This window comes from Pseudorasbora parva, chromosome 11, assembly GCF_024679245.1.
Source record: "Pseudorasbora parva isolate DD20220531a chromosome 11, ASM2467924v1, whole genome shotgun sequence".
NCBI classification, from domain to species: Eukaryota; Metazoa; Chordata; class Actinopteri; order Cypriniformes; family Gobionidae; genus Pseudorasbora; species Pseudorasbora parva.
Window position 1 is genome coordinate 46,082,405 of NC_090182.1, and position 60,948 is coordinate 46,143,352.

The window sequence follows — 60,948 nt, forward strand, 5'->3', positions numbered from 1 at the left end:
TGCAAATAGAAAAAAACACCAACAAATTAAGACAAAACCTTTATCAGTTTGACAACACATACAGTGTGAAAGCTGTAATCGGTTAACATGGGTACGGAACAAAATATGCACCACATACGCACTGCAAACGGAGTAAGAGAAACAGGCATAAGACCAGAAACAGTAGGACTAGATCCTGCAGATTATCTTAATGCAATATTAGTCTTTTATTTGAAAGCTTCATCATAAGATGAGTTGAGCTGTAAGTGGACTCACATGCAGCAGTTTTCAGCAGAAGCATCAGTCCAAAGATGAGCATCATTCCTCTAGAGTCCAGAAGAGCCCAATAATCCAGAAGAAGAGAGAAGAGGCTGCTTCAGTCACTCAATCACTTCTCTCTGACAGAAGATCGACTGACACTCATTTATGCTCACCATATATTTAGATACTGCACAATTTCCGAGAGAAAAGGAAGTGCACACCATCACTGTAAATGATTGGGGTTTAGTAAGGAACAGAAATAACACGCATGTCTTTTCTGTCCTGTTGTGGGCTCATTGAGTGCGTTTACATGCACATGCACAGTAAGATGATAACTCACAAATATCAGCTTATTGAAAGAACCAGTTTTCCCTGTTTACATGCAAACCAGTAAACTGAAAGTGCAAGTAAACCGCGTTTACATGACTTTATTAATAAACCGGGTTATTTCTATTTCAACGAACAGGTTCCATTTCAAAGTGTAGAGGCGCCTTGTAGAGGGGGCTCTAGCAGAAGATATTGTGTCTACCACTGCCGGTGGAAGCCCCCCTAGAACCTCCGCATCCCGTCCAGGGACCAGACATGGAGTTTTCAGAGGTCTAGACGCGTGTGCCAAAGAGTGCTCCATCCCTGAGAAAGAAGGTTCTTCCTCAGGGGGATAGGCCAAGGAAGGGCTTTCACAAGGAGAGTTAGATCTGGGAACCAGGTACGGTTGGGCCAATAGGGCGGAACTAAAAAGACCTGCTCCTTGTACTCCCTGACTTTTGCACAGGGTCTGTGCAAGAAGGCTCACTGGTGGAAACGCATACTTTCCTAGGTCCCGGGGCCAGCTGTGCACCAGTGCATCCGTGCCGAGGGTGCCCCTGGTCAGGGAACAGTACCACTGGCAATGGGTCGAGTCCGGAGAGGCAAACAGGTCTACCTGTGCGGCTCCGAAGAGGTCCCATATCAGCTGGACTGCCTGGGGATGAAGTCGCCACTCTCCCAGAGGTGTCGCCTGCCGTGAGAGCTCGTCGGCTGTCCGGTTGAGCGCACCTGGGATGTGAATGGCATGAAGTGACCTCAGCTGCTTCTACTCCAAAGGAGGAGGTGGCAGGCGAGTTGGAACATACAACGGGAGCGTAGGCCACCCTGACAGTTGATGTACACAACAGCCACAGTGCCTTTCGTATGGACCAGTACATGCTTGCGACCTAGCGGCCACTTGAGGCGGCGCAGTGCCAAGTGTACTGTTAACAACTCGAGGCAATTGATATGCCAATGCAATTGAGGTCCCGTCCAGAAACCTGAAAATGCAAGGCCGTTGTACGTGGTCCCCCAGCCCGTGGCAGAGGCAACTGTGAAAAGCACAGCATGCTTGGACACTTGTTCTAAGGGCACCCCAGCCTGGAGAAATGAAGTGTTGGACCACGGGCTGAAAGTTTGGCAGCAGTAAGGAGTCAATGGGACCTGGTACTGACCGCTCTGCCACGCCCACCTTGGGACCATGGATTCAGTGTTGAAGCGGTCTCATATGAAGCAATCTCTCTTCTCCTGGATCCGTTGTGCAGATGCCATATGCCCCAGAAGCCTCTGAAAATATTTCAGTGGGACCGCTGTCCTGCCTTTGAATGAATTCAAGCAGTTCAACACCGACTGAACTCACTCCTCTGTGAGACGCGCAGTCTGGCTGACCGAATCCAGCTCCATACCGAGGTAAGAGATCCTCTGTGAAGGACAGAGTTTGCTCTTCTCTTGGTTGACCCTAAGGCCCAACAGGCTGAGGTGACTTAGCACTATGTCCCTGTGTTCGCACAACTTCTCCCGAGACTGGGCGAGTATCAGCCAGTCGGCAAGATAGTTGAGGATGCGAATGCCGTGTGGAGGCTGCTGCTTTGGTTTAACAGGGGCGGAGGCGGATGCAGGGGGATGCCCTCGGCGACGAGCAGGCAGAGGTGCTGCGGCCAGCAACTGGGTGGAGGCAGCAACAGGTCTCCGGGGCAGGATGTTTTTGATGGCCTCTGTCTGCTTCTGGGCCACCGAGAGCTGCTAGACAACTAAGGTGGACATCACCCGACCCAGCAACAGATACTGTTCGGCTCCAAAGTAGAAAGCAATAATCTACCATTCCACTCTCGTACTTATACTGCGCCACGTGGCGGAGCTTAGAATGATTGGATTGCATGCCAATCTCCATTGGCTCATTTTTAACACACTCGAAATAGATTGGTCACTGAAATCGGATCCCAATTCATCGGTCAGTTCCGACTTACGTCGAACGTGACTGACTGAAAAGGTCAGTAATAACATAAGTCTGTAATGCAATGTTTTACTAGTAAATGTCAAAGACACTTTCCTGGTTACTAGCGACACCTGCAGGAGAAAAACAAGAGTTACATCTGGACTCATTTAATAAAGTAAATGTTATAAGTTCATTCCTATTTAGATTTATTGTTGCAAACTTGTTAATTAACGTGTACTTTCTGAAATAAAATGAAAATTGACCAATATTAAATTACAGTTTTTCTCGATTGCTTAAACACTATAACCAGGCTTTTGAACTAAAATTTCAAAACCATAACTCCATTTATCAAAAAGCACACCCATTTCACTAAACTATAAACACTATTCCCTGTTTTGACACATGAGTCAGATTTGTTGAACTGTCACTGCAAAACTCTACACACAAATCCCTTAATTTCTCATTGCCTAGACCATGTGGTCATTTAGAAAGCACTAGCATTCAATATTGTTCACTCAAGTCAGCATAGTTTCAGCTCAATTAGCACACAATTACCCAGGTGAAAACACTAAGAGTCAAAATTTAACACACATCAATCAGAACTTTCAAGATACATAAAAGTGCCAGAGTCAGTTCATTTGAGCTTTGGAACAATGGATCCACAAATAAATGAAGGAAGAGGTCGTGGAGGGAGAGGAAGAGGACTTGGGTGGTGAAGGTGGAGGAAGAGGACATGGTGAAGGAGGAGGGAGAGGAAGAGGAGGAGGAGGAGGAGGAGGAGGAGGAGGAGGAGGAGGAGGAGGAGGAGGAGGAGTCTCGGATGAAATTAGAGCCAGTTTAGTTGATCATACGAGAGAAGTGCCAATCATATGCATATTCCACATTTTATCATAAGTGTGGGGACATGCACTGGTCTTGGTCTTGACTCAGTCTCGGCCTGTCTTGGTCTTGGTCTTGGTCTTGACTCGGTCTCGGCCCTTCAAAGTCTTGGTCTTGTCTTGGTCTCGGCCCTTCAAAGTCTTGGTCTTGTCTTGGTCTCGGTTTAGGTGGTCTTGACTACAACACTAGTGGAAAGTGTATGATCGAGAACCTTATATGCTTGTTCACCTCGTCCAGGCCATGTGTCAGTAGATGCGTGCCAGGGGTGGATAAGGCATGCAAGAGGATTTTACCCCCGCTGCCAGGCTAGGGCTAATATAGCCTGTGATGTGGATGAGATTCTCTGGCCTGACCCAGACCAAAGACAGGAGGCTGAGGCGGAATCCAAATTGTTTTTTGTTTTTTGTTTGTTTTTTTGTACTGTGTAGTATGAATGAATGAATAAAAATGTGCCAATGTATCCATTGGTTGTGTCTTTTGTTCATCATGTGAAAAGGTTTGTGAGGAGGGGAACCACAAGTAACATAACTTACCAGTTTTGGAAATGTTGTTTTGAATTTATTGCACCAGTGTGTTAGACTAGGTTGTAGTGTGTGTGATTTTGAGGGCTTGTGTGTCTTGTCTGAGGGCAAAGTTTGGTTTTTCAGCAAGAGTGAATGGTTTTGAGTGTAGAGCTTCATTTTGACCTGAAAATAGGTTGTTTGGGAAACTGGGTGAGAAGTTATGGATTTGTGTTTATAGTTTTGAGAATATGAGGCATAGTTTCAAGAAATGTGTTTAAGCAATCGAGAAAAACTGTAACGTAAAAACAAAACAAAAACAAACTAAAAAAATCTAACGAGCTTGCAAGTGCAGTAGTTTCATTTCAAATTATTTTATTTGCATTTAACTCAATACCATGTTAATCTTGACAATTTCAACACAGATTCCATTTACAAAGAAAAATGTATTTAGCAAAATTCTAAAATGATAAAGATCTTGTGAAGAAAAAAAAGGCACAAAATACGGCTAAACATGTTTAAAGTAATCTAAAAAAAACTACAAATGCAAGCAGAAGTTTAAAACCACAGAGTGCACAACATCAGATGCTAAAAAAGAGATGAGAGAAAAGTTTTCAACAGTTAAACATCCAAATGTAGATTATAGTTTTTGCCACTTGAACACTATAGACCCATGCTTAGACTAAAGTCACACAACTTGAAGCTTTTGTTACCATACCTCAAACACATGCACCCATTCCTATATATATAAGTAGTATAGTAACATATAGTATATATCTATAGTATATATATAGTATTATAAGAAGTATAGTACTGTGATGTACATTCGTATGTCATTTGTAACATTTCAGTGCTTTCTTTTTTGGTTGTTGTGAAAACCTTGGTTGTAAAAAAAAGAACAGCAACTGTAAGTGTTGCATTGCTTCACAGAATGCTAACTGATGAACTGAATAAAAACCGTGACAATTAAAGACTACAGGGTTTTATATAAAGTAGACGAGTGTGTTCCCCCTGATCTGAAAGTGTATTCATATGCAAGTGTGTATCATTTTGTCATCAGAGATACATTTTGACAAAGGAATGTTAGGTTTTGATAGCAGAGTTTAGGTTTTGATAGTTTCAGAGTTTCAGTCTGACAGATGTTAATGGTATATTTCCCAGTGTTGTCTCATGTTTACTTGTGTGTAGAGTTTTGGCACAACGAGCGAAGTTTTGCAAAATGTGCTCAAGCAACGGGCAAAAACTGTAAGAGAAAATCAACAGCAACCAATTAACTAAAGTAAACCAAGAGCTGATCTGTAGAAAAATAAATGACATCAGATGATTTCTTATAGCTGTGATGAGATCTGCTGCTGGTCTCATCAATCTTCTGCTGTGTGGTCATGTCCTTCTCTAAAACTTCTCATTCTCAATTCTTCATCTTCCTGTTTCTTTCCTAAAAGCATCAGATCATCATCATCTTAACACTCTTAATATTTGCATGTCAAATCTGTAATGAAGATGATAAATGTCTCTGACCTGACTTGAGTCTCATGTAGATGTGAAATCCTCCTAACAGACCAAATAGAAACATCATCTGGAAACACCAGACCAGCACATGCACCAGAGATGCTGAAGACACTGAAGACAACCCAGACATGTCAATCAATCAATCAATCAATCAATCAATCAATCAATCAACATATCAACATATCAACATATCAATTAGTCTGTTAAAGGGTTAGTTCACCCAAAAATGTGGTGTAATGTGGAGTAACTTCTCTCCCGACACATGCGTCGGGTGCTGCTTCAGTAGGCCTTTATTAACCCGGGGAGCCATATGGATTACCTTTATGAAGATGGATGTGCTTTTTGGGGATTCAAATTTTCAGGTATCATTTACTGTCATTATAAATTTGGGAAAAGCCAGGATTTGTTTTATTATTCATAACTCATAACTGATTTTATTTGTCTGAAAGAAGATTGTCATATACACCTGTAGGAAGACTTGAGGGTGAGTAAATCAGGGGATAATTTCATTTTGGGTGAATTATCCCTTTCAAGGATTAGTTCACTTCAAAATGAAAATTTCTGGATAATTTACTCACCCTCATATCAAGGTGAGTGAGTTTCTTTCTTCAGTGAAAAATAAATAAAACATGTTGAGGAAACCATTCCAGGATTTTTCTTTACTTAATTTCTTTTCGACTGAAGAAAGAAAGACACGAACATCTTGGATGAGATGGGGGTGAGTAAAATATCAGGATATATTTTCATTTTGAAGTGAACTAATCCTTTAAGTTGCTGATATCTGTAGAAAAGTTATTATCATTTAATAAAACTATTAAAAAAGTTCATTCAAAAAACATTCATTGAAAAACTTAAACAAAATTAAATTTTGAAAAGTTGGCACTACACTGAAATAAGTTTAAGGTCAAGCACTATTATTTTGTTATTATTATTTTCAGTTTATATCACACAGAATGTGTGTTTACTGTGTGTTACATGAATAAAAACCTTCGCAGAGATTAAACTGAATGATTAGCATGAGAGAGAGATCTTTGGAGAGCTGTAATGAGTCTGATGAGAGAGTTACTGTACCTTCAACAATGACTTGAAGATCTCCATTAGGTATTTGATTGCCATCTGAGTTAAAGACTTGTACTCTGTAAGTCCCTGAATCTGCTCTCATCACAGGGTTTATTATCAGAATCCCATTAATGACTGTCAGTATCCTTCTATTTTTAAAAAGATCACATTCGTTCTCTTTTATCTTGTCATTCGTTATTTTACAAACTTGATCATTTTGTGTGTTTATCTTTTGTATCTTTAGGTCATAATTACTATAATACGACAGCACCACCATCATCAGATTGAGTTTGTCTCCCAGAGCAGCGTAACAGGGACCAGCCTGATTTAACCAGCAGAACCGCTCCACACCTGAAACACACACACACACACACACACACACACACACACACACACACACACACACACACACACACACACACACACTTTATAGGGTCATTGAGATTGTTTAACATTTTTTTTAAAAAGAGAAAGTACACCCAAAAATGAAAATTAGCTCATGATTTACTCGCCCTCAAGTTATCCTAGGTGTGAATGACATTCTTCTTTCAGACGAATAAATGTTGATTTATATTAAAAAAGTCCTGGCTAATCCAAGCTTTATAATGGCAGGGATTGTTGCTCTTTTTTTAAGTCCATAAAAATGCATCTGTCCGTCATATAATTGCTCCACACGGCTCTGGGTTGTTAATAAAGGCCTTCTGAAGTGAATTGATGCATTTGTATAAGAAAAATATTTTTTAAACTTTATAAAGTAACGTTTCGGCTGATCGCCTTCCGAATTCTTGAGAGCGAGTAAATCATGGGCTAAATTTCATTTTCAGGTAACTTTGTACAGTACACTAGCATATACACTGTAAAAATCTCAATTCACCTGATTTTGTTTCTTTTTTGCATGCATGGACTTTTTTGAGTTTTACTTCCAGAAGTTGAGGATTTTTAAAATGTTCATTGAAATACAGTAGGCTTAATAAATTTATAATTTATTATATAATATAATAAACTTAATAAAAAAGTTTAGTTTGCTAAAAGATTTGCATGAGTGTGAGATGTTTGGAGAGCATGAGATTGTAATGAGTCTGATGAGAGACTTACTGTACCTTCAACAATAACTTGAAGATCTGTAGATGTTGCTGAGCCATCTGAGTTATCGAGTCTTAAAGTGTAAAACCCTGAATCTGTTCTGACCACACGGTTTATTATCAGAATCCCATTATTGACTGACACTTCAGGTCTGTTAATGAAAAGATTACATTCATTCTCTGTTATCCTGTCATTCTTGAATCTACAAAATGGATCTTCTTGCATGTTGTAGTTTATCTTTTTTATCATCAAGTCATCATTACGAGCCTCTGGCACCACCATCATCAGATTGAGTTTGTCTCCCAGAGCAGCGTAACAGGGACCTGCTTGATTAAACCAGCAGAACCGCTCCACACCTGAAGACAGAAATTTAAAGGATAATTAAAATGTTTGATACAAGGTGTTTTAAGTGTGTATATTTGGTTATATAATGGTTACCTTAATTTGTCATTTTACAACAATTAATTGTTGGACAATGTGACTGTCCGCCTTATCAAAGCAAATTAAAGTTTTTGCCACTCCTACAAATATTTCCCAATTTTATCAAAAATCAGCTCAGGTGATCTTTGCAGATGGAGAAGCATTAACTACTGATCAGAGTCGTGCTGCGCAATAAATAATCACAGCCTTTGACAAATCGCATACAGTTTAATTTTCGATGACTCGTGCAGCCCTATAGGCAGGCAAGGCAAGGCAAGGCAAGGCAAGGCAAGGCAAGGCAAGGCAAGGCAAGGCAAGGCCCGGCAAGGCAAGGCAAGGCAAGGCCCGGCAAGGCAAGATAAAGCACGGGAAGGCAAAACAGTAGAACGTCTCTCGAGAATCGAACAGATCCACTTCCCCACCCCCTCAGGGTGAAGTCTCCATTCCCCGGCCTCAGCCCCTGGCGCAATAAGATGTCTGCTCGCTGATTCTGGTCCCCGGGGACATACACCGCTCTGAGAGAGACGACAGTCTACTCTGGGACTACAGAATCATGTGATGTGTCAGTCTGCATAAAGGGCGAGACCTCAGACCCCCTGATGGTTCAGGTATGCGACCACTGAAATGTTGTCGGAGCGCACCAGAATATGGTAACCCCTGAGATCTGTGAGGAAGCTCACCAGAGCCCTGAGCCCTATCTCTGGAACACTATGTGCCAATGTGTTTATATTTCTCAGATACCTTCAGGACATGCCATTTGTGCCGATATGATCATCATATAATTTAAAATATATTGCAAATTATGACAAAGTTGAAAATGTTGGCCCAATGGTTCGTCCGATCATCTGAGCCAATTTTTGTAAAAAATTGGAAATAAAAAAACAATATATATATTGTACTTTTCCTGCTTATTGCTCATAGGGCTGCCATATATTCACATTGGGGAAAATAATAAGAAACCTAACACATAAAATAGGGGCTACAGCTTCTTTGGGGTTTGGCCTTTTTTTCGTCCTTCGGATGAGACGTTAAACCGAGGTCCTGACTCTCTGTGGTCATTAAAAATCCCAGGATGTCCTTCGATAAAGAGTAGGGGTGTAACCCCGGCATCCTGGCCAAATTTGCCCACTGGCCTCTGTCCATCATGGCCTCCTAATAATCCCCATATCCTGATTGGCTTCATCACTCGGTCTCCTCTCCACCAATCAGCTGGTGTGTGGTGAGCGTTCTGGCGCAATATGGCTGCCGTCGCATCATCCAGGTGGATTCTGCACATTGGTGGTGGTTGAGGAGATTCCCCCTTCTATATGTAAAGCGCTTTGAGTGCCTTGAAAAGCGCTATATAAATCGAAAGCATTATTATTATTATTATTATTGAACACATCCAACATCTCCAGGTAATTTATATGCCATTAATGATGATGGTCATGCCACAGATCCTGGGTAAAGCGGCCTTCCATGACCACGCCCCAACCAGTAAGGGGGGCGTCTGTTGAAACGGTTTTCAACTGACGCTCCCAACAGTGGCCCTTGGGACAGAAAGGTTTCTTCCATATTGACAGGGAACAAGGGCCTCTGCGCATTACCCTGATCATACGGAATGGATTTCCCTTCAGGGAACATTTGTGCCCGCATCATCTTGGAGTCCCATACTACTCCCAGAAATGTGGTCCTCTGGAAGGAGTCAACATGCACTTTTTCGTGTTGAGTCTCAACCCCAAGCTCTGAATATGGCCAAGGATGACATCTCGATGCCGAAATGCCATTTCTCGCGACTGGGCCAATTTGAGCCAGTCTTCAATGTAGTACATGGAAGCCCTGGAGTCTCATTGGAGCCAGAGCTGCATCCATACACTTGGTGAATGGCAAGGGAAAGAGCTAGGCCAAACGGACCCGATATTGGAACGCTTCACCCCTGAAAGCGACCCCAGGGAACTTTCTGTGACATGGAAGGATGGATATGTGGAAGCATGAGTCCTTTAGATCTACCGTGACAAACCAGTCTTTGGATCTGATCTGACTTACCATGGTAGGTATCAAGGTTATTTTCGTAAACGAAAACTGAAACTAAGACTAAAACTATTGGTCAAAAAACATTTTCGTAAACTGAAATAAAATTAAAAAATCTGAATAAATAAAAAACTAAAACTAAACGAAACTAACTACTCTTACTAAAAAACTAACTGAAATAAAATAATAATTAGCAAAAATAAATATTCGTTTTCGTTATTAATAAGCCCTATTTAATGTGGTGGAAAATCTGACTGTGGCGGTTGAGCGAGTGTCTGTATATTGCGCAACTGCGCGTGAAGTGAGCTGAGGAGGAGATTAACCGCTGTCCTGTGACGGACGCGTGCAGACAGGCAACACATCGCTAGTCCTAAACGGCAGTTCACAAAGAATCAATGGTGGCAGTGAAATGGGAAATAACACAAGGTAATGAGATGCACGTTGAACTTCTTTTAACTTAAGCTCACTGTTTTAGAATGCCGTTTCTTACGCGACGAGAGACGCAGGCGCAGAAGTCAGCAACTATAGTAGCAAGTAGCCTACTAGCCTACTGTGCGTTTGAGATTTCATGTTTGCATAATATTGACAGGCTCAAAGGTGTTATCATAATCATTTACTACTTATAATATTATTATCTGTGTGGAGACATTCCCCACAAAGTAGGGAATACCAGGATACACACACACACGCGTTTGTTTCACTATATTAGTGAGGACATTGCATAGACTTCCATTGATTTATATCAGGTTAATGATATTTTATATCCCCTAACCCGACCCCTATCCCTAAACATCCCCATCCCAAGAACGTGCAAAACAATAGATTTAAATAAAAACATGTTTTGGCCGATTTATAAGCCTTTTTAACTAGTGAGGACCAGTCAAATGTCCTTATTAGTCAGTTATCATAATATTTTACTAGATAAGTGAGGACATTGGCCCCCTTTACAATTATAGCACACACACACACACACACACACACACACACACACACACACACACACACACACACACACACACACACACACACACACACACACACACACACACACACACACACACACACACACAGAGAGAGCACAACAGTGTGTGTTGGCTGTATTCAGATGACTTTAGCTGTGGTCTTACACTGCTAGCCTACATTGTACTACTGAAGAAATTAAAATAAGCCTTGTTATGAATGAGTTTGTCTGGAATTTATCATTTTTACTTTTATATTTTACTTTGCATTTATTTTGTTCTTTAAGATAGGCTAATACTCAGAGGATCTATGTCAAACATATCAAATATATTTTTCTAATATCAAAATATAGTTTATTTCATTTTTAATCTCCAGATCGTTGTTTGTATAGGTCATAGTTTGACTCAAGCTTTTTTGCTCAAAGGTGAAGACCCAACTTTATGCATGTTTTGTAAGACCGTCCTGGGTTTAAACAATAATGCTCGTTAATCAAGTGATTTCACTTAAGGATGTTTAGTAAGATTAAACTCTAATCTGTGCAAACATTAAACTTTGCTGAAATTAAAAACCTTGATTTGGTCTCTACACTTCATTATGGTAACTCTGCTAAACTATAATTACTAAAACTAAAACTGAAACTAAATAAATAAAAACTAAATAGAAATGTATTTGCAAAATAAAAACTAAACTAAAACTAGCAAAACCATTTGTAAAACTAACTAAAACTAAACTGAAATTTGTAGCAAAATTGAAAACGATAATAAAATAAAAACTAATTTCAAAAAGCAAAACTATAATAACCTTGGTAGGTATTGAGCATCTTGAATTTGTATCTCCTCAGTAAGCAATTAAAGTACCTGAGATCTAAAATTAGATACAAACCCCCATCCTTCTTGGGAACTATGAAGTACTACGGGCTGTAGAACCCGGACTCCCTGTCTGGCGAAGGAACGCATTCTATGGCCTCTTTTACCAAAAAGGAGTTAACTTCCGGTTCCATTACCCGAACCTGCTCTGGGACCACTGCAGTCCCAACCACCCCATTAAACATTCGGGGAGGGTAACCGAACTGCAGTCTGTATCCCTTTTCTACAGTCATAGGGCTCATGCAGATATATTCGGAAGGCATGACCATGCGCAAGATAATCTGCTACGGGAAACAGCCTCTCGAGGCTGGCCTCGGGTGTCAACCGAGCCTCGTTCCCGACCCCCTGAAGTGGCTGACTGGCAGGGAGAAGTCAAGGATGATTTAAAGTGCCGCCGTGTTGAGTGTGAGGTGAGTGGAGCAGCGTGCATTCAGTGGAATTTGTTGTGGCTCGAGCATCCTGGACAGTGGGATCACAATATCGACTTGCAGAGAGCTCCACAGAGTATGCAACATTGATTGCTCCTTCCCAGGAGAGGGGATGGCCAGCAGCGACCTTATCTAAGGGAGCAACTCGACAGGGCTGCAACGACTTCGGGCAGACACCGCGATTGTTGTCCGGAAGTGCACAAGGTGGCGAGAACAACATCGATCTCCTGAGGGCTCCCCTCGTTTTTGAAAGTGCGAGATCCTCACAATGCACACAGGCAGCCCCTGTAGGAACTGTCCATGCATGTTATGGTCCAATCTTAGATGATTATTGAGACGTGAAACACGGTTTGGATGATAGGCTGATTTAAAATATCTAACTTATCAAAGTCGGATAATATTCCATTTAATTCCTCAGAACTAAATCCTGCCCTAAATACCCAACCAGTGAAACAGGGTCTGAATGACAGGCTGAATAAAAATATCTAACTTCTCAAAGTCAGATAATATTCCATTTTAATTTCTCAGAATGCAGCCCTAATCACCATACAATACTGAGAACTCTATTACTAGCTCCTGCAGACTGTTTTGTAAAACGCTTAATGTAATATTTTTTAATAATAATATTTTTTTATTTGAGAGCTTCATCATAAGATGAGTTGAGCTGTAAGTGGACTCACATGCAGCAGTTTTCAGCAGCAGCATCAGTCCAAAGATGAGCATCATTCCTCTAGAGTCCAGAAGAGCCAGAAGAAGAGAGAAGAGGCTGCTTCAGTCACTCAATCACTTCTCTCTGACAGAAGAGTCTGTGCTCACCATATATACAGATACTGCCGACTTTCTGTGATAAAAGGAAGTTTACTCCATTTACTGCAGAAGTTTGGGGTTGATGATCTTGCACAAGGACACAAAAACAACTAACACATATATGTTTCTTTTCTGGGCTTTTCGCGACAAATGCTTCTGCAATTTTACATTTTCATAAAGCAAGTAAAATGGCTTTGATGATGAACAAACCATCTACTAAATAAAACATTTGTCACAATTTGCTAATGGATGATTAATGATGATAAATGATCAAAAACATTTGACCTCTGTAATTGCCAATAAAGGGTATATAAAAAAGTATTGAGATTAACTTTTTTTATTGACTATGTGATTTTCTGGATTTTATTTTTCCCATTCTGTCTCTCATAATAGAATTGTACATATGATGAAAATTACAGGCCTCTCTCATCTTTTTAAGTGGGAGAACTTGCATAATTAGTGGCTGACTAAACACTTTTTTGCCCCACTGTAAATGAAGACACAAATGAGGAACATGTCACAGCCACATTTCTTCCCTCATCCTCTTTGCCTCCTCTTATCTATGGCACAAAAATTGCACCCACTGGCCACACAGTTGAAGATTTTAAGTCTGATTTTGAGGCAATAATGTGGTGTGGCCCGACTCGAGGCTTGTCACAAATTGCGTTTTGTCCAAAAAATCATAAATTGTGCGGTGTCATTTCAATTACTTATGTGCTCCCGATCAAGATCATCCCCGATCTCAAATATATCAAACATGTTAGATGTTGCCAAGAGAGCAAACATGCTTCACTAACCAGAAGTTGCATGTGTTTAACTTAAACATGGCATTTTTACTAGTGGGGGCTCCAGGCATTGACTGTAATAGCTCCGTGTTGCAAGCAACAATCCGGTTCTTTTTTTTTTCCTATAGACTGTACTCACAAAGGTATAACTATCAAGATTAACTTAATCATCTCCTTTAAGTTCTCATTTAAGTATTTGCATGCAGGTATGATGTTTGTTCTGTAAAACAGGATCAGTATCAATATGTTTTATTACAGTTCATGTTAGTTCATAGTGTATTTCCCATGGTAACTCTAGTTTTTGTTACCCTAACCCAGTAACCACTTTCTTTTCTCTTTCTTTTCTATATTTTTGATGACTCATACAAGCTACAAAATGTCCCTATAGTACTGTTTATTCCTTAGTCTTGGTGATTTTCTTACAATTTCTCTGACTTAAGTAAAGTAAACTGAGACAGAACTTGTGTATGTGTTAATCATTATTGAGAAATACATTTGTTTGGTTTAAGTTCCTAAAAATTTGGCTGGTGGCTTGATGACCATGTAAAAATGTGGGCTCCATGGCCAAAGAAGTGGAGAACCACTGCAATAGTGTGGCCCAGGCGTAATGCTGCCTTCACGTGATATCAGAAGTGTCCTACTTCACCCTTCTGAAGTCGTGATTACGAGCTTGTTGTGTTCAGGGTATACCGGTAATGGAAAAATACTGGTATATATTTTATTTAAAACGGTACGATATCATGATTTGGCACATTTCGGAATATGCTGCTTTTCCGAAGTTCACCGCTAGATGGCAGCGCGCTACCCAAACTGACCCGAAACAACCGGCAAATGTGACAACAACATAGACGAACAAAATGGATAAAGCAGTTGAATCTCACTCAAGATGCCCAAAACGAATTAATAAAGAGAGGAGTAGAAGTGAAATTTGTAATTACTTTGCTTTTAAAACTGATGACGAACCATCAAACCTAGCCAAGCATCTGTCACTATCCTGACTTCAAGACTTCTGAAGAGATCGACAGGTCAGTGATCATTCAGACCATCTCATTTAGACATTTATTTTCTTTTTACACTGATCAACGCACACACACAGCCTAACATAAGATCGAATATCACAAAATCTCCAGCTTTCGTTTCAACCAATGACATTTAGATCTCATAATATTTGCATGTGTACTATTGCACTATTTACATTCGCGTTAGACACAACCGCCTGTGTTTATGTGAATACTCACTAAAGACGGACATTTGTACATAATTCTGTGTATTTGACTGTTTAAGGAAACTTAATTTGTAATGTGCAAGCTCTAAGTTACAGGCGTGTGTGTGTGTGTGTGTCATTATGAGCTCATGTCTCCTGTAACTGCTATTACGAAATGCTATAAAATCGCTTGCATGTTCAAATGATTTCCGTTCTCCATCCCGAGACGAGCGTGAAATGTTGAATCGGATTATGCAGATTGCTTTAGTGTAGTGCGATGTCTTTTGAAACCAGAAGCAATTTGCTAATTTTGAGAGATTTTGCTGCAATTATTTCTCACAAGAAAGTTTTCAAATGACTGATTTGATGTGATAAGGTTTGCTAAATAATTAGCCTAACTAATAAGCATTTGTGGTAATTTCCCACTTTATAAACTCAAAACTTGCATAATTGTTCTCATTCGCGTGCAATATACCCACGCTATTATCAGACCGTGTGGTATCGATTTAATATCGGTACTTCGGTATTAGTTTGGGGTATCGTACCGAAGCCAAAATTGTGGTATCGTGCCATCCCTAAAACACACACACCAACCACACACGCATGCACAGCCTAGGCTGAGATGTCACAATAAGAATAACACAAATGGTAAGTAATATTAATGTTGATACTGTAAGTGGAAAGCTGCATTGATGCACTTTGTGTTGTTTGTTTGCTTTTGTAAATATCAATGAAAATGAAAATGTCACAAAACAATTTTCAATGCTAATATACAGAACACAATCAGTATTGCTATATTTCATTCAAACATGCCTAATGTGTTTATCTAATGTGGTTTTCCTAATTTAATTAGAACATTATTCAATCTTCCTACTGTAGACTTAATTTTTATTGCACTTTCAATGTCCCTACACTGTAAAAAAAAAAGTCACAGCCTGAATTTAAGTACAATCGACTTGGCTGTTTAAGTTATTTCAACTTAGATTATGTTAAAACTGACTTTATATTAAATATTATATATAATATTATAATATTAAAAAGATGAGTTCCATCTTGTACAACTTATAAAAAAGGTTTACCATTTCGTAACTTATTATGATGAGTTAAAACATTTTGTCATCCTGCAATGCATCTACATTTTCTCTTACTGTTTTCTTCCTTTGTATCTTTTCCTCGTTACTGAAATTACCATAACTATGAAGTTTAACTAAAGTTTTTGCTTACAACTCTGCTTTACCTTTACTATTTATTATTATTTTCTCTCTATCTTTCATTATTGGATACCCACACCCCTTTTTTATTTCCTGAAATTCTATTAATCATTCCCCATTCTTCTAATGGTGTACTTCTTCCTAAAGATTCACAATATTTCTGTCAGGATAGACACCTGACAATGTGACTGTGAACACACAAGAAGGCTTTATTGAACCACAGGGCAGATAGTGAAGAGTGAAGGAAGAGTGGAGAACAGGAACAGTCTTACAGTAGGCGATGACACAATGGATGGATCCAAAGAGATAGCAGATAAAGTACTCAGGCGAGGGAATGGTAATCGGGAAATGTGGAAGAAACATGGGAGAACAGGAACGTGGAGAACAGGATAGTGGGTCTTTCCTAGTTTGAGGTGAGACACTCCCTGCGTCCCAAATCGCATACTATCCATCCTAAATAGTATTCGAAAATAGAATGAGTATGTCCCAAATCGTAGTATGCTGAAAAGAGTATTCCAAAGATTCCCGGATGGTTTACTATTTCCGGTCCGAATTCACAGTATGGATCGATGGGCACTCTAACGGCTGATATTGCCCACAACCCATTGCGAGTTGGACGAGGATTCGATTAGAACTACAAACGCGGATAAAAAGCGTTAAAAAACTACAAACATGACGGATGTGCGAGTCCGACAGTTAAGTAGAGAAGTTTAGATAAAGGGGTTTGAGTGACCAACTATCAGTATTAACCTGACAAAAATATATTTATTCAGTGTTGTCCACATTATATTTCACCTGCAGCAGCATTGTGAACTTTTGTAATGACACGTTTGGCCATTAAATTTTAAATGCGTCATTATATTTAAACTGCAAACACATGAGGAGAGTCTCTGCATTAAAGACCCACACGGCAGATCAACGAGCGGCTACATTTCTCTCCGATACGGTAGGAGATTAAACTGAATGTGGAGGATTTGAACTGTGACGAATCTGACGATGATTGACAGGGCAGATAAACGGTGACGGGATGCACGTAACTAAGCAACAGAGTCCGTTAAAGATGGCGAAGTAGTCCCGAAGCTTGCATACTTTTCTGCTACACACTCAAAAGTATACTTTTTCTTCACAAAAAGAGAACATACTTTTAGGACGTAGTATAAGTAGGCGAATTGGGACGCAGCAACTGACTGAGGTTGAGGGCTGGTGTTTTATGGTGAGCGGTGATGGGACACAGGTGTGGGTGATTAGTATTCAGGAGGTATGATCGCTGCGTGCAGGAGGTGAGTGAAGGCCGCAAGATACTCCGCAAGAACAGAGAAAAAAGTTCTCGCAGCTTGCTCTCGACACGAGCAGAACTTTTTTCTTGCAGATGTCCGAGAACTATTGTGTGATTTGTCATAAGTTTAAAGTAGGCGTGGTTAATGCGGAGAAACGCAGATATTCGGCACCTGTTTTTCTCGTGAAGTATGGAATGTACTGGCCTGAACAAACCTTGTTCTTCTTTTTGCCACCTCGAGAAAACAAACAAATTTCTTTGTTCTTGCAGATTATGTCCCAAGCTTGAGTCTGGCAGATCTGTGACAATTTCCTCCAACTCTCTTTATTGTATTCCTACTGCCCTTTCTTTTATATTAAATTAAATTCTGAAAGTTTTTTTTTTTCAAGACTTCCAATTCCATCAAAATCCATCAATCAATCAATAAAAATGTATTTAAGCAGCCCTTTACAACACTCAAGGTGAACCAAAGTACTTTCCAATAAAAATAATAAAAACAAATACAAAAATATTATAAACCAACAACAAGAGAGTACACAAACTGCCACATCAACAGCTAAAAATTAAAAGACAATATAAATAAATACGTTTTAAGCTTAACCTTAAAGACGCCAGAGTCAGTGATTGTATGTATATCAGCAGGGAGCTTGTTCCAGAGGCTGGGCCCAGCTATAGAAAAACCCCGGTCACCGTAGTGTTGTACTGTGTCCTTGGGACTTCCAGTAAAAGTTGATTTGTTGATCTTAGAGTCCTGTTATGCTGACGCAATACCAGTATCTCAGTTATGTCCGGTGGTGCAAGGCCGTTGAGGTCTTTAAAAACAAACAATAAAATCTTAAAATTAACTTTAAAAAAAACTGGAAGCCAGTGGAGCGATGAGAGAATTGGGGTTATATGCTCACGTTTGCGTGTTGGTTAAAAGATGGGCTGCTGGGTTCTGAGACTGCGGACTGAAGGCGCCTGAGTGATGACTGTGAAACACCAGCATAAAGCACATTACAATGCTGTCGTGAGCGCTGGGAAGAAAGAAGTTTTTCCTTTAGAGTTAGATGGTGAGAAATATTCACCAGTAGTGTGTGTCAGCTGCTGCATAAACTAATGTAAATGATGACATTTAGATAACCTTACAAACAGTAAAACTACAGGCATTGTTCATCTTTCTGATCCGGCGCATGATCTGCTGCTGTGACGACACGTCTGTCATGTCAGCTCACGCTACTGTTCTGGCTTTGTCTAGTTTTTCGTCATTTATGTGGGTTATTTGTTATTAAGTTTTTGCAGTTAAGTTACGCAACGACATAATGCTGAAATTGCTGTGGATTACCCTCGCGATTTTGTGGATTATCAAGAATGGCACAGCACTCACGCCACTACAGTCAGATGTTACCAGAGGCGCACCACTCACCTACAGCCGGGATGAGCTTCTGCAACTCCGGTCATCTATTCTCTGCAATAAAAAACTGCCTGACATCCCTTCTGAGATCAGACCGAGGAAAAGGGGCAGCCTTGGCAGTGTCCGTGCCCAGGTAAGAAGGCGTCTTTTTAGACCTCCGTTACCCTCTGTCATATTGGCCAATGTACGTTCCCTTCAGAATAAGATTGATCAACTTCATGCCAAGTGTCAAGGGGCGAGATTTTTCAGGGACGCGTGTATCATCACATTAATTGAGTCCTGGCTCGATGAATCCATCTCTTACTCTGAGATCAGCCTGGACAACTTCTTGATCGTTCGGGCTGATAGGACCCGTCAGTCAGGAAAGGAGAGGGGTGGAGGACTATGCGTCTTTATAAACAAGCACTGGTGCACTAACATAAAAATACACAGCATCATATGTACACCGGACGTAGAGATATTAACACTATCATTACATCCCTTCTATCTTCCAAGAGAATTTCCCACAGTGATTTTAGGGTGTGTTTACTGTCCACCAGATGCTAATACCCTCGAGCCCCGGTGTTTTATATGGGCGATTACAACAACTGCAGTCTTGACAGCGTACTGCCTTCCTTCCATCAGTATGTGCATTGTCCCACAAGGAAGGGTAATACCGTGGATCTGTTATACGGGAATGTTTTGGATGCATTTACAGTTCGGCTCATCCTCCTCTGGGCTCTTCGGACCATTATGTTTTTGTCTTCTTTGCTGGTTACAGACAGGAACTGAAGCGCATCAAGCCACAAGTCCACAGCGCTCCTCAGTGGTCGGCAGATGCAGTTGCATGTCTGCAAGGTTCTCTTGCATGCACAGACTGGACCGTTTTTAACGGCACTTTGGACCAGACACTGTCAGTTATAACGGATTATATAAAGTTTTGTATAAGTAACTGCATACCAACAAAAACCTACAAAACTTTTCCCAACTGCAGGCCTTGGATTACATCACAGATTAAACAAAATATTTAAATTTAAGGATTGGCTTTCACATAAAAAACTAGACAGACAGATAAAAATGACACTATTAAAGACAAACTTAAATATTAAGAGAAAATAGAAACTGAGTTTTCCACAATGAACACAAAACAAGCCTTCCAGAAAATAAAAATATTGACGGGACAGAATGTGAAACAAGATCACAGCACAATCACCCATCCCACAACTTTTGCAAATAGTCTTAATACCTTCTAGTCTAGATTTGATGTCATTGACTATTCAGCTGTCTGCAATGAGCTACTTAACGCTCTCCCTTTAAATCTACCAACAACTCCTCTTTTTACAGAGCTGAATGTTCGACAGGAGCTGAGTAGGTGTAAAATTGGCAAGGCCACGGGGCCAGACGGCCTCCCTGCCAGGGTGCTTAGGCTTTGTGCAATGGAACTCTAGCGTACCATCAGCGATTTCAATTCTTAACAGGCAACAAAGTTGAACTTTCACTTTTTTGTTGTTGTTGTTTGTCTGTACACATGTTTTTTCCAGTTGCGGTGTGGTCCAATCCTACAGACGAGCTACTGGAGCTCAAATTGCTCAAGAAGTTAATGCTGGTTCTGATAGAGCGTGTACTGTATGACAGTTTGTGAAAACAAATTTCCCGTTAAGGGACAATAAATGTCAATCTGTCTGTCAATCTATCTATCTTCATGGTTAGGTCATTTTAACTAATGCACTGTTAATGTGAATAGATGCGTTAATACATGTGTTACTTAAAGGTCCCGTTCTTTGCGTGTTTTCGAAGCTTTGATTATGTTTACAGTGTGCAATATAACATGAGTTCATGTTTCGCGTGTAAAAAAACAGTATTTTTCACACAATTGACTTATCTGTACAGCGCGGTTTCCTCTGTCCTAAAAACGGGCTGATGATTTCCTTGTTCTATGGAGTTCCTCCTTCAGAAACACGTAACGAGTTCTGATTGGGCCAGCGCTTCCCGTGTTGTGATTGGACAGCAGCTTAGCGCACTTTGCCCGGAAAGGTCTCGCCTCTTACCATAACGGGGAGATTCAAGCGCTGAATGCGCTCTTCTCCACGTGGGAGAGTAACGTGACCACGCCCCCTATTTTGCGTGTTCTTGTGGACGGAGCTTTAGTCAACAAACGGTTCTAGTGACGTCATCACAGCAGGAAGTGCAGCGCTGTAGTCCAAACCGGCCGCTCACTGTAGGCTTTGAAAGGGAACTTCTGTTAAATAAAATATCCTGCTTGGCATTGAACTTTGAGCTTTATAATTTTACAGGTATTATTTATGCTCTAACAGCAACATTACACACTAACTAAAGTTTGAAAGATCGCGAAGAACGGGACCTTTAAGACCTTTAAGATAAATGCTGAACAGAGGAGTTGTTCATGGTTAGTTCATGCTCAATAATGCATTAACTAATTTTAACTAATACAACCTTAGTGTAAGGTGTGTAAATTTGCATAATTATAGTTTTACCACTCTATCTAGATTGTTACATTTTCCCTTAATGCCTAGACTTAAAAGGGAAACTGTGATAGCATGTGCTGTATATGTTTCTTGTGCATAGTTACATTGAAACAATTGCTATTTCCTTATGTCACAGCATTAAAGAATTCTTAACTGCGTAGTTACAGTCAATCCAATCTACCAACAGATCACTTAAGCACAATGTGATCTTTTGCTTCAGCTCTCTGTCAGTAAGTCCTCAGTGTTTCTCTCACTGAATCGCATGAACCCAGAGCTTCAAAACTGACACTAAATACATTTTTTGTTTCTTGTAATTTGTTGTTGTTCACTTGGTGGTGACAACGTAAAGGAAAAGGCAGAACAAAAGTGCAGAAAACACAGGTGTATATTAATCGCATTGACAAAGAAATAGAACAATTGACTTAAGCACATCAGTCAGTGTTTGTCCAGTTATTTCTCTGTTCTGGATGCACCTGACCACACATGACCCGAGCGTTGCATCATAAGCGGCTCTGAAGTGGGCCGTGGTGTTTTTACAGTCTGTGGGTTATGTGGTTTTTCACACTAGCGTGCCTGAACCTCAGAGTAAACACAATGCTCCTCCCTCTGACGCGACTGTTGAGCGCTGGTGTTGGCGAAAGTCACTTCTCCGTAATGAATCTCTTCCTCCTTCCCTTTCCTCTTGTTCATGTTCTGAGAGTTGATTGTGGCATATTCTACATCTGCAGACACAGAGGACAGACGACGATCAGATGAGATTAGAAACATGATTTCTGTCGGACTAATGCTGATAGTAAGTGATGAAGCGCCAGAGACAGCGAAGCAAACAAACAACATGAACATAAAGCTAGAACAAAATAAACAAAGACCTGGAGGAAGAACAAACACCGACAGCTAACAACTGGCAGAGAGTAAGAGAAACACAGGTGTGGTTATACTCAGAGGCAAACAAACTCAAAAAGGGGAAGACTAACCAACAGGGAAAACTACAAAACTACAAAACTACAAACATGGCCACAGGAACAGGACACGGAAACAATAAGCAAGTTAAAACACTTCAACATAAAAGTCGATACAAAACACCAGGATTGTGATGATAACTTATTTTAAATTATTATTTCGTTAAATATATTTGTCCCTATGACAAAGAAGTTACTGTATTTGTTTTTTTAATCTTTATTGTATTTGTATAATTATTTATACTGTATTTGTATTTTTTTCGTATTATGTTATTTGCAGATTTATTTATACTGTATTTAAGTTATTTATACTATTTGTTTTGTTGGCAGATGTATTTAAACTATTTATTTATTGAAGTTATTTATACGACTTTTGCAAATGTATTAATTTTTCCTTTACAAAGTTGATTAATGCAGCATTCTAAATGTATATAGGTGTGTTTGGGTTGTTTTAAATGTTTTTAAATATAACTTAAATATCATAGAATTGTTTGTGGTGGTGTAAATTAAACGCAATATGTGGTGACGTCACAATCGCTTTGCATTGTGGTATATGAAGCTGCCTGAAGTGTACATATGAAGTAGACTCGCTCACTCGGTCAAAATCGAGGGAGCAAGGGTCTGTCCATATAAACTTCCCTTGTCCACTTCACGAAGTGGAACGCACTTCAAAATGGCGGCGGGGATTCCCCTGAGGGGAAGTGCTTAGGGAATTTAACAAGTGCGTGTCTAATAGGAGAGTGGAACGCAGCAATGTATGCTGCCTTCAAAAATCGATCAGATGAAGGTATCTCAGGAGACAGGAAGTGAAGGAAACATTAGATATTAGGACGTGCCTTGATGCCTTCCTGCCTTCAAATGTGTCCTCCAAAGACAGCATTTTCCAGGTTTGGGACGCAGCCAATGTATTATTTTGCTTGTCAGTTTAAATCATTTATTTCAGTTTTTGTACGATGCAAACCTTGTTTTATGCATGTGTAAATGTTAGTTTTGAGGTTGTGAACATGCAGTTAGTGTCAATTAAATGTAAACCTTGTAAACTTTTTGCAAGCTTTAAAGTAGACATGTTTCCACGTGCTAGTCTACAGGATTTTCTGTATGTTTATCTGCTAACAGGAGCTTGAGACCTGTGTGTTGTGTGAAGGAGACTGCATGTGACAGTCTTATGTCTTTTTTGTTGTTGTTGATTTGTACAGTCTGCACCAGGCTCGCTGAGAGGAACCAAAATTGCTGTTTTGCCTTCATTAAAAGAGAAACCAGCTGTTGGTCGTGGTCTGTGTCTTTCCTTCACTCACCACAACAAGAACACAACGTGTAATATACAAGGGTTAATGGACGTGAATCCAACTTTTATATAAAAAGTTGCCATTTTGTATAAATGTATTTATTTAAATGATTACAAATTGAGGCAAATAAATAATACAAAAATACCATAAATCCCCCTCGAGCTACACAAATTCACAGTAAAAACTTAACCATGTGATATCACGTTTAGTTTAATATTTCAAATGACCCTCAGACTTTTATTATAAAATATAAGTTTTTTGTGAATATTGTTTTCAGTTCAGGAATATAGCTTTTATTTATACTTACATGTTGATTGTCTATCATTAATTTTTAAACAAATAATATTAATTCAGCGACATCGGTAGCAGTTTTAGTATCAGTGATACTAGCCTTCATAAAAATATGCCATTACAACAGATATTTAAAACTATACTGACTTTAAGTTGTTTCTACATTATGAAACATTTTACGTGTGAAATTATATATATATATATATATATATATATATATATATATATATATATATATATATATATATATATATATATATATATATATATATATACTGCCTTACAACTAGATTCACCTTTACATGTTTAATTGTTAATTTTCAAAGCACTAAACTGAGATGTACAGTAACCCATCCAAAACAATCTACTGTTTTCTTTAACCTGAGGACAATTTATTTAGAAGGACTTCTTAAACTGTGCAATTTAAAACAACAACAACAACAACGACAACAACAACAACAATGACAACAACAACAACAACAACAACAACAACAACAACAACAACAAAACCCTTTCCACACTAGAGTCCGCCTAGTGAATTTCGGCCATTTCCACCACTGCTTACACTGTATCAAAATTATTTGTACTATTTATTTTATTTGTATATAAACATATACTTTTTTCTATTTATTTATAATGTTTTTATAATTTTTTTATTTCTATTTAATTATTCACATTTTTATTGATATTCTTTATTTATTAAGTTATACTGTATTTTTTATTTTACTATTAATTCTTCAAATAGTTTATTTATTTTTACTATTTAATTATTCACATATTTATGTATACTTTACGTTTTATTCATTTACACTGTATTTCATAATTTCACCAATGTAATTCTTCACATTGTTTTATTTGTGTATTTTTTCTCTCTCTCAAACACACACACACACACACACACACACACACACACACACACACACACACACACACGCACACACACACACACACACACACACACACACACAGATTGAGTGTCTCATTGTGTGACTCAACGTCAGGACTGCGTGACAGATGCGGTTACAGCAGTCACACAGATAAACACTTTCAGCTTCCCTCCTACTCCCTGTTGGTCAGTTTTCTGCTGATCTTTGGGTGTTTTCGCTATAGCCACAGAGGCTTTTTCTTATCACTCTCTCTTTCAGTCTACTTTCATGAAAGCAGAGTTCGACTCTAACTCAGAGATAATATCACAATCAGACTGTGACTGACCATTTACACACCGATGATGATAAGAAAATGTCCATAAACCTCCAAAATCTGACAATTACTGATTATTTTTTCAGTAAAAGTTGATTTAATTTCTATGTATAAAAAGTGCAGTCACTGATCTTTCCTATAGTACAGCGTTTGCATCTCTGATTTGATTCACTGACATTGTTTAGCACACAACAATGAGATTTACATTGTCATATTGCCACTGTAAACCATTATGCATTATGTCCAGATATTAAAACTGTGTGTTTACTCAATGCTCTTTTTTCCCAGATGTCTGGGGTATCTGCATTTCAGTCCAGAAGCTCTTACCTGATTTATTCTGTTCTTCGTCTGTGTGGGGTTTCTTCTGAGCGTGTTTATTCACACTCTCTGGACCGTCTGAAACATCTGAGAAAATACTGACATTTAAGTCCGGCATCTTTAAAAACTACCACCAATATCACACTATCAGGAAATGTCATTCAAAGCTAAATCACCCCTTAAACTGTGTTTTCTATTAAAATACCCTTTTTTATATATATAGATTTTATGTTTTTCATGCATAAATGTTGATATATGTCATTATAGTAATGACAGCATGTTCGGGTGAATGAATCCCAACTGTTTGTGTATGAAATACAGTTTAATTTGTGCTATATTTACATTCATTTATTGGATATTTTTATTTAAACAAATTAGAGAGAAGTATTTAAAATACATTTATTTCATACTAAGTACCCATTAATATATTTACTGACACATCGCTTGAGACTTAATGATATAAATATTATAATTAAACTTCATTTGAAGTAGTTTTGTATTGCACAATGCACATTTCTTAATATTAAGCTTAAAATGTGTTTTAATATCACTATTAGTAAGGATATTATGATCACTGTCATTTAAATAAAAATATATTTAAAGTGTACTTGAATTACACTTGCAACAGTTCCATTTAAGCACAATCAAATATACATCTGTATATCTTTAGTCAGACCTCAGCACTATTAATGGATAACTAAAGTGCATTAAAACAGCACTAGGTAACTTTTCAACCTTCATAATATATTTTGTAAGACTCTTGTGATGATAAATCGACTTACAATAGGTTGAATGACACGTCTGCCATAGCCTGACGGGGTCTGTATCGTTTTTAATCGTACTTTTAAACTTCGGGTTTCGGGTAGTAACCCGAGAACAAAAAGAACTACAAAATTCGACTGCTTTACGGCATATACGTCACTTCCACCAACACACACACTTCCTTACATTCGGACGTGCGAGCCCAACTTTGTTCGTCGGATAATATAGTCATGTCCGAAGCAGCAGAGACAAATAAGAAAGAAAAGGTTTTGTTGGAGGAAAGCAATAAGAGGAAATGAAAAAGTGATGTGATTAAAGGCAGGACGAGGATCAACATGTGACCAGCGTTTGCTCGTCGGCGTGAGCTGAAGGAGGCGTGCCCGACCGATGCTGTCCTGCTTGTTACGGTGATTACCGACCACTCAAACACTGAACTGAAGTATCATATAGATTGTGTAAAACGCTAACCAATAGACTACTACAATGACGCTGGCTTTTAAACGTGAGCAGCGCGATTATTTGGCGTTTGAAAAAAATCAAACCCATGAAATGATATTCATATGACATGCTGAAGCATATGCCACTGACTGTACCTGGGATGAAGACATTTCACACGCGCCGCCAGGAGAACACCGGCATGTGAACTCCTCCTGCAGTGTTCAGGGGAACTGTTAGTGCTGCACCGACCCGCGGGACGCTTTTATGAAGTTATTTGGCCCGCCCCGCACCACTGTATATATTTTTACAACCCGCCGCGCACCCGCGACCATTAAATAGACATCCGGGGTCCGCGGGTTATGAGACGACCCGCGCATCACTAGCTCAGGGCTATCAGGGCTGTCATGTCAACAAATGCACGCGTGATGGCATCTCCTGATGTAGGAGGACAGAGCTTACGACAGTAGTTGAGGACATTATTTTTTCCCACCTGTAGGGGGACCCCGAGAGCAAAAGTAGCCAAGTGCTGCTTTAAGTACAAAATTAGTTGTTCCGATTTATCAGACTGCAGCTGTGTCCCAAAGTGAAGTGCGCGCACTTCGAAGGCCGCATTTGAAGTGCGATTACGTCATACCTGCACTACTAAGACTGTCCCAATGTGAAGGCTGCACCCTCTGAAGGCCGCATTTGAAGTGCGATTACGTCACAGCGGCACTACGTAGGCTGTCCCAAAGGGAGAGCTGCACCTCTGAAGGCCGCATTTGAAGTGCGATTGCGTCACAGTGGTGCGACGAAGGCTGCCGCAATTCATGAGCGACTTCAAAATGCGCCCTTCGGTTCTCAGGCAAAGGAAGGGTACAGCAGATGGGACCTTCCCATAACTTCGCAGCCTTCCCTATCCCAGAATTCATAGCACACTGGTGACTACAGGATTTGACTGGTCCGCATTCCCGCGCCACTCGATCAGATTCCAGTTAAAGACGGTAGCGGTCGGTAACTCAAGTGTAGCCTGGGTAGGCTACTATTGAACACAACAGCGCAAGCGCTAGAAGTAAATAAAACGTCCAACGTTAGTGCATTCACACACTTCCCAGTTCCCTGCCCTGAGCAAGATAAACTTTAATTTCCCAATTTTTAAATGCTATTTATTTCTCAACCATTATCTCAAGAAGAGGAATCAGTCCATTATCACCCTTTTCGCTGTTTCTTTTTTTCCCATACAAAATTTCTTTAAATAGCCTTCAAAATATAATCTGCGCGGCGCTGTATTTTCGTCCTGCTCCCGGCCGCTATTCCGCACCGCACCATTCCGCTCGCGCAAAATTCACTCCGTGCTCACCCGCTATAAATTATTTTATTCCCGACCCGACTGATCCAGCTAATTTTAGATTTTGTTTCCAGAATCTATCTTTTAAATTTCCCTTACAGAAAGAGAGACACTGGATAGGAATTGTCCGTGCAATCATTTATTTTTCTTACAGCCTAGGCTGTAGCCTATCAACACCGTAACTAAAACAAATATCACAGAAAAATAGGCTAAATCAAATGTGATATCTGTCACTCAGAATTATAAGAAAAAATACAAACAAACGAAAACTGCTGACTTAGATGCTAAAATAAAGTTTTTTTTATATATGAATGAATGAATGAATGAATGAATGTTCACTGACGACGGTCAACGAAACATCGATCCTCCAATGGCTGAGTGCGTGGCCGACACAGAACAATTTAAATGGCTAGCTTATTATTTTTTATGCAAGTTATTTGTAAATTAAACGAACTGCTGTCTATTGTTCATTTTCGTTAACTTCAAACGTAGGCTAAATTAAAGAGAAGTGGTTTTTCTATAGCCTAGCTATTGTTTATTTTTGTAATGCACGTTATAATTTGTAGCTACATTAAACACATTTATGTTTATACATATATTTTCTTGTCATGTAATTTAAAATGTGTAAATGAAAATAAATTGGTCTAGCCTACGTAGGCTTTTTACAACTATAGCCTATTTATAGACCAATAAAATAACTTAAGTTTAACATTAGAAACAACAAATTTTTATTATCAGCCAAACCAGAAGAAAACCCTTTTCTACTCTTTCATTGCGCTGAGCGGGAGAAGCTGGAGCTGGACCGGGATGGGGAATAATGCACAATAGAGACTCTGGTAAGGCCTGAGCGGGACATCATCTTCTGGGATGAGTGTATATTTCCACTCTCCGCAACTTTGCGGGGCCGAATCGGTCGACGGCTGCATGGCATGCCATAAAAAAAAAAACATGGACGTATATAGGCTAAATGTTTAAAATATATTGTAACAGTTACATTTAACATAAGAAATAAACTGTTAACTAATATTTGCAATTTGACAATATTTAACCGGCTACAGATTTACATGCTTATGGTCCAGCCCATCGTCGCAGGCTTTGAAGCATGTCAAAACCCAATAAAAGCTCAAAAAAAGTATATATAGCCTATATATATATTTCTCTTTTTAAATCTCCTCACGAACGTCCGCTGTCAGTTGTCAGAACCTGCTCCATTAACGGCGCTTGGTTCATTGTTGCCAAGTCTGGAATGGGGTTGCATTTAGGCTACTGTTGCTTTGGGTGTTTGTAGCCTATAGTCCACAGGTTAAGTTATCTTTACTTAAGCAATATTTCTACTGCCCGCGCCCCGCATTTTGGGATATTTTGGCCCATTCTGGCTGTGATTCCGATACTTTTGAATAACAATTGGAGGGGTTTTATTATTCAGACCTGGCAACCCTGTCCCTCGGTTCGCCCTTCGTGCACTTTGAAGGCGTGGCCTGGTCTGGCCTTCGAAGTGCATGGCCTTGGAAGTGCGCACCCTTCACTTTGGGACACAGCTTGCATGTGCATCAATTTAGTACCAACAGTACAGTTGTTTAGCATACATTTTAGTATATTTACTTTTCACTAAGGAAATTTGATTGACTCATGAACTCAACAAGACTAACTTGGTGTCGGTTTGAGCTGATTCTTCTTCTTGTAAAAGTAATATGCCACGATGACCAGCACTATAAGAATCACAGCAAGACATCCCAGAACGATCAGAGTCAGATGATCTATGGCAAGAATATTAAGAGTTAAACACCTTGTTCATTCATAACAACAGCAGCAGTTATTCATACCAAGGCAACTAAAGTAAACTACTGTTTTAATACAAATGAAAATCTGCTGTTAACACATAAAACATTGATTTGCATGAGAGTGAGATGTTTGGAGAGCATGATATTGTAATGAGTCTGATGAGAGACTTACTGTACCTTCAACAATCACTTGAAGATCTTCTGTAGATGTTGCTGAGCCGACTGAGTTAAAGACTTGTACTCTGTAAGTCCCTGAATCTGCTCTGATCACACGGTTTATTATCAGAATCCCATTAATGACTGACACTTCAGGTCTGTTATTAAAAAGATCACATTCATTCTCTTTCATCTTGTCATTCTTTACTCTACAAACTGGATCTGTTTCTTTGCTGCTTATAGTCTTTTGTATCTGCAGGTCATAATTACGAGTGTCCGGCACCATCATCCTCAGATTGAGTTTGTGTCCCAGAGCAATGCGACAGGGAACTGACTGATTAAAACTACAGAAACGCTCCTCACCTGAAGAACAAAACACACACAGAAAAATGTATTTGTAAAATATAAGCGTATATTTTAAATGTTGAACATTAAAAAGAATGCAACGTCAAGGTCATGGGTTCGATTCCCAGAGAAAGCAAGAACTGACAATAATGTAAAAATGTGTACATTGATTGCAATGTAAGTCGCTTTGGATAAAAGCGTCTGCCAAATGCATAAATGTAAATGTAAAAAAAGAATGCAAAAATCATGATTTAAGGTAATAAACACTAGTGGCTCTTTCAGCAAAAAATCAAAATGAGAAAAACAGTGACGCAATTCTCTTCACAAAATTAAATTATGTTACATTAACAAGGTTCGGGAAAGGCACGTTCAGATAATTGACACAAGTGGAGAGCACTCAGCTAATCAACAATAAGAGGTACAGTATATATACACGCAGCAGTCTTACCTCCGTTTATAGTTAAAACTCTGGGTTCGGGACAAATTTCTAACATTAGGCCTTCCCCCGGACAGCACGCCAAATACACATTTAACTCTCCTCTCTATAAATTATATGAAAGTGTGAACTCCGATCATCAATCTCAGACATCAGCAGATGATCAACCCTTGTCTGATTCACACTTTTACTCAAATATTAATCATCCAAAAAAAAGAAAAGGAAACATTTGCACACACAATTCTTTGGCATTTTGTAGTATAATAGTTTGATTAGTGCGTTTACACAGAAAAGTATTGTGTACTTATTGTGTACTTACACTCTAAAAAACTTTGGGTAAAAACAACCCAATGTTGGGTCAGATATGGACTAACCCAGCAATTGGGTTGTTTTAACCCAGCGATTGGGTTGTTTTAACCCAGCGATTGGGTTGTTTTAATCCTGCGGTTGAGTTAAATATTTTCTTAAGACTACCCAATCGCTGGGTTAAAACAACCCAATTGCTGGGTTAGTCCATATTTGACCTAACATTGGGTTGTTTTTACCCAGAATTTTTTAGAGTGTACTTATCCGAAAAGTGTCGACTGTCACAGATTTAATTACGTATGTGGAAGTTAAAGGTTCTTTAAGAGACCATCAATGCCAGCAAAAACCTCAACCTTTTTAAGAGTGAGGCACTTATACTATGCCATGCACTCTATACATATAGTGTATAAATTAAATGTTTAGAAACATCCAAATGTTAAAGAGCTGATCACTGAAAGGTCCTTAGGGGAAACAAAAATGGATCAAAAATGTTATTTAAAAATATATATTTTTTTAAAATGTAAGAGCACAACTACTACTATCAGTGAAAAATAAAATTGCTTTTGAAAAAAGGTAATGCTATTTGTCAGCTCTTGTTGTTTCTTCTGCAATGAGCACTTTTAGATTAAATAAATAAAAAAACAAAAATAAATAAATAAACAAACAAACAAATAAATAAATAAACTCCTTTAAATGACAACTTTCACACTTTTACTCTTTTATTTGTCTGTTAAATGTCCAACAGTCGACATACATGCATCACAGGAGAATTCTGTCATTTTTTGTATTTATTTTTTTCCGAACACGCTATGAATATTTCCACCACATTTCACTTTTGGTTTAGCTCATAATAGCTTTTAAAGGTAATAATTAACACTTACTGTATCACTTCCACAAATATCCAACCACACTACAACATTAAACCATGAACACTTACTAAGAAACAATCCCATTTTCACTTCAACTCTATAGTTTGATTCCCAATCTAACTTAATAAATATATATACTTGTGAAAAAATTGCTTGTCATGTTCCTCGCGTTGGATAAAAGCATCTTCTAGCATTTTTTTTTTTTAAATCAAATATATAGGGTAGAGCACAAATAAATGAGTGACCAGTAAATGATTGCAAGACAGCTGTAACATGACCTTCATATAAGTTGGGAAACTGAGTTGTGTAGGCCATTAAATTGCTTAATGAAAGTGGACTCACATGCAGCAGTTTTCAGCAGCAGCATCAGTCCAAAGATGAGCATCATTCCTCTAGAGTCCAGAAGAGCCCAATAATCCAGAAGAAGAGAGAAGAGGCTGCTTCAGATCCTGACTTCAGCCCGTTTGTGTTCTGGCTTCCTCGCTGACTGACACACCAGGAAATTATCTGACTTTTACAAAGAAAGAAGAAAGAGGAAGTTTCATCATTTGAGAGAAAGACAGACGCTGTGGGTCAGCAGTTTCTTTAAATATATTTTTTTTAGCAATGGAAACAACACACAAAACAAGATTTAACAAGCAACTCTATATCTTTTAAATTTAAAATGTGAAAATTTGCTTTTTTATGTTCAGAGATTATTCTCAAACTAAATCAAATTAACTTTCATCTGTTTCCCTTTATCTGAAAAAAAAAAAACATTTAGAGGTTGTTATTATTACAGAAACTATTTCTGCCAGTGATACAGTATAAAAGCAGAAGTGCAGAGCAGCTGAAGTTTCACCAAACACAAATGATCTATAAAAACATGCATGTTACTAGTGTTCAGTTTAAAACCACAGACCATCTGGTAGAATAGACAGACTGAAGCTACAGACCACAACCCATTACTTTAGGTGCCTTATAAACAAAATATTACATAAGAATACAATTTGACATCACATTTGTTTTCTCCCATGTCTCCCAGCAAAAATGTTCTAGATATAGCCTAACACATAGGCCTACCAAAGAACACTATTAGTATTAATATAATTTTTACCACAGCATTAAACTGCATAAATATCTTCCTGTCTACATCCACGTTTATGATGTTGTTTTAGTCCCTGTGGGGGAAGTGGGCAGCACAGTGTGAGAACGGTGGTGTGATAAACATATGAAGTACTCTTATATGGCATATCTTGTATTTAGTGGTTTCTCACACCTTGCAGCACATGTATGGGGCCTAGTGTTTCCTGCACTGCTTATAAACATCAAAATACAGCCAGGGATGGGCAGTATTTCACATACATGTATTTAATGGGGACTTATTATGCAAAATTCACTTTTACATGGTGTTTGAACATAAATGTGTGTTGGAAGTGTGTGTACACAGCCATCATATAATGGTAAAAATATATAGATATATCAATATTTATTGTGATAACGATATCAATGATGATATAAATGTAGCACCATTCCCCTTTGTCCCCTTGTCTCTCCCCAAGTAAGAGCTGCACACATTCTTGAGAGACTCAAAAAAACATACAGTGATCTAAAGTAACATGTACACATGTCATCAAATAGGCTCCTATAATAAACAAAAATTAAAAAAATATTAATTAAAAAACCTCAAGGCAAATAGAAAGGGGTTGCATCATCATCTAGGCTTTATCGTTATTATCGTGGGAAGACTAATTCTTATCATGGGGAGAATTTAAACCGGTATATCACAAACGATAAGATATCACCCATCCCTACTCAGAACAAGCTGTTTGCAGATTCTAGCAGTGTGATGTCACATTGCACAGGCCCCACCCACAACTACTGACTATGTCCACTCTATTAACAGAGCTCCGCCCCTCACAGCTGTACATAGTCTGCCAGAGCATTCAAGTAAGTAGTTTATTCTTATTAAAGGGGTGATGAATTGAGAAATCAACTTTCCCTTGAGCTTTTGATATATAAAAGGTCATGGTAATATAAGATTATCCTGATTCTTTTAGAGCTGAAAACTTCCTTGTTAGTCAAAGAAAAGCTTTTAGAGACACCAGGCCCAGCAAATGATTGTGTGTTTCATATTGACATCATCTAGTGAAGAATACAGAATAATAAGCACGTGTAATTCAGTAGCCCTACCCACCGACTCATTGGATCGCTAGCCAGCACCAATAAACATGCTGAAGAAGATAACAAGATATTGTGGACGAACACAGTAACTCTATAAGCTTCCTTCGGATCCTAATATTAGGAATTTGTGATACTTCATTTTTTTAAATAAAGTTCCAGCTCACGTGGGGAAGAACGTTTGTGTACTGCTGTCACAGACACAGATGGTTAGTGCAGTGTTTATTAAACAGACACAGGTTGAACTTAAAGGTGAATTTTGACACGTAGAGGGAAACACAAAGTGACAACAGACTTTCCTTAGTGAAGACAGGTGATGAAGACGGTGACCACGAGGATGACGAGGACGAAGACGAGGATGACAATGATGAGGAAGATGGGCAGTTAGACTTCAGGTAAGTAGCAGGTAGCAAAGGTGTTGATCGGTGCAAGACCAGACGAAGACTGTGGGGATGAGGAGTGCTTTATTTGGGGCACTGGTGATGGTGCACAGGTGATCAATATTCGGGTAATAGGGAACGAGTAGGCGTGGTGTGAGTGTCTGTGTCCGAAGGTGGCGGCTGTGCGATTGTGACAGTACCCCCTCCTCCACAGCTCATGACGTCTGGGATGATGAGTGGCGACGGGGTCTGCCATGGCTCCAAGGAGCGGGTCATTCAGGGTGGTCATGATGGAATTGTGTCAGAAGGTTTGGGTCCAGTATGTCATTTCTGGAGATCCAGCACCGCTCCTTGGGACCATAGTCCTCTCAGTCTACCAGGTACTCAAGCCGAGACTCCCGTCGCCGCGAGTCAAGGATAGCTCTCACCCGGTAGACATTGGTGTCCTCGTCGATAGTGGGAGGAGGAGGAGGTATGGTACCATCACCAGGTTATGTGAGGGAAGAAGACAATGGGTCAGTGAAGGGCTTCAGGAGGGAAACATGAAATGAAGGTGCTATGCGGTAGTGTGTGGGAAGGTGAAGACGATAGGTGACATCGTTCAGCTGCCTGTCGATGGTAAACAATCCAATATAACGGGGACTCAGCTTACGGCAAGGCAGCCGGAGGCAGATGTCCCGCGTGGAGAGCCAAACCTTTTGGCCCGGTTGGTACTGTGGCGTAGGTCCTCTTTTGACATCAGCTTGTCGTTTGTGCCTCTGGACTGCCTGCTGGAGTTGCACGTGAGCTGAGTCCCAGACCCTCTCGCTCTGGCCGAACCAGTAATCCACCGCTGGGACCTCTGAGGGTCACCCGACCAGGGGAAGAGCGGTGGTTGAAATCCGAGGACACATTAGAACGGGGTGAGCCCTGTGGTGGAATGCCTGAGGGAGTTCTGGGCATATTCGGCCCAGGGCAGATACTGGCTCCAGCCTTCCTGGTTCTGGTGGCAGTAAACCTTCAGGAATCTCCTGATTTGGATCTTCCGTTCAGTCTGGCCATTGGTTTGAGGGTGGTAACCGGAAGACAGGCTGACAGATACTCCTGGGAGACGGAAGAAGGGAGACCACACCCGGGAGATGAATTGGGGTCCTCTATCAGATACAATGTCTTCTGGAAGCCCGAAGTGCCAGAAGACTTGGGAGAAGAGTGCCTCTGTGGTTTCCAACGAGGTCGGCAAGCCTTTGAAGGGGATTAATTTGTAAGATTTGGAAAAACGGTCCATGATGACTAAGACACAGGTGAACCCTTGAGACGGAGGAAGGTCTGTCATTAAGTCGATACCCAGGTGAGTCCAGGAACGTTCGGGGATCGGAAGGGGCACCAATTTGACTTCGGGTACTCCTAGGAGTATCTGTAATGGCACAGACTGAACATCCTTTTACATATCGGCAGATGTCCCGAGGCATGGCAGGCCACCAGTATCGCTGACAGAGGAGCGAGAGGGTCCTTGGTGAAGAGCCCACTGGTTTGGGCTGACGACCATGGCTAGAGGGAGGATAGGTTCAAGATGTTCTGGTTCAGGGTCCGCTTGGTAGAGGCGCGATAGGGCATCCGCCCGGTTATTCTGTCCGATTATTTTGCTATTCGATACGTCACCTTGAAGTTGAATCGAGTGAAGAAAAGGGCCCATCGGGCTTGACGATGAATCAGACATTTGGCGTCTCGAAGGTACTCTAGATTGCAATGATCAGTGATTACCTCAAACAGGTGCTCCGCTCCCTCCAGCCAATGTCTCCACTCTTCCAAAGCGAGTTTGATCGCAAAGAGTTCCCGGTTTCTGATGTCGTAATTCTGCTCCGCTGGGGATAGCTTCTTGGAGAAGAAGGTGGATGGATGGAGCTGTGAGGGTTTCCCATGCCGCTGAGACAAGACCGCTCTGACCCCGGTAGAGGAGGCATCCACCTCCACGACGAACGGATGAGCGTTAGGGTGGACCAGGGTCGGAGCGGACTGGGAGGCGAGCTTCAGCTGATGGAAAGCTTCTTCGGCAGATGGATTCCAGGACAGAGACTTGGGCTGGTTCTCGAGAAAGGAGGTAAGTGAGGAGCTGGGCAAACTGTAGTTATTAATCAAACATCAGTAAAAGTTGGCAAATCCCAGAAAGCGTTGCAGCTCCTTGATGGTGCTGGGCAACGGCCAGTGAGTGATGGTGTCCACCTTCTTCTGGTCCATCTTGACTCCGTGGTTGTTTATGATGTACAGTTTGTGAGTTGAGATGGCAGTAATCAATACACGCCCGCAAGCCTCCGTCCTTCTTGGCCACGAAGAAGAAGCTTGAAGTGGCAGAGGATGTATATGGTTGGCTGAACCCTTGCTGGAGTGCTTTGTGTACGTACTCCTCCATGGCCTTCTGTTCCAGGATGGACAGGGGATTGATGGTTATGTAGAGTTGCCCCAGGCAGGAGGTCAATGGCGCAGTCCCATGGCCAATGAAGTGGCCAACCGCTTACTGAAGACATCCTGGAATGCCCAGTGAGCTGGAGGGATGGTCACACTGATCTGGGTTTCGGGACTCTCTACTGAAGTGGATTGTAAAGGAAGTGATTGTTGCACTGACGAAGAAGATGTTTTTTTGTGGAGAGGACGATGAATACAATGATCAAAGCAGTTCTCACCCCAACGCAGGATATCTCCGGTGGACCAGTGAATATGCCGTTGGTGTAGAATTAACCAAGGGTATCCCAGGATGATGTTCGCGGTTGACTCCTCCAGCACCATGAATGTGATGGTCTCCTCATGCAGATTTCCAAAGCGTAGTGTAAGTGTGGGGGAAAAATGGCGCACACGACCTCCACCCAGCGGTTTTCCCTGAATGGTGGTGATACAAAGGTTGACTGGGCAAGAACTTAGGCTTTCGAGAGTTTGCTGACTGATGAAGTTCCCAGCCTGAGTCGATGAGGGCCTGTGCTGAAACAGAGGAGTGGGAATTACTAACAGATACCGTGAACTTGGTAAGATTTGCAGTAAGAGGAGGCAACTGGATGGTACTCACCGGTGGCCGAGAAGGTCGCACTGTGCAGGGCGTGATGCCATGTCCATAACCTTAGTTCCTTGAATCGGACGCTGCGTCACCTTCCCATACTCCCAGCATGCCCGCAAGCGCCTTTTTTCATCCTTTTCAGAAGCTAACAGCGTGTTTGCCGATGTGCTTTATAGTTTCCGTGTCCGTGACTTCACTTGTCTATGACGTTCCGTCTTCCTATTGGACTGATGACATACGTGCTCCACGACGTAATCACGCAGAGGCGTTCGCAAAGCGGTGATGAGCGTCTCGTTCCCTATTTAGGGAAGTAAGGTTACAGATGTAACAGAGACGTTTTGCACACTTTATTTTTTAGAGATTACCCCTGTTGTGTACTTTTTATGCATCATGGCTGATTTGTAGATTGTACGTACAACAAAATTCTCCGTATTTTTACATTTTCCTGTACCACTTAGCCTTTTCAAATCCTGCCCCAAGTTTGTTTGTGTGTGTGTTCATACACCAATACCATAAAAGTCACCACAATTCGTTTTTTATGTAAAAACATTTTTATGTAAAATTTTTAGTCTGAAGTGACCAAAGAACCCTAGATCCTTAAATAGTTGGATGTTACACAGTACTTTACATATTTTTTTGAGTCGGGAACAATAAATAAGACAATAAAACTTCCACACATTCCAAGGATGTTCTTTTATAACAGCAAACACAACTTTAATCATTTGAAGTTATTTTTTATTTTTTATTTTTTTTATGTTTCAAAAACCAAAAACCAAAAACCCTCTAGCCAGCTTCGTCTCCATACCGGTGTGCTGAATCCAATCTTCAAGCGAAATGAACTGACTGAAATATTTTAAATGCCACAGATCCCAATCTGACTTCTGACATGTAATGCCTCCTGATCAAAATCACACCATGTTTGTTAGATATAGTTGGGTTTTTTCTCCACACTTTCCATGACAGAGTTTGGGTTTCCTTGTCACTTTCACCTTACTTAGTTGGGGACACTTAATATTCAACAAAATGATTGATCTGACTTCCATCCAACAAATTGGTGCATTTGAATGAATGGAACATTTACCATTCATTAATTTTTGATTATGGAAATGTTAAAATGTCTATGTTAAAATGTCCATGTCATCAATGTTTTGTTGATATTTGTGGAATGTTTTTTTTTAGCTTTTTTTTTTTAGATTAGTAGTATGGGGTTTTCTGAAACAGTCTTTCAACTTAATGCTTTTACATTCTTTGAACAACATTCTTTAATTGTCCTTTAAATATTTAGGATCACTAACTTTTTTGCTAAAATGCCTTAAGGTTGGATGTTACACAGTGCATATAATCTTTACATAAATGTTATAATATTGTTCTAATTAAGAATTTGTCAAACCTTCTATAAACAAATTTTGAGAACATTACTGAAGATCAGACAACATTCTTTTAATGTTAATGGAAGAACGTTTGTTCATGACTTTGAGAGAACCTCGCAAAAATTTGAACATTAATGAGAACATTAAATGGGCTGACGCAGTTGTATGAGAATGGAAATGGAGCTTTTTGACGACATCACAGTTTTTATGCAGAGCTGCTGTAGATGACATCAGCTGACATCAGCTGAAAAAATTACACTAATTTATTCTAGAGCTGCTAAAACAATCTTTATTGTATAATTTTTCTGTTTTCACTTCTTTGAGACAAACTGTATTGTAAAAAGCATTATACAAATAAAGGTGACTTGACTAGAAACGTGTCTAGATTTGACTTATTTACTCATTTTATTTATTGTTGTTGTTAAAAGTATGTATGGTCATCTGCTATTGTCTTTGTCATTTTTTTCATATTTATGTCTCATTCTTACAGGAAATGTAGCTTGAACTTTTACCTGCACTTCCTGTCGGACTGGACAGACAGAAGCAGGGTTTTTTCCTTTGGAATGGGAATGACTCCACCCAAATACATTTTTAATGCTTGTCAAATAAGGAAACTTAGCCACAATGAACCTCGGCACACAGGTAGGCAATTGCCTATTAACACTCTTTATTTTTGTTATATTAAATGTAAATGTAAGATACAACACCATAAAACATCAGTGAGTTTCACTATTATTCTTTGTCATTAAACCACTTCAGAAACAGACATCTGTGTTCAGTGCTAAGATGTATAAATAAGGGCTTTAGTTTAAATTCAGTTCTCATCATACTAACATACAATTGTAGGTTGTGCTATGGGATGCTGGAGTGAAAATTTTTTGTTTCTTTTTTTTTCTTTGTTGTCTGAATGGAAATTGTTAAATTGCTTTAAATCATTTGGATATTTCTGTGCAATCATTCAGTTAGTTTTATGAATTTCAGGAGAGCAGCATTTTTGTGTGCAATTAGGAAATACATATCCAGAGAATATCCCATAATAATTTACAGCAAACTAATTTTTGCATCTGGATTTAGTCTGTTAACTAACTGACCATAACATTTGTGTTCGACCAATTCCATCAGTCAATTCACATATTTAATGACACATTTATGTTTAGCTTTAGATCTTTCGAAATAACATTCTAATTTCTCCTTTACTCAAAAACGAAAGAAGTTTATCTGGGGTAGATTAAGTTTAATTTAATTTCACATCACATCTTGTGTTCTGATCGCACACAGAAAAATGTCATCCAGTCAGACACTTGACTGTAACCCTGTTCCCTGATAAAGGGTGAATGAGATGCGGTGCTTCTTAGCACTAACATTTTGATGTATGTTATTTAACTAAATATCCAAATAAAATACATTTATTAGGTCTTAATTAATTGTATAAACTATAATACTGATCTACCAACATTGTTGCTATATGATAAATTAAAATAAGCTGATAACATCACCGTTTTCTCTAGAACGACTGTACAGCCGAATCAAATTTTGTTGCAATATTTTAGCACTGTTTAACACTGTGAAGCTGCTTTGAAACAATTGTCATTGCAAAAGAGCAATATAAATAAAGTTGACTTGACTTGGGAATGTCTTTATCATGTCCAGCTGTGAATATAGAGTGCAAACATGTCAGTGGAATTGACCTAGAGCTTTTATAGCCTCTGTTAGTGACATCATCGGAATGCGCCAGCATCAGAGGCTATAAACAAATGAGCCTCCAGCTGCATCATTAGGATATTATCTGAAGAGCAGTCCTGGGACATCTTCAGCACGGTTGAACAACACAGCATCTCCTTCTACTTTATTAGGGAACAGGGTTATAGTCAAGAACAAAGAGTCAAGGACATGAGAGCCCGGAGTGGCATGAGCTTCCAAGCTTCCAATCTTATGAATGTGTGCGGAGAGGACCAACACTTTGTAAGGGGGCACCCCTTGTTAAAGCAGTAGAGGAGGCGACCCCCCTGGTGGAGTGAGCCCTTAAGCCTGTTGGCGAAGTTTTGCCGCGTGCCTCATAGGCAAGAGCAATAGCATCCTTGTCCCAATGTGACATGGTCTGATTGGTGGTGTCCACACCCCAGTGTATGTTCACTCTTAGAAGAAAAGGTTCTTTATAGAACCTAAAAAGGTTAAATAAAAGGTTCTTTGGAGTTGAGTAAAGAACCTCGAGGTTCTATATAGAACCCCAATTAACCTTTTTAGTGTAGGCCTGAAGAGCACAAACTGGGCATAGTCTGTGAAGTTTCTCCTGATCTGCTGTTGAGAACAACAGAGGACAGAAGGTTTCAAGAGTGACAGGATGTACAATCGAGAAAGGAACCTTAAGCAGGTAGTCAAGATGAGGATGCAAAACCATTTGCACCATTTCTGGGGCAAAGTCTAAGCACAATGGTGATATCAACAGAGCCTGTATACAGTGCTGCCGCTCCCACCACGGGCATCACGCGCTGCGCAAAGGGCACCAAGTGCTGAGGGGGGCACCACGAGAATTTTCTCTCAGCAACCCCGGTCAACAAATACATGAACGCGACACCAGTGGGCATCATAAAGTAATGATGCGTAGGGCATCAAGACGGCCAGCGGTGGTAATGCCTGTATATCCCGATTATTTTTAAGGAAGTCATAGCCATAAGAAAAAAAAACATCTTTAGAGTCAGAAGTTTTTCAGACGCTGACTCTAGAGGTTCAAAGGGGGTCTCAACCAGACCCTCGAGGACTATAGCTAAGTCCCATGATGGGATCTTGGTTCTTATGGGAGGCCTCAAATCTCACAGATGAAACGAGCAAGCAGAGGATGTCTCTCAAGTGGCACCCCGTCAACCAATGCGTGGCAGGCAGAAAGTGAGGCCACATAAACCCTGAGTGTGGCAGGGCATCTGCATGTTGACAACTTTTCCTGCAGGAAGTCCAGAACTGAAGTTATCTGACAGGATCTGTGTTCTGTGTCGTACACCATCTTTCAAAGACACCGCATTTACTCCATCAACTTTTTCTAGTGGAGGAAGCCCTAGCACTTAGAATGGTGAAAACCCAGTGTTCCTTAGTTGGTACCCATCAGGGGTCAAACATGAAGGTTCCACAGGTCAGGCCTAGGATGGAATATCATGCCCCCTGCCTGAGACAGAAGGTCCCTCTTCTCCGGAATCGCCCATGCCGAGCCATTGAGGAGACACATTATCCCAGAGAACCATACTTTATTCGGCCAACACACTATCAATAAGAAGCAAGACCCTTGCTGGTAAACTCTGGCTAGAACTCCCAGGAACAGAGAGACTGGAGGAATCCATGTGTGTGCCATTGCGTCCAGACCCAGGGGCGGTCTTTATCTTTTATCCGCATCAATTGTAATGTCCTTCAAGAAGTCAGCCTGGTTTGGGTTATGTTTTATCATGTGTGTGTGGACAGTCGTCCGTGAGGGGCTGCCCGTATTACTTTCAGTTTGTTTATTTTATTTATTAAAGTCTTTTGAATGTTTGCTGATTACCGCCTCCTTTCTTCCCACATCTACGAACTTAATTACATACATATACAATTTATTATTACTACTGCTTATAGATTTCCAAATACCTGCAGTACTCCAAATCTGCCACAAGGAAAAGTTCGTAAGCCTGCTCAGACCCTGACATGGCGTTCTTTTATTTTTTATGACTTTTTTGAATAAATATGAACATTGCCGTGGATTTTAAAGAACACATATTCTAAAATCAAATCTGTGCATATGCAAGTTTTATAAATGAGGCATGACACTCCAATAAGACACATTCTGATCAAATTCACAGTCTCAGTGTAATCTCTTACAGGACAATGACCAGACAGAAGTCAGGAGTCACAGATCATCTAAAGACTAAACAGAGAGACAGCGAGAACAGAATGTAAACATGTCCAGCGCTGACCACACAGGTGACAAACACAAATCAGTGATTCACATAATTGGCCAGGAACATTGTCATTTAATTCTGTCATAATTTAGTTATATTATCATAATGAGGAAATTTCAACATGGAGTTTTAATTTAAGGCTCAGGAGGAGTGAATTAATCTGATCCATGCATTTATAACCATCTGCTCACCCATTTAGCATTTTTTTTTTCTTCTTTGGGACTCCGCTACCCCGCTATTAAATAAATATAATAATTTACACTCTGTTATTATTGCATCCTGTTAATGTGCAACAATACTTTGCACTTTTTTTATTGCAAAGAAGTTTTGCTTTTATATGTTAAAAGAAAGGTTTAAGGAGACAAAAGGGGTCAAAGGGGTGTGTTCTGCAGAGAGAGTTTGAGGTAAATAAATAATTGTGCAATGTTCTTCTTCTGTGGCTTGATCTGCAAATGTTTGCTTCTGTTTGAAAGAGTTGTAAAAATATCTATTAAAATACTGATATTCTGGTCTATAACTCCTTCCCTTACGAAACAAAAATATATTGCAATATACTAGAATTTATATTGCAATACATTAGAAAATATATTTCAATGTATCAGAAACTTCCTCATATATTTGAAAATATATAGGAATATATGGATGGACAACCTATTGCTATATATTGATTCATATATTAAAATACATTGATATACAAACAAAACTGAATTATTTCATGTATGTTTATTGAAACAAAGTATTTTTTATGAGTTAAGCAAGCTCCTGCATATGTTTACAGAGGTTGATTAACAATAGCCCAAATTAGATGGTGCATGACATTCAATATATTTTCTATATTTAGAAAATATTTCTATTAGGGCTGGGACTTTAACGCGTTAATTAAGATTAAGTAATTACGTGACTTTAACGTGTTAATTAATTACGCAAAAAAAAAACAAAAAAACAATTACCACACTTATTTTTGCACCGCGGAATGTTTTTCAATGAATGAGTTTCGACGGACCAATTATACTGAAACACCAAAGGTGTTTCTCAATGTCAAGGATGCTTCCTTGGAAGGATGGATCTTTCCAAGTCACTTCCTTCAGAGGCGAGGCGAGGCTCGTCTTAAGCATTCGGAGAACACGTAAATGGAACAGGCTAGCAAGTGCACGTCATTGCGTCATTACGTCAGTGAAAAGGTCCGTTGGCCATCAATAACGTTATGTGTAACGTTATTTGTATTTTTTTAATATCAATACAGTAGTAATTTGTACCGGTATTTAAACGTTAAACTTTACTTATATTTACTACGGTTAGTATGTTGGTGTGTTACCAACAAATGTTTGCTAACGTAAATAAAAGCATTGTGGTAAGCAGCGAGGTGAGGGTCCGTGAGAGCGGGCCGGTGGAGTGATAATGAGCGGCAGCTGATCGCCACACCGGTCTCGGCTCACGGCAGTGACGGGAGTATAATTGGAGGAGCGTGGAAGACGAGAGAGGACTAGGCCTGGACTTTATGTTATGGTTTATTTATGTTTTATTATGTTTGTGCAGGCAGTCGCCCGTGAGGGGGCTATTATAAAGTTGTTGAACGTTTGCCGGTTCCCGCCTCCTTCCTTCCCATCTACAAACCCCGATACAAGCATATTTGCCCCGTTCACGCTCCGAGTCCGACTCCGGGAACGTCTGATAGCAAAGCTGCGCGCATAGGATTGTGGGTGATTTGAGAACGCGAAGTGCGCGAAGGCTACTCATATGCATCCTTTCCTGTATATGACACATTTTTCGAACGAAGGACTCAGTCCTCCAATTCCGAGGATCCTCGACATTGGAACAGTCCTTCGTCGGATGTCGATGACGTAGCATCCTTTTTTATTGTCCAAATACTTATTTTCCACTATAATTTGCAAATAATTTTTTTTTAAATCAGACAGTGATTTTCTGGATTTTTTTTTCTCATTCTGTCTTTAATAGTTGAAATATAGCTATTATGAAAATGGCAGGCCTCTCTCATTTTTTTAAGTTGGGGAACTTTTACAATTGGTGGCTGTGCTTTTTTGCCCCACTGTAAGTTTTCAGTCAGAACACGTTTCACAGAGCAGGATTTTAAATCCTGACAGATCCAGATATTCAGCATGCCAAATATTTTACAGGCGTCTGCAACTGGTCTGCGAGTCTCTTAGATCGCATTGTTGATAATTCATACTGCGTGACTGTCACTCTCCTGTGAACAAGCACCAATTTTCCTATGATTTTGGGCATTTGTTGGCAATTTCTCAGACCTGTCAGCGAGTCAAAAATAGGGCTACAATTGGAAAGTGTGAATTTGGAACCTCTTTTTCTCAATTCATTACTAACTTATTTTTACATTTATAAAGGTGCTCTAGTCAAGTCATAAGCTTGAGACCTAGGCTAGATCCTGGACAACAAATCCAATCTTTATCATGCTCAAGGATTATTTGAACGTGTGAATTTGTGGAACTAAAGAACTATTTCTTTATTACTACATGAAAGCTGAAATTTGCTAAATTCTGTTAATTTTCTCAAGGGAACAATACCGGAAAACTCTGAGCTGTGTTTTGTAATCTGATCTCATACTTTCCCTTTGACTGATGGTGTAATGAACTGCTCCGGGACACAAAGGCTGAAGAGCTAAACTTAGTTTCATTGAAAGGATAATCCACAATCATAGTCAAAAGTACAGGCAAGGTCAAAACACAGCCAGGCAGCCTTAACAAAGAAACAAACAAAGAAACAAACAACACAGGCAAAAGGAGAATCCAAGCAAGAAATCCACAGAACCAAGAGACATGAAACCAGGGAGACCGCTTGAGAGAAACATTGGGTGAGGTAATGAGCTAATTAGACCCAGCTGAAAACAATCATGACTGATGAGTCTGGGCAAAGGATTATGTGAGATGTAGATGAGATGGTATGGCAATTGTCCGGAGTGCTCTCTGGTGGTAATCACGAGCACTCTCACTGCTGATCATGACAGATGGCATGGCGGGTGCTCAAGCTCCTTTAATTGCTAAGGCTGGCAACACACTGCGAGCGTGGCGTGAGCGTGGCGTTTCTGTTGCGTGTCGGCCGCGGGCTTTCTATGTCTCTGCACACCAGAAGCGGCAGGGCGGCGCTCCTGCTGCTAGTTGAATAGCAGTGTGTCGCCGGCCTAATAGTAATGTGCCATTTTGATCATATTGCCATCTTGATCATTTGATCCCATCCCCACCCCCCAGCCACTGCTTATGGTGATACATTTCATTTTTTTATGTGTTCTGTTGTTATGTGTTAATGTGGTGACACAGCAAGTCCATTAGTAATGTAATGCTATTTTTTTTTGTTTCATACAGGGATTGTTGCCCAGAATGCTGCTCAAAGGAAAAGATGCAGCAGAGATCACCCTCCTGCAAGTAAGTCTTTATATTGATGAAGAAATACATAAGTGGTGATTGCAATCAAGAGATTTTTATAAGGGGTTACTTTCCCAATAGTCCCAAAAGAAAAATACATATAATAAAATACAAAGAAACAAGGCGGATAAGAACAGAAACCGCCAGGAGACTTTTAGTAATGGTCAGTTAAAATCAATAATAGGTTCAAGTCTATTCAGTCTCCCCAAAAGAAAACAAATCCAGTATAGTTTAATTGAAAAAAATATTACACAAACAGGAAAATATGAAATGATAATCAATATGATAATGCCGATGCATTGCGTAAAGTTAAAGTGTGCAAAGGAAGAGGAGGAAGAAAAAAGAAAAAGAAATGACTCACAGCAAATTACTATATATTCCATATGTGCTATCTATTCTCCTTCGTATTAGCCATTGTGTACAATTTCCAAACAGAATTGTATGTATCCATATTTAGGGCGGGGGGGGGGGGGGGGGGGGGGGTGAAACACTCAATCTCATGTCAATCTTGAGTACCTATAGATTAATTTTGCATCCTTCATATCTCCGAAAAGTCTTTAGTTTTATTATATTTATAAAAGAAATATAGGCTGTACCGAGTCTTTCTGGAAAATACAGAGTGCCTGGAGGCGTATCGTGTGGGCGGAGCTAAAGAATGATGAGCGCGCACAAAGCGGTGACGTCCTCAAGCGTGGAGAAAGCCAAGGCTATCGATTCTCAGCTAATACATGATTTAGCTAATCAGATCCGGAGGCTGAAATAAATTGAACAGGAGAAACAGCAGCAGCAGGACGTCCCTCTCTGTGGTTTGGACTGTATTTAGTGGCCTGTCAACATTTGTGTGTCTTTACTCGCAGTTTATGAGGACATGATTCAGTTTATGGACTATTGTACACGACTAAACCTTAGCAGTAGCAAGCAAAACGGTTTAGTGTAACGTTATACATAGAACAACAATGGAGTAACCGTTAGCGCATTTGAATGACGAAGCACGCGATCGTGTCGTTTACTGATGTTTACTCACGCGACGATAGCCAACAGCACAGACGTTTGAAGCAGTTTTACTCACCGGCTGCTTCCAAAGCAGGACCAAACCTTTATCGCTGGGACCGCTCCGTCAAAAACACACTTCTTTGGTATGATTTGGTGAAGTCCTGTGACAGCACTGACCGTGGAAATACACTTTGCGACGCGGCTGAATCGATGTTGTGAAGCTTCCCGTCATTTCTGCGTTCAAATCGGTTCAAATGCAGCGCTGCCTTCCCGGAATGCTGTGCTGAAGCTTTGAAGTCGCTCGACGTCACCCATAGGAATAAAGTGGAGCGCAGCGCGACCATAGGGCACGTCATAAGTGTTCACGGACGACTGGATCTGCAGCTGAGCGAGTGTTTATGGGCGTGCATTTCCTCTCTCGTTCTAGTCACGCGCGTGCGCACCCTACCAGGAGAAGAGCCCGTACGGCCCATACAAGGACCTTCCGTTCTATTAAAGTCAAGCCGACCCATACTCGAAAAAAACTCTCCGAAACTTGTGAGAAACCGGAAGGAGTATCTTTGACACAGAAATACTCCATCAAACGTCCAACATTAGTTTTTGAAACTTTGTCTATGTTTAGGATGGGAATCCAAGTCTTTAACAGTGTGAAAAGCTCAGTATGCATGAAACAGCATTTCACCCCCCCCCCCCTAATCTATAGAGAAAAACAATAATTATTCATACAGTACATCTTTAACAATTGCAAAGTACTCTTCTTTTGTTGATGGATTCTCATCCAGCCATGTCCTGCTCATTGCTTTTTTCCCCTAGTAACCAGTAACTTTTTAAGTACTTGTCTTAAATATTAAGATACCATGGTATGTTTTTTTTTTTAAATATATAGTACCAGAGCTGTGCTCCATCTCGAATCCCTGTATTTATTCTATTTCAGTGACTACCTCTAGCCCATGGGTTTTCAAACCTGTCCTGGATGACCTCCAGCTCTACATAATTTGTATTTCTCTAATTAATTTGTCGGTCTCCTCCTGGTCTGACTGGAGGGCATGAATTTCGAAGACCCCAACTGGAAACTCAACCTGCAACAGCCTTCCATTATTGCTCTCCAGCTTGTGAGAGAAGCATATGCTGTGAGAGTGACTCAATGAAATGATTAAACTGTTTTAGAGTGAGCGACTGGCCCAGCTTGAGATTTTTCACGGATGTGAGTATGGTAGCTACACGAGCAGGCGAAACAATGGCCTGCATCGTGAATAAATCCCACATCACACCCAGAAAAAAGTGGTTCTCTGTGCTGGAGAAAGTACACTCTTTTTGGCATTCAATCTCAACCCCAGCTTCTGAATATAAGCGAGAACGACATCTCGATGTCGAACCACCCTCTCCTCTGACTGAGCCAAGATAAGTCAGTCCTCCATATAATTTATTATCTGAATACCTTGCAGCCTGAGCTGCATCCATGCATTTCGTGAATGTGCAGAGTGACAGAGCTAGACCGAATGGAAGTACCTGATATTGGTATGCTTCGCCTCCGAAAAGCACTGTGCTGAACACTCTCTCACTTTCTACACTAGTGCAGGGGGCACAGAAGTATTTTGTGGCAGTGGCAGCAAGGCAAGGTAATCTGTATTTGTAGACTCCCCAGTACTGATATGGGTTATCTGAGGCAGTGACGGTTTTCTCTGCAAGATTTCCATGCATTTGGACTGCAGGGCTTGAGCTACTTGCAGCACTAGGATCTTCAACCTCCTCTACAATTTGGTCAAACTCTTGCATAAAGCTGCTCGGTGCTGATGTTTTCACCCGATGATTTTGCGGCCTGTGATACTCCAGCTGTGCTCCTCCTCAGGTCTTCCTCTAGTTCCCGTCAGTGCATCTTTTTCACGCTTTGCAGATTTTGCACTTGTAAGGTATCTGAAACAGAAATAAAATATAGGTTAGGCTAAATTAATCACTTGATGACACAAAAAAATATATTCTAAATGTTTAAATTTACAGCATGGCATCACATCAAATACAATAGAAGTGTTATTGTGGAGAGTAAACAATCTATAATAAAGCATTTTTTTGACAGCTTGAAGCGTTTTTTTTTTCTTCCATTGTTTTGATGCCAGTATCTGCATCGCCTTACTTAGCAAGGATGCATTTGAGGATGGTGACAGCTGTAATGACGTCAGCGGTTGGGGCAGTCGATGAGCTTACTTTCCTTGTGAACTCTTCAAATGGTGCTAGAACAATGCTTGTTTTTTCTAGCAAAGCCCACTGGTTAGCGGTCAGTGTACTGGGCAGGTCATGGTCAGGAATGAAAGCGCAGAGGACTCGCTTCTGTTCCAGAAGACTCTGTATCATCATGTACGTAGAATTCAACCTTTTGACGTCTTGTTGCAGGCATTTAGGTTGCATTTGCATCTAGAGCTGGATATCTTGCACCCTTGAATACGCAAGTGGATAATGTTTAAAATGCCCCACAATTTGTCTACCAATTGCAATGGCATCGTTCACACTCCGTTGTGACAGTAGTCCCTCATTACAAGCTGTGAGCAAAGCAGCCTATGCTCCGCACCCCCATGTTGTCCATGGCCTTTTTCATATTGCTTGCATTGTCCCAGAGTATGACTTTATTCAAAGGAATGTGCCACTGGTAAAGTATATCCTTAATTGCAGCCGAAATGATATCGCTGGTGTGTGAACCATGAAAGTTTTTAGCTTGAAGCATTGCCCCATGTGGTGTACAGCTCGTGTCCAACCAGTGGACTGTTAAACTTACAGCAACATTGGACTCACAACAGAGCTCTATATATCTGTAGTAAAGCTCATAGCTTTTATATCTTTAATCTCTTTTGAGACCTGTTCGCAAACTTTTTTCTACAGTTCTGGCAGTGCAGTCTCAGAAAAATACTTGCGTGATGGAAGAGAGTACCTCGGCTCTAAGTGTTTCAGTAGGCGATGGAAGCCCTCATCTTCAACAACTGACATTGGTTGAGCATCTAAAACAATGAATTCTACAACTTTCTGTGTAATTGCTGATGCTTTCAAGCTTTCCATCTGAAACTTTTTGCGTCGTTGAAATGCATCCTGCAAAATTAGTTGCTTCTGGAATGTATTGTCCACTCCTTTTGTTATGCTGAGCTGCAGGAATTCAGTGTGCTCCTTAGCATGGTGATTCTGGATGTGCTTGATTAGATTGGTAGATCTCCTCTCGAAACATTTACTTTGCAGACATTGGAAACAGCCGACGAACTAGTTGGCATGGCAAATGTGAAATATCTCCACACAGCCGACTCAAGCATAATTAAAAAAAACTAATATCGGATCGGTGCTCCCCTAGTTTCAATGTCAGCATCTTGAACTTAAGTTTATTTACTTTACATTTCAGATGACGAAGATCTAAAATGGGACAGAGGCTCCTTTTAAAGAATCCTTGATTATAGAAGTTGTTCTTTTTCCTCTTTAGTTTTAAACAAGACACATTTTGGCGCAGCTTATTGCTTAAAAATTAGGATGTTTTGATGTAAAAAGCTTGATGACATTGTAAGTTATTAGATGCTATCCCGTGAGTATAATAACTTGTTGTTTTCTTTTGTTTCAGTGAGCGATCTAAGGATTGTTCTGCTGGGAAAGAGTGTGTCAGAAAACAGTGGAGTGGGAAACTTCCTGCTGGGACGAGAAGCGTTTGACAGTGAAACTCCTCCAGATGTTGTAGAAAGAGTCGGAGGAAGATTGAAGGACAGACACATGATGGTCATCAACAGTCCTCAGCTGCTCCAGACAAACATCTCAGATCATCAGATCACACAGAAAGTGAAAGAGTGTGTTTATCTCTCTGATCCAGGACCTCATGTGATTGTTCTGCTCCTCAAACATGACCAGTGTTCAGCAGAAGATCAAGAGTGTGTGCAGAAGGTGCTGGACTCTTTCTCTGAGCAGGTTTATCAACACACCATGGTGCTCACCACACATGAGCCTAATGAAACCAATGACATCCTACATAAAATCATTCGAAAATGCTTCTACAGACACTCCAGCCTTCAGAGAAGCAGCTCTTCTGATGATCTTCTGCAGGTGCTTGACAACATTGTACAAATTAATGATGGACGGCACCTGGATTGTGCTGAAGCTTCACAGCATTTCACAATAGAGCAACAGGCCACAGAAAGGCGTGAGTGTGAAAATATTTGATGCTTCAAGGCAGCCAGTAGTGAAGTATTGAATTGTGAATTAAAAGTTTTCAAAAGAAGCACACTGATAAAGTTCATAGTTAAAAAAATTACTTGGAAAATACTTTACTACGGTCTGCCTCTGGTTTCTAGTGATACATTAATGTTGTTGATGTTGTGGTTTTTATCTTGTTCTATTCATTTCAGAGGGTGTGAAGTTGAATCTGGTTGTATGTGGGAGTGACAGGACATTAAAATCCTCCATATCAGAGCTGATCTTGAGAGACCTGGAACATCATGGACATCTGATCAATCTGGTGGAGCTTCCATCTCTCATTCGCCTTTCAGAGGAGCAAGTGATGTGTCAGACCCTCCGCTCTGTGTCTCTCTGTCATCCTGGAGTTCATGTTTTCCTCCTCATTATTCCTGATGCTCCACTGACTGATGAAGACAAAGCAGAAATGGAGGAGATCCAGAGGATCTTCAGCTCAAGGATCAACAAACACATGATGATCCTCATAATGCAGAATTCAGACTGTCATACAGCAGAACTCAATGAAGAAATACAGGCTGTCATTGAGAGCTTTGGAGGACGACATCATGTCTTTGGTCCCACCACAGAAGTGTCCACATTGATGGAGGGTGTTGAGAACATGCTGGAAGAAAACAGAGGAGAGGTTTTCTCCACAGAGACATTTCTGGAGGCACAGATTAAAAAACTGCTGCAACTTGAAGAGATGAAGAAGAAAATCGACTCACTAGAGACAAATCTACTACTGCCACAAGGTAATGATGAGCAGAAAATCAGTTTGGGGCAAGAAAAATGACACGCGCACACACACACACACGCGCACACACACACACACACACACACACACACACACACACACACACACACACACACACACACACGTCAGGTTCACTATCTTTGTGGGGACTCTCCATAGACGCAATGGTTTTTATACTATACAAACCGTATTTTCTATTTTCTACCCCTGGCCCTAAACCTACCCATCACAGGAAACATTCTGCATTTTTACTTTCTCAAAAAAAAAACTCATCCTGTATGATTTATAAACCTTTTGAAAAGTGGGGACCACTGACTGGTCCCCACAATGTAGGTAATCTCAGGATTACTGTAATATTCAAAGCCATAGATTTGTATACGTAGATTCCTCATTTGACCGCTCCATGCATGTCAATGCGCGTCCATTTTGGATGGTCAAAACACAATGTTGCCATAACAACAACAACACTGCACAGCCTCTTTAAAATTCTGCGAAACATGAGATATGAGATAACATTTCACAGGTGAGAATGTGTTGGTTTGTGTTTTTATAGCCAATGTATTATAAACCCAATGTTGTGTTAGTTTAGTAATTGTAATGTTCTACACAAAAACCCATCTATAGAGTCAAAAATATTCCCCATACAGATACATTGGATGGGTTTATAATAAGGGTTGGTTCACCCAAAAACTTTAATTCTGTCATTAATTCCTCACCCTTATGTTGGTCCAAACTCGTAAGACTTTTGTTCATCTTCAGAACACAAATGAAGTATTTTTGATCCAGATTAAAATCCAGAAAGGTTGTAAAGACATAAAAATATTCCATGTTACTCCAAGGGTTCAACTTTAATGTTAACAAACAAAAATGACGACTTCATTAAAAAATGTCTTCTAGTCTGTGTCAGACTCTTATGCTCTGGACGTAGTGTACTCACACTCAGTGTACTTTCCTGTAGCTCACCCGGTAGAGCGTGGTGCTAACACCAAGGTCATGGGTTCGATTCCCAGGGAGAGCAAGAATTGACAATAATGTAAAATGTGTACCTTGAATGCAATGTAAGTCGCTTTGGATAAAAGCGTCTGCCAAATGCATAAATGTAGTGTCAAAAAAAGTTACGTAGTTTAACAGCAGAATGGCACGTGCCCATGCGTGGTGGTGCTCTCGAGAACAGCGGCCAATAATAATATCGAGTTCTGAGTGTAACTATAAGTTATAGTTTAAAATCATGAACCTGACTCTCAGTCTATCCAAGCTTGGTGATTCTGAGAGTAAGGAATAGTGTTTTAGCCCTCAATATCCTCCTTTTTTATTCTAAACGGTCTTAAAGGACAACTCCGGTGAGTAATAAACCTAGGGGTAATTCACAGATGGTTACAGACTAGATCGTTCTCTGCGATGTAAATAGTTTTATCTCTAAAAACAGATTAGCTTATAACACTAGTCTATGGGGCACCGGATAGTGAAATTAAACCGCTAGTTAATACCACTAACAAGGCTCAAAATAGCCTCACACTGACACAGTAGCAGAATGAGGGTCCCTACATGTAAACCGAAGCATTGAGAACTTTGTAAGAGTACAAACAGTTTAATAAGAAGATACTTTATAAACACAGTGTGTTACGCGTTCACGGACAGGCGCCATTTTGGAAAACAGTCTCGACGAATCGATCCCTAGCGGTTTAATTTTACTACTCTGTGTCTACCCTGTGCCCCATAGAGAAGCGTTATAAGCTAATCTGTTTTTAGAGATAAAACTCTTTACATTCAGTAACTATTTGTTAATTACCCCTAGGTTCATTTCTCACTGGAGTTGTCCCTTAATATTTTTACTTATTATGCATGCTGTTTCTAATTCCTTACTAGCTACTTAAACCTCTTCCTATGCATCGGTTATAATAATTTTGATTATTTTCTTTCGTTCTTTCTATTTAAAGCACTTTAAATTAAAATGTTGTATGGAATGTGCTAAATAAAAAAAATTGCTTTGCCTAATGGTTCCCATTCTTGGAAAAGAAAAGCGAGGCAGTCACTAAAAATGTGCCTAACCAATGTGCACACTGCATACAGTACCATGTAACACACCTCTTAACACAACATCTCGTAAACTTACTTCCGCACAGTGCCTTAGTAGATCATACAAAACTATATAATGCTACACAAAAAAACCTTAAACAAATACAGGATAATGTAGAGATAAAATAATCGCACCGGAAATCACATAATCAGACATTACTCTTTGTAGGCTTTAAGACTGATGCACTTAATCTTTTATAGGTTCGACAGAGTGTGACGAAATTAGGATTGTGATGTTGGGAAAAACTGGAGTTGGGAAGAGTGCAACAGGAAACAACATCATAGGAAGAGTTGCATTTAAAGTAGACCAGTCTTTTGAATCAGTTACTAAAGAGAATCAGAGAGAAACATCTGAAATCAATGGCCGAAACGTCACTGTGATCGACACTCCAGGACTGTTTGATACTGAACTTACGAACGAAGAAAGCCAGAGAGAAATCAGCAACTGCATCTCCATGATCCTGCCAGGACCGCATGTGTTTCTCTTACTGATATCACTGGGACGATTCACTAAAGAAGAAACAACAACAGTAAAGATCATCCAAGAGACGTTTGGTGAGAAATCTCTAATGTTCACCATGGTGCTCTTCACCAGAGGAGATCATTTAAATGACAAAACCATTGATCAGTGTTTAGGAAAACCTGGATCTGCTTTGAGGAACCTGATTGAAGCGTGTGGAAACAGATACCATGTGTTCAATAATAATCAGACTGGAGACCGAAAACAGGTGTCTGATCTACTGGAGAAGATAGACAACATGGTGAAGGCAAACGGAGGGAGCTTCTACTCATGTAAGATGTTCAGACAGATGGAGAGAGAGAAACAAGAACAACAGATGAAGCTCCTGATGGACAGAGTCACAGAAACAGAAGAACTGATGGACAAACTAGAAGAAGAGAAAGAGAGACTGAAGATGGTGATGGATGAAGAAAGACAGCATCATGACGAAGCCAGAAAGAGAAGAGAAGAAGAGGAAAACAAGAGGTGGGAGAAAGAAAAACAGATTTGTGATGAACAGTTTCAGAGAATGAAGAGTGAAATGGATGGAATAATAAGAGAGAAAGAGAAAAGAGAAAAAGAGAGACAAGGACAACTAGAGGATTTAGAGAAGAGACTGACAGAAGAACGAAATGTGAGAGAAGATCTACAGAAGACTTTTGAAGAGAAACTGAAACTCCTTGAAGAACAGCATGAAGGTGAACTTAAGAAAAGACGAGCGGAGTGGAGAGAGCAATATGAACGAGCGAAAGAAAAGATTATGAGGGTCTGTTCTGAAACTAGTCATTCACTACAGGTGAGTTTTCAGAGAAACGTGTAGAGAACTGATATAAAGTTGTGCTTGAAAGTTTGTGAACCCATTGCAAATCTGTGAAAATGTGAATCATTTTAACAAAATAATAAGAATCTTAATATATATATATATATATATATATATATATATATATATATATATATATATATATATATATATATATATATATATATATATATATATATATATATATATCTGTTATGTGAAATGCTTATTTAAGACATTGCCAAATAAATAAATAAATATATTAATTTATTTGGCACTGTCTTAAATAAGCATTTCACATAACAGATGTTTACATCTAGTCCACAAGACAACAAAATAGCTGAATTTGTAAAAAAAAAAAAAAAATACCCTGTTCACAAGTTTATGAACCTTTGATTTTGGCACGTTGGGCAGAGACAAGAGACTCATGAACAACCATCACAAAACACACACACAGCTGTGGATCGTTTAGGGAACGACATACCCCAACCCCCCCCCCCCCCACACACACACACACACACACACACACACACACACACACAGCAATGGATCATCAGGGCAGAACACAACACACACACACACAGCAATGGATCATCAGGGCAGAACACACACACACACACACATACACACACACACACACACAGCAATGGATCATCAGGGCAGAACACACACACACACACACACACACACACACACAGAGCCATAGATCATCCAGGGAACAATACACCGTATTGAGAATTAAGGATACATTTTTAGAAAATATTTTTTTTGTGTTTTTTGGACTTTATGGAAACTTATTTTGGACTTATTCAGGACAGTACTAAATAAATAAAAAAATTAAAAAGCATTTTGCATGACCCCTCTTATTTTGTTAAAATTATTCACATTTTTTCAGATTCTTTCACAAACTTTCAAGCAGCACTGTATGTTACGGAGTCATTTTCTGATGAACTAAAATAATCATTGCAAGGCAGACAGTCATGCTGAACCGAACTGAAGATCTGTTATGATTAATTACATAAAAAAATATTTGATATTTTTACAGATATCTAAGCGCCTTTTCTCATTAATAATCACAATTAAGTGATTTTATAATATAAAAACGGTCCGTTGACATAACAGTTGTTTAATCTATACCGAAAACACATATGTAAACAATATTGCTTTTAATAATGACAATTGTTTTCAAATATTTGTTTTAGTTTACTGTATTTTTGTCTTGAACAGGGAGAAAACAATGGAACAAGTGTCAGAGCAGTAGAGAATCTGTTTCACAGACTTCATCTTCACAGCCGCCACAATAAACTGAGAGCTGCAGATGTTGTTCAGATAACCAAACATTCATTACATTCCCACGAGTCTTGTGCTGAAGAGGAGCTGATTCAGACTTTTATTCAAAAACTACTGATGATGAACTTCAGAGCGAGATACATTCATGCTAAAGAGCCTAGTGAATCACTTGAAGATGAGAGTAATATTTTTAAAGATGTATCTTTATCAAACACAGGAACGAGTCAATCTGAGAGAATCCACCCGATGGATGTCCAGATGGCCGCATTTCATTGTGCTGATGGTTTCCTGAAGCAGCTGATGGTCACTAAACTGTCCCAGTGTCAGTACGCTCTGCCTCTGCTTGTTCCTGATCCATTCACACGACAGATTGAGTTTCCTCTCTGGACATTCAGACAAATCAACAAGAGCTGGAAGATGAGAAACACCAACAATCAAATCACCAGTCAAACCCAGCCGATCTACAAGGCCGAAACTCCAATGGTGTTTTTCTTCAGGTTTGGCTTTGTGTCTTCATCCAAGTCTGAGCTGATGAACAGTCTGATCAACAACAAACACAACACGTTCTACCACAGGAACTGCCCAGGCAGCAGCAGGACCAGAGTCCTGATGGATGGAGTGGTGGAGATCGCCTGGTTCTGCCCTTCAGGGAAAAACATGGATAAATTCACTGACTGTGTTGCGTTCTGTAATCTACACGGTGATTCTGGAGACCATGAGAAACAGCTGCAGATCCTCACTGAAATGGCTTCAGTCAATGTTGTTATTCTGCCAAAACTTCAGAAGAATGACAGAAGCATGACAGAAGTTCAAAAACTCTACAAGGACTCAAAGCCACTGATTTGTCTTTTTACTGAGGATGTTTCAACTCTACCTGAGATGCAGAAAGGGAAATACAACATTGGTCTGAAAGACAGAAATCCGTCAGATGTATCTGAAGAACTCAGAAGAGCTATAAATGATTGTCTCGCAGAATCATCTTCATCTTTCAGACTCGAAGACATGTCCAAACTCTCAGACATCAGAGTAGATGAGGAAGAGGATGATGACTGCAGGAGAGGAAGAGAACAAGCACAGCAGATGATGAGTTTACTGAAGAAGAAAGATCTGATAAAAAATAAAGAATCAATTCTGCCCTGTCAGGGAAAACTGTGGCATCAATGGTGTCAGAAGAACAAAGAACTACATAAACTTCAGGGGGATGAACAAGAAAATGACAAGGAAACAAATAAAAAGAAAACAGAAATGAATAAAATCCGTGAACAGCAGAATAAATCTGACATCAGTGAGATTATAAAGTTCTTTATTACAGAAATGTTCTCAAATGCTGAACATGAGCTCTATTTCCTCAAATGGCTCACAATCCTCCTGGATGAACAAACTTCAGGTGGCCTCAAGTATTATGAAAAATCGGCATCAACTGTAAAACTGAAAGAGAAACCTGATAAACATGGACAACTCCGCCCTAAACAAAATAAACTTGTCAAAATATATGATGATCTTCAAGCTGCCGCCTTGGGTTTGGAGCACATAATTCGGGAAATTGGTCAAATCTATGAATCGTGTTCATCTCTGAAGAAGCAAAAGAAAGGCCTGCAGTTTGACTTCTCTTCTCTCCCAAGTCTTGCAGCAGAGATGATGATCTCTGGATTTCCACTGGAGCTGATGGATGGAGATGCTCATGTTCCTGTGATCTGGATCTCTGCTGTTCTAGATGAACTCATCCAGAAACTGGGAGATCAGAGAGTCTTTGTGCTGCCAGTTTTAGGGATCCAGAGCTCTGGGAAATCTACCATGCTGAATGCCATGTTTGGACAGCAGTTTGATGTCAGTGCTGGCAGGACAACCAGAGGAGCTTTCATGCAGCTGGTCAGAGTGTCAGATGACATGAAACCACAGATGAACTTTGACTATATGTTGGTTCTTGATACTGAGGGTCTACAACTGGCTGGTAGGTCAACAAGACATCATGACATTGAATTCGCCACATTTATTGTTGGTCTTGGAAATCTGATCTTGATCAACATCTTTGGAGAAAACCCAACTGAATTGCAGGAAATACTTCAGATTGTTTTTCAGGCCTTTATGAGGATAAAGAAGGTCAGGCTGAATCCCAGCTGTGTGTTTGTGTATCAGAACTTATCTGATGTCACAAATGCAGAGAAAAACATAGGGGGAATGAGACGAATGAAGGAGAAACTGGATGAGATGACAAAACTCGCTGCTAAAGATGAAGTCTGTGATGCAGAAAGTTTAAGTGATGTCACTGGATTTGATGTTCAGTATTCTGTGAAGTATTTTGCTCAGCTCTGGGAGGGCAGCCCACCCATGGCACCACCAAACCCAAGCTACTGTGACAACATTCAGGAACTAAAGAACACTATTATAACCCATGCCTTAAAATCACATGGAATGATGATAAAAGACTTAAAAGATTATATAAAACATTTCTGGGAGGCCTTATTGAAGGAATGATTCATCCCCAGCTAACATGGAATGCTGACATAACTAAGGATCTCTCAAAGTTACGAATAAACTTTCTTCCATTAACGTCAATAGAACATATTTTCTATATATTAACAATTATAATGTATAATTTTCTCAAAAGGCAAGCACAAAACTTATATTAATACATTGTCTGTTGAAGTTTTATAGGTAAGTTTGTGTTTTTAAACATGGTCTTAAAACCCACATTTTTAGCTGAGTTTGATTTGTTACATAATTGTTTTTTGTTTCATTTTATTCATTTTTTTTATAGTTTTAAATCTGTAGCACTTTGAGATTTTGTTTAACATAAAGTGTGTTATAAATAAAATGTATTATAATTATTACTCTTTAAATAGTGAGACTAAGAAATTGCTTATGGTTGAATATTACAAGGCAAAATCTGCTGTTTCATTAACCCTCTGGGGTCTTAGGTGTTTTCTGGGCCCTGGAGGTGTTTTGACATGCTTGTATTTGTGCTTATTTCTGTTACTTTTAAAATTTTCATGGCTAAAGTCTGATTACACTGTATCCAGCACAAACTCTGTGTGCAGCATGAATATAAAAGTTTGTAGTTTTGAGAAAATTACGTTTATGCATGGTAAGTGAAAAAATGAAGACTTTTCCTGCCACTTCCATGGACGCTAATCTTCATCACAGCTGTTCGTCATTTAGTTTATCACCATGTGAATTTAAGTTGCTCACCTTCACTCAGTGTTTGTCTGGTCTCATTTGAGTTGTGTAAGTGTGTGTAAGTTGTGTAAGTTCTGTGGATTGTGGGTGTGGATTTTTTATTAAACTCTGTGTTTTGACTCATAATCATCTAAAGTATTACTGCACCATTGCTGACAGAAGACCAGACCATAATGAATTATGCAGCAAAATTGGCTGTGATTGCCCAAAAGGGTGTTGATTTTTTTACTCTGAACAATTCAATTGCTGTTCCATGCCCCTATGACAACTAGACCCTCAAATTGCTGTTCTGTATTGGGGCCAAGTATTACCACCCTGTAGACCTCCCAGACACGTCAAGACTTGCATCTGTCACTGATCCAGGACACAGCCAGATGCAGAGCCCAGCCCACCACCATCCTCAACCGCACAGAATTTGCTAGAGCCCCCCACAGATGGAGAGCTCAGCCAGTTCTCCAACCCCTTGAACACCTTGCTACGACATGAAACCTCAGGTCGTGCAACCACCAGCCTCGCCCGAGCAAGAGGATCCTGTGGCTCTGATCCCTTTGATCCTCCTCAGCTCGTCAACTTGTTGGCTCCTCCCCCTTTTGGCACAAGCAGACACCCTCAACCTTTCCACTCCAATGGTTCCCTTGTCCTACCGGCGGCTTCTTGGTCTTCAAATACATCTTTGTGTTTGCTATCACAAGCTATCTGTGAAAACAATGTGTTCCTGTAGATACATTCCACTGAAATTTCCTGTAAAGTTCATTATGAATATAACAATTTTGATTAATAAAATTAAATTTACACTCTAATTCCAGGTAACTATTCCCTGGTGGCTGCACTAGCCGTCATTCATTTTATAAATTGTATTATCACAAAAACATCACATTTATAATTTATACAATTGTATTTCACGTAGCCAAATGAAGTGAATTGGTTAAATTTATAGCCAGACGTGATCAACAACAGCAACCACTGTCTCCTTGGCTGACAGTAATTTGGGCAAGATAATAAAATGTGCCACCTTCGAGAACCAGTCAACTACGGTTAAAATCATCATATTGCCCTGTGATGGAGGGAGACCAGTAATGAAATCTAGCGAGATGTGGGACCAGGGTCTTGAAGGGACCGGCAGCGGTTAAAG

The 60,948-nt window shown here is 39.8% G+C and overlaps 2 protein-coding genes across 3 annotated transcripts; one reads left to right on the forward strand and one right to left on the reverse strand.

Moving 5' to 3' along the window:
- Positions 1-21,385: 21,385 nt before the first annotated feature.
- Positions 21,386-32,287, reverse strand: LOC137092461 (uncharacterized). Its single transcript, XM_067456704.1, has 5 exons — positions 32,133-32,287; positions 29,856-30,197; positions 29,547-29,654; positions 25,380-25,457; positions 21,386-22,038 (listed from the first exon to the last, which is right to left on the reverse strand). Exons 1-5 carry the CDS (start codon positions 32,176-32,178, stop codon positions 21,881-21,883), a joined length of 732 nt encoding a protein of 243 aa, XP_067312805.1. The 5' UTR covers positions 32,179-32,287; the 3' UTR covers positions 21,386-21,880.
- Positions 32,288-39,339: 7,052 nt separating this feature from the next.
- Positions 39,340-60,601, forward strand: LOC137093283 (interferon-induced very large GTPase 1-like). Of its 2 annotated transcripts, XM_067458100.1 has the most exons (7): positions 39,340-39,364; positions 42,565-42,664; positions 45,978-46,037; positions 50,620-51,189; positions 51,395-51,973; positions 54,253-55,346; positions 56,577-60,600. In XM_067458100.1, the coding sequence occupies exons 2-7, from the start codon at positions 42,643-42,645 to the stop codon at positions 59,112-59,114; spliced, it is 4,863 nt and encodes a 1,620-aa protein (XP_067314201.1). In that variant the 5' UTR covers positions 39,340-39,364; positions 42,565-42,642; the 3' UTR covers positions 59,115-60,600. The 2 variants fall into 2 exon arrangements, with proteins under 2 accessions (XP_067314201.1, XP_067314202.1); XM_067458101.1 differs by lacking the exons at positions 39,340-39,364; positions 42,565-42,664; positions 45,978-46,037 and having other exon boundaries at positions 50,742-50,933; positions 51,047-51,189; positions 56,577-60,601.
- The last annotated feature ends 347 nt before the right edge of the window (positions 60,602-60,948 follow it).

Coding starts and splice junctions, on each gene's coding strand:
- LOC137092461 (XM_067456704.1), bottom strand. CDS start 32,178: ATGATGCTCATCTTTGGACTGATGCTGCTGCTGAAAACTGCTGCAT. Junction 29,655..29,855: donor TCTTCAAGTGATTGTTGAAG/GTACAGTAAGTC, acceptor TTCTTGCCATAG/ATCATCTGACTCTGATCGTT. Junction 25,458..29,546: donor TCAGCTCAAACCGACACCAA/GTTAGTCTTGTT, acceptor GTATTTTCTCAG/ATGTTTCAGACGGTCCAGAG.
- LOC137093283 (XM_067458100.1), top strand. CDS start 42,643: ATGTCCAGCGCTGACCACACAG. Junction 46,038..50,619: donor CAGAGATCACCCTCCTGCAA/GTAAGTCTTTAT, acceptor CTTTTGTTTCAG/TGAGCGATCTAAGGATTGTT. Junction 51,190..51,394: donor GCAACAGGCCACAGAAAGGC/GTGAGTGTGAAA, acceptor TATTCATTTCAG/AGGGTGTGAAGTTGAATCTG.